Genomic DNA, 72,089 nt, shown 5'->3' with positions numbered 1-72,089 from the left:
ATTTTGCAAGTATCTTTGCTTGTGTATTTTTTACCATACTCTAGGTCACATGATGATTTATAAACTTTGATAACTCCTAATTTATATGTTTTATATATACTTCTGTGTTTTCTGGGGGGAAATGGAACTTAAATAGTCTCCGACCTCCACATCTTGATGCACGATTGTAATCTTTCTGTCTATCTATGTTGGGAAATTAGCACACTTATTGTTCTCTGAAACACTGTGCTGGAATTAAAGTGTAGTTTGCAGCACCACTTGCTGAACTAATTCATGGATGGTTGCTCAACACAGGATAGACAACTAGCGTCTGATATGCTCCCTCCATTTCAGAATACATTGCATATTGGTCTTCTGCTAAGTCAAATTTCTTAGCTTTAAACAAATTTATAAAAAATATGAACAGCTAAAATACCATATATATGGATAGTTATATGGTATATATAGACTACCATGAACACCATAGATATCCGACCTGAAAGAAATTAAAGTAGCAATAGAGAAGTGATTTGCATGTTTTTGCGTACAATAACTCATGATTCAAATTTATAATTGTACAACAACCATTATCGGTCGATCTTATTCTGGGTATAGTTTCTCAATTAACTGGTCACTTCCGTTAATCAAAGAGGACTTTAATCCGGTTTCAGTCTTTGTTTCATTTTTTATTCTTTTTTTTATGGTTTTTTTCTCCTTATATTTTTTTTCCAACCTCGACATCTAGATGCACACGATTATAATCTATCTGCATATCTATGTTGGGAAAATAGCGCACAAGTACACTTATGGTTCTCTGGAACACTGCTAGAATTAAAGTGTATTTTTCAGCACCACTTGTTGAACTAATTCATTGATCGTTGCTCAATACAGGATAGACAACTAACATCTGATTCAGAATACATTGTATATTAGTCTTGTGCTAAGTTGCCTTTTGTAAACTTCAACCAAATTTATAAAAATATGAACATCTGCAACATGACATACGGATAATTACATGCTATGTATATACTACCCACGAACACCATATACGTCATGACTTCAAAAAAGTAGCAATAGAGCAGTGTCTTGCAACTTTATGCGTACAATAACCCATGACTCAGATTAATAATTGTACAAACAACCATTATCTGGTTTCAGTGTTTGTTTCTTTTTATTCTTTTTCTTATGGTTTTATTTCACCTTATGTTTTTATTCTTCCCTTCCTTTAACTTCATTCCTTTTCTATGTCTTTTCCATTTCCCCTTTATCCTGTTTAGGTTGTTTTTTTTGGACAAATACAGGAACATACTTTTTCAATTACTATTTTCTAAAAAAAATCATGTGCATTTCTTTTAAATATGTGAACACTTTTTCTAATAACACAAACATTTTAAAACAATGCATGACCACATTTTTAATTCCATGTACAATTCTAAATACTATGAGAAGTTTTTTTAAAATAACCTGAATATTTATATAAAAGAATGTTAGTTTTTTTGCTAATTTGTCTTACTTTAAATTTTTCTGTTTTCACTTTTATGAATCTTTTTTCCTTTTAACTTAGCCTTTCTAATATAAAATTGATATAATAAAAGTTTATAAAAATTATGGATTATTTTAGAAATTACTTGGACATATTTTTAAAAGGCATTCATTTTTAAAATTTTGATACATACAATAAGAATGTATGATTGATTTTCAGTTATGAGAACGGTTTTAAATGTACGATCGGTTTTTAAATTACGTGAATATACTTAAATGCTTGAATACTTTTTAAAAGTACTACCTATGTACCAAAATACTTGTAGTTGGGGGAACTTGTACTACTTTTCCCCAAGTAAAAGTATTTCAGTACAGAGGGAGTACTTGACAATTTGAAAAATTATGAAAACCTTTGATTAACAACATAATCATTTTTAGAAACATCCTGAACACTTTTTATAAGTACATGCACATTCTTCATAAATAATATAATATTTTCTTTGATATGTGCAAATAGGTCGCAAAATTTTATTACTAGAGTAAAAAAAGGAACCAAAAGGAGAATAGGTAAACAAGAATTGCATTTTTATTGCTATCTGGACCCAGGCCATGTGAGGCATTGTGGGCTAGTGCTCCTTCTCATCCGGAGTGAGCGATTTATAGGGTCGCCCGCAAGACAGGATGAATCGGGCATTGAACACAGATATTCCATTCCATATGGGTAATAATATGATAATAAAGCTATTCATCACCCAAGGTGCAGAATAAGTTATTTTGCACCGGAGATATTCTTATGTCAATTCATTATAAATTACGTTTGTTATACAAATATTTACGAAAATATAGATTCACTACACAAAAATTGATGAAAGGAAATGAAGATATAAGTCACAAAACCGCAAAAAAAATCACACACACACACACACACACACACACACACACACACACACACACACACACACACACACACAAATACATATTTACGTATATATATGGTATGTTTTTACGTTTGAAATTTTACATCATGAAAAATAAGTTCTTTGACTGATATACATTTTCTTATGTTATGCTAACTTCCGATGTAAGACCTAATTTGTAGGACAAAAAATATATGGTGAAGCGCCGTAATAATAAGGGAGAAGAATACCTATTATTCACCCAGGGTGATATATATATATACTCCCTCTGTAAAGAAATATAAGAGCGTTTAGATCACTAAAATAGTGATATAAACACTCTTATATTTCTTTACGGAGGGAGTACCCCCCAAGTTCTAAAAATAATGAGGAGTTGTAGAGTAGGCTTTCTTTCTTTTTAAGTATAATATTGCATGATTCAGAACATTTATAGTACAACAACTATGATCACTACCTCTTATGATGGTTAAACTTCCATTATTACATTACATGGCTGTCTTTCCGCCTCCTCAAGAAAGTCTCCTTCCTCCTGCCGCCGGCACCGCCGGTGATTCTCCCCACCTCCGATGGCCTTTGGGCCGTGGAGGTGCGGAGGATCTCAACCGCTCACCGGCGGGAGGGACCCGTTCTCGTTTTTGTTAGGTTCAACGTCTTGGTTGGGGCTGTGTGGTGGTGGCGATGTCCCTCAGTAGGAATAATATCTCCCATGCCACTAGTAGAAAAAGGGTCAAACGTGAAGCACATTAGTGCCGGTTTGTATTTGAGCCGGCACAAATGTATACATTAGTGCCGGTTCCAACGGCTAGCCGGGCCGCTCTCATTAGTACCGGTTCGTGGCTAACCTTTAGCACCGGTTCGTGCCACGAACCGGTACTAATGAGAGTGGTGGTAGGATGTTGTCAGTCTGGGCCCCCTCCAGCACCTTTAGTACCGGTTCTTGGCACGAACCGGTACTAAAGGTCGTCCTACATAAACCCTTCGTCCACCCGAGCTCGCTCTGTTCTTCCCCTTTCCCCTCTCCTCTCTGTTCTTCCCCTCTTCCTCTCGAGCTCATCACACATTTTGCCCAAAATTTGTCAAGATTTGAAGGCCCCATCCATTCAAATGATCACAAAGGTTAGCAACTTTATCCTTTCATCTCTCATTGCTATATTAGCTCTTGCAATGCTTTATATAGTTATTAATTTGTGAGTTTAGTAATTTGGGAGGAAATATATATATGTGCTAGTATTTGATTTATATGCAATTTGAGGTTAAAATAACACTTAGTTTGCATATGTAGGTGTGGTTTACTTAGTGCCTTCTAAATCTCCGTCGTAACCACCGTCGATCGCCCGCACCGTCCCGTCGCCGGCACCACCTTGTGGTGAGCCTCTTGTTCATGAAATTTTATATAAAAAATTGATGTTTGTGTGATTTGGATATATAGTTACTCGTATAATAATTATCTTACCCGTACGTTGTTTGTTATACATAGTGCCATGGTTTTGATATCCGTCCCCGTCGGCCCTTGTCCTTGTTATGATTCGGATGTGGTATATTCTCTTTTAAAACTATTTGTTGCATTTCGTGTTTATGACAAATTATGCCCATCAAGTTGACATAGATATTTTTATCTAGGAGGTATGTGAGCCAGAAATTCCAACCGACCCTATTGTCGAGAGGTTAAATTTAGTTGAAAGAGAAAACGAGTACTTGAAAGAAAAATTGAAAAGAATTGAGGGGGAGAAGATGGAATTGGAGTTGCATGTTGCCGATGTCGTCGATGATCACAAGATCAAGAAGGAGAAAATGCGCTTGAAGATTAGAAAGATTAGAAAATATGCCATCGATAGTGAGGCTTGGTATCATTATGCTGTTGGATCAATTATTACCTTAGTTGCGATCTTGATCGCATTTGTTGTTGCATTTAAATGCTTTAGCTAGAGAGTTATTTGTTTGTTGCATTTAAGTGTTGTAAGAACTTTATGTATGAACTTGTATTAATTTGGTCTATTCGGTGTTGTGTAATGAAAATGAGCCGGCAATGTATGTACGATGACCGATGCTCTCCCCAGTTCGTTGAGGGCGTGCATACTTTTCTGCTTGCGGCTGAGGCAAACAAGCGGGCGGATGGTTTTATGCCTTGTCCATGTGCTGGCTGTAAGAATGGTCGCAATTACTCTATGTCAAGAATCATTCACGTCCACCTGTTTGAGTCCAGTTTCATGCCCCACTATAATGTTTGGACCAAGCACGGAGAAAGAGGGGTTATGATGGAAGACAATGAAGAAGAAGAGGACGACGACAGCTATCCTGGCCATGGGTTCCCTGAATACGATGATACAACAATGGGGGAAGAAGCTGAGCCGGTAATGCGGGAAGAAGCTGAGCCGGCAATGCGGGAAGAAGCTGAAGAAGAGGCATCAGATGAGCCCGTTGATGATCTAGGTCGGGCCATTGCCGATGCAAAGAGAAACTGCGCAAGTGATTTGGAGAAGAAGAAGTTGCAGCGCATGTTAGAGGATCACAAAAAATTGTTGTACCCGAATTGCGTAGGTGCCAAGAAAAAGCTGGGCACCACACTGGAATTGCTGCAATGGAAGGCAGAGAATGGTGTATCTGACAAGGGATTTGGAAAGTTGCTGGTAATGATAAAGGATATGCTTCCAAAGGACAACGAATTTCCCGAGAGTACGTACGAAGCAAACAAGGCTGTCTGCCCTCTAGGGTTAGAGGTGCAGAAGATACATGCATGCCCTAATGATTGCATCCTCTACCGCAGTGAGTACGAGGATTTGAACGCTTGCCCGGTATGTGGTGCATTGCGCTATAAGATCAGCCGCGATGAGCATGGTGATGTCGAGGGCGAGCGCCCCAGGAAGAAGATTCCTGCCAAGGTGATGTGGTATTCTCCTATAATACCACGGTTGAAACGTTTGTTCCAAAAAAAAGAGCATGCCAAGGCGATGCGATGGCACAGAGAAGAACGTAAGAAAGACGGAAAGTTGAGAGTACCCACTGACGGGTCGCAGTGGAGAAAAATCAAAAGAAAGTACGGGAAGGAGTTTGCAGATGACGCAAGGAGCGTATGGTTTGGTCTAAGCGCAGATAGCATTAATCCTTTTGGGGAGCAGAGCAGCAACCATAGCACCTGGCCTGTGACTCTATGTTTGTATAACCTTCCTCCTTGGTTGTGCATGAAGCGAAAGTTCATTATGATGCCAGTGCTCATCCAAGGCCCTAAACAACCCGGCAACGACATTGATGTGTATCTAAGGCCATTAGTCGAAGAACTCTTACAACTGTGGAATGGAACAGGTGTGCATGGGATGAGCACAAACAGGAAGAATTTGACCTAAAGGCATTGCTGTTCGTGACCATCAATGATTGGCCTGCTCTCAGTAACCTTTTAGGATAGAGAAACAAGGGATACCACGGATGCACGCACTGTTTGGATGATACCGACACTATATATTTGAATAGTTGTAAGAAGAATGTGTACCTGGGACATCGTCGATTTCTTCCGAGCAGGCATCCCGTAAGAAAGAAAGGCAAGCATTTCAAAGGTAAGGCGGATCACCGGACAAAGCCTCGCCACCGTACTGGTGCTGATGTACATGATATGGTCAAGGATTTGAAGGTGATATTTGGAAAGGGTCCTGGCGGACAATCTATTCCAAAGGACGCTGACGGACGCGCACCCATGTGGAAGAAGAAATCTATATTTTGGGACCTGGCATATTAGAAAGACCTAGAGGTCCGCTCCGCAATCGATGTGATGCACGTGATGAAGAATCTTTGCGTGACCCTGCTTGGCTTCTTGGGCGTGTATGGGAAGACAAAAGATACACCTGAGGCACGGGAGGACCAACAACCTATGCACGGAGAAGACGGCATACATCAGGGTCATGCAAGCTACGCTCTTACCAAAGAAGAGAAGGAAATCTTCTTTGAATGCCTGCTCAGTATTAAGGCACCGCCTGGCTTCTCGTCGAATATAAAGGGAATAATAAACATGGCAGAGAAAAAGTTCCAGAACCTAAAGTCTCATGACTGCCACGTGATTATGACGCAACTGCTTCCGGTTGCATTGAGGGGGCTTCTACCGGAAAACGTTCGATTAGCCATTGTGAAGCTATGTGCATTTCTTAATGCAATCTCTCAGAAGGTAATCGATCCAGAAATCATACCAAGGTTACAGAATGATTTGGTGCAATGTCTTGTCAGTTTCGAGTTGGTGTTCCCACCATCCTTCTTCAACATCATGACACACGTCCTAGTTCACCTGTGCCAAGAGATTAACGTTTTGGGTCCTGTATTTCTACACAATATGTTCCCCTTTGAGAGGTTCATGGGAGTCTTAAAGAAATATGTTCATAACCGTGCTAGGCCAGAAGGAAGCGTCTCCAAGGGCCATCAAAATGAGGAGGTCATTGAGTTTTGTATTGACTTTATTCCTGACCTTAAGCCGATTGGTGTTCCTGAATCGCGGCATAAGGGCAGACTGGATGGAAAAGGCACGCTAGGAGGGGAACAAATAATATGTATGGACGGACATTCTCTCACTGAAGCACACTACACAGTTCTACAGAATTCCGCCTTGGTGGCTCCGTATATGGATGAACACAAGAATTTGCTACGCTCCAAACACCCGGAGCGGTCTGATGACTGGATTACACGTGAACAAAGCAGGAGTTTCGCCTGCTGGTTGCAGACACGTACCATGCATGACACCTCTATTGAAGATGACATGTACTTGCTGTTCCAGTTACCATCTTCGAATATAATGACTTTCAAAGGGTACGAGATAAATGGTAATACATTTTACACGATCGCCCAAGATAAGAAGAGCACCAACCAAAACAGTGGTGTCCGCTTTGATGCAGAAACCAAGATGGGAAAGGAAACATATTATGGTTATATACAGGACATATGGGAACTTGACTATCGACGTGGTTTAAAGGTCCCTTTGTTTGGTGCAAATGGGTCAATATGACACGAGGCGGGGTAACGGAAGACCCGCAGTACGGAATGACAACAGTGGATCTCAACAATCTTGCGTATGCAGACGAACCATTCGTCCTAGCCAATGATGTGGCACAGGTTTTCTATGTGAAGGACATGTCTACCAAGCCAAGAAAAAGAAAAGATAAGGAAGCGAATGCATCGTACGATGAGCCAAAGCGGCACATAGTTCTTTCTGGGAAGAGAAACATCGTGGGAGTGGATGACAAGACAGACAAGTCAGAAGATTATGAAAAGTTTGATGAAATTGCTCCATTCACAGTGAATATTGACCCGAGCATCCCGTTAAATGATGAAGATTTTCCATGGTTACGGCGCAAAGGGACACACGCGAAGAAAAAGTTTCACACCCAAAGATCTGGGATGTGATCGGCTTCACTAGCTATCATCACTTTCTTCTGTGTTTCGCACCGAGAGGGGAATCTCTGTAATAGTTAGGGTAGTTATGTGTTTTGGCATTTGAAACGCGAAGAAATTTTATGTGCAAACAAATTCTTTCATGCCTTTACTGATTTTTAAAGTTAAGTTATTCACAAACTAGTGATTCACACTAATTTCAAATAATTCAAAATTTAAACTATTCAAATTTGAAAACTACGGGCACTAACAGAAAGTTTGTAATTTTTTGTACCTAAAACAAAAATGTTCACAAAGAAACTCTAAATACACAAAAAAAACAACACAAAAATAAATAAAGCAAAAAAATAATTAAAAAAGCCCTAACAGAAAGTTTGTAATTTTTTGTACCTAAAACAAAAATGTTCACAAAGAAACTCTAAATACACAAAAAAAACAACACAAAAATAAATAAAGCAAAAAATAAAATAAAAATAAGCCCGCCTACTAGGCCAGAGTGGCCTGCATACGACTAGAAACCCAACCTGTAGTTGGGCCAGGATGCAGGCCCGCAAAGGCCAAGTGGGCCCACAGGGCTGCAAAGAACACGTAGGCCCAGTAAGCCTGCTTTGGAGAGGAGCTCGAGAGAGTGACCGCACGGGGGTTTATAAACCAGTGCGGTCGCCCCTCGGCTAGCGAGGTGGGACTAAACTTGCCGCACCGCACCTGCGCCAGCGCACCCCCTTTAGTACCGGGTCGTGGCACAAACCGGTACTAAAGGGGGGGGCCTTTAGTAAAGGTTTGTGCCACCACCCGGTACTAAAGGGGGTCGCTTCCCGCCGCTTGGCCTGGCCAAAACAGGCCTTTAGTACCGGTTGGTGGCTCCAACCGGTACTAAAGGTGCCTTCTATATATACTACAGCTACGAAAATTTCAGTTTCCCTCTCTGTTCGTTCCTCTGTTTCCGTCTCCGTCGCCGCCGCCGCCGCCCTCGATCGTATCCGTCGCCGCTCGTCTCCGTCGCCGCCCCGGGCCCGTCCCCGTCGCGCCGTCCCCGTCCCCGTCGCGCCATCCTCGCCGTCGCCTCGCCGTCGCCTCGCCGTCGCCGTCACCGCCGCCTCGCCTCGCCGTCGCCGTCGCCCGCTGTGAGCCCTCCCCGAGCCCGTACACACACACACACACAAGCATGTTTAATTAATTTAGATAATTAGTCTTTAATTAGTTTAGATTATTTAGATTATTATTTTGTATGTTTAATTAGTTTAGATAATTAGTGTTTAATTAGTGCACACACACACGTATTTTGTATTTTTAATTAGTTTAGATTATTTAGATTATTATTTTTTCACTATTATATATGTATGAATGCATGTTAATTAGATGGATATAATTAGTGTTTAATCAGTTAGAAATTAGTGTTATATAGAAATGTTAGAAATTAGTGTTATATAGAAATGTTAGAAATGTTAGAAATTTTAGTGTTATTTAGATTATTTAGATTAGCATAATTAGTGTTATATAGAAATGTTAGAAATTTTAGTTATCAAAATCCAATCATTAAAAAATTGTTACTTTTTGCGGGCATATAGCTAGTATTTGTTATCGACGATGCCCGGCCCGCATCCTCGTCGTCGACCCGTCCGCGACGACGTCCAGCCGACCCATGTCCGGGACTGGGCTCCGTCGGGCGGCACTGGGAGGTGCTGCCTGGAGGGGCGCGCCGCTTGATGAGGAACCCGGCCCCGGGTCCCGTCGTCGACCCTGATCTCGTTTGGTGGCGTTCGCGTGGGCCAGTTTCGGTGCGGAGGGACCCGGCCCCGCCGGAGGTGGTACGTCGCCGTGTCAGGGAGGAGGACGAGCACGTCCATCGCTACATGGTTGCGTTAGAGGGCGGCAGGTTCTCCAATATCTGGCAGTATCTTCGGGGATCTCACTTCAGCTATGATCCTGTGAGGGTTCCTTCTCTTTGGGTGTCCACCGCCCGCGCCGCAGGAACCGCGAGTGTCCTAGATTCTTCTGTAGTATTCGATCTTTAATTAGCTAGCCAGTGATGTACTATTCAAAATTATATATTATTCGAGACGATGTATTCAAGATTATATCTATTATTCTAGACGAAGTATTCGAGATTATATCTATTATTCGAGACGATGTAATTTGAATACTAAATTGTTTTATATTTCTTTTGAATTAGTTAAATAAAAGCTATGGCAGACAATACCGACAGAGAGGGAGAACAGACCATGTTCGATATGATACGCGGGCCAAATGATGATCAGAATGAAGAAGATTATGACGGCTCCGAATTTCTAAACAACACTGGAGAGGGTGATATGATATTCGATCGCGACGACCGAATTGATGAAGTCATGAACTATGATTATGATGATGACGAAGAACATGTTGATCCTGAAACAAGAAAGACCGGCGAGGTATATATATTTATATAAGCAGGTATCTGGTGATCATCACATGTTTTAAATGACTTGAAGATATATTAACGAATCGATCTTTGTTCTTTCAGCCATCCGGATCGAGCAAATCTTCAGGCAAAAGGACGAAACGAGGCCCGAACAAAAAGTTGAAGGAGGGCGTAAAGTACACTATCGAGGCAGTCAGACCTAATGGCGAACCATTAGCGCCTAAGAAGATTGCGGACAAGTTCATTCGTCAGTGCGGAGTTCTTGTGAAGGACCAACTCCCGATCTCCCTTCAAGAATGGAGAGAGCCAGCAAAAGACAAAAGACAAAAAGGCAAAGAAGACGCTGCTCCACGTTCAGATGTTACTTTTGTCGACAAGAATCAAAAAGATCTGCTTTGGGATACTCTCATGGAACATTTCACCCTACCAGATCATTTCACAAAAGCAGATGTGCAGAAAGTCAAGGACGCTGCTTTTAGGAAGATGGCGGTTGCATTCAAGAACCACAAGAATCGTGAATGGGACAAGTACGTCAAGGGAGGAAGGAAGACTCCAGTATTCGAGGGAACACTAGAGAACCAACGTGCTCATTGGGACGATTTCGTGAAATTCAAGGATTCGGAATTAGCTAAGGAACGGTCGAGAATAAATAAGAAGAATGCCGAAAAAATGATAAGTTCCATAAGCTGGGGCCAGGTGGCTATGCGGTGGCAATGCCTAAGTGGGATAAGTCTGAGAAAGAGATGGAGGATGCAGGTGCCACTCCGGTTACTAAGAGATGGCCCCCCAGGGTCAGGACTTGGTTCTATGCACATGGGGGGGGAGTTGGACCCGAAGACAGGCAATGTTTCGACGAGGGCAAGTCTGAAGGGAGCCGACGATGTGATACTTGTTGCAATAGAAGAGGCACGATCGGGGGTGTTTCAGCCCAACAGAGAGAATGACGAGCTTACGCGTGCCCTGGGAAATCCTGAACACCCGGGAAGAACACGAGGCAAGGGCGCTATTCCGTGGTATGAGGGGTTCTCAGACTGGAACACCGACTACAGAACCCGTGCGAGAAAGAAGATTGCGGAGGAGAAGAAGAGGAAGATGGAGGAGGAGCAGAGGAAGCGGGACTATGAACGCCTTCAAGGCCTAGAAGCAAGTCAAGCGGAATTGGTAGTCAAACTCCAGCGGCAGCAGGAGCAGATCGACTCACTTACCCAGCAAAGGGGGTCTCAGTAGCTGCAGCAGCTAGCGAATGATCCAGCATTGGATAGCACCGCCCCATCCATGCCGAGAAGCAGCATGGGTTCCACCCCGGACGACGCAATGCTGGGTAGATACCCCGTGGATGACATCACGGAGGACACTAGCTGCGAGCTACACATCAAAATGAAGAACACATCCATGAAGGTGGCGGACGCCGTTGCTTTTACAAATCCCCCCGAGGCAACCTTCCATTGCAACCCGATTCCAGTGGGCTATGCTCGTGTCTTGGTTGATGAGGTGGTGGACCCATATTCGGAGCTAGAGCTTGACTATCCTGGAGGTGACGACGAGCGCTTTCTCGGAGACGCCAAACATCGTATCATCCTATGGAAAAAGGATTGCATCATCATTCGAATGCCACCGACACCGCGTCAGCCGACTCCTCGTCGAAGTCCGCCACCGAGTCAGCAGTCTCCCGCTCCTGCAAGTCCACCAAGTCTGGCAAAGTGTCAGGCCACTCCTCCTCCAAGTCCGGCAAAGTGTCAGGCCACTCCTCCTCCTCCAAGTCCGCCACAACGTCAGACATCCACTCCTCCTCCAAGTCCGGCACAACCTCAGGCCACTCCTCCTCCAAGTCCGGCACAGCTTCAGGCGGCCACTCCTCCTCGTCCAACTCAGCCCCGTCAGCCGTCTCCGCCGCCTCAGCAATCACAGAAGAGACACCCCGCAGCTATGGTGCGTAGCGGTACGAGTCGAGGTAGTACACGAAGTACAGGCGGAGGCAAGCGATATAAATATGGTCCAAGCCTCACGCCTCTTCCGCAGAGGGCTTATGACAGGTCCGAGGAGGAAATCGCAGCCATATCGAAGTCCGAGGTGGAAGCCCATTTTGCACCGAAACCGCCACCGCCGCCAAGGGAGAAAGTGCCTGAGGAAACGATTGACCACTTCATTCATATGGCTCAACCACCAGCTCCCAAGCCTGTTGACACAGACTATGAGCGCCACATCAGGAAGTTAAATCGAGCACGTCTACGTAAGGAGGCGAGCTCGGGATCGAGCAAACAAGAAGCAGCTGTCAAAAAATGCGGGAAAACCATTCCCCAGCTGGGAGAACAGGCGGCGCAATCGATCCCCTCGCTTGTTGTGCCAACAACACGTGACAGTACGCGCGCCCAATATTATTGTGGGCAAACAATTTACGTTCCTGAGGTGGGCAATGTGGTAATAACAGAGGAGCATATAATGCAGGCTGAAGTTCTCAAAATCACTGTTGGACAACTCCTCGAGATCGAGCCCATGCCTGTGCTTAGAGAGGATGAAATAAAACGGAAATATGTCCGGGGCCAACCTTTGGTCGAGCCAGACAAGGTCAAGAACCTCCCAACGAGAATGTATGAATTGCACGAATGGTACATGAACATTACCAAGATTTCCGATCGATTGTCCCTCATGGTGAATGTTAAAAAGGAGCATTACTACCATGAGAAAGCTGTGTCCGTTGAGTATTCTGAACTGTTTCAGTTATACAATCAAGACGCACTCGACAAATCTATCGTCAGTTGCTATTGTCTGTAATTAATTTCTTTCTGTAATTTAAGTCTCAAGCTAGCTGTAGTGATCCTTTTGATCAATCATTACATGTAATTATCCTCACTATATTCTTTTCTGTGGTATTATATGCAGGATGAAGATGTATGAAATGAGAAAAGGTGGACGCTGTGGCATTGGGTTCATTGACCCAAACACCGTTAATGAATACACATGGAAAATAGATGCACGTCATGCAAAGGCCGTAGATGACAGCATGCTAGAGTTCTTGAAGCGCCTCAAATACAATGAAGATATACTACTTCCTTACAACTTCCAGTGAGTCACACTGTCTTGTACGACAAATTCTCTGTTTTTGCCTACTAGCTAGCTACATGTTTTTGCTTACATATGCCCGCTTAATTAAGACATGCAAACGTGTATGCATGCAGATTTCACTGGGTCTTGTGTATCATTAAAGTTGACGCCGGAACAGTTAAAATACTGGACTCACTACTCAAAGAAAAAACTGACTATAACATCTTGTTTGGGATAGTCAACAGGTAATTTCAATCATTATTAACTATATATCTTGGCCTATTTAGTTCGTCATTTCATGATATGAACTATTTAATAACCTCTTTATTCATTTTCTTTGTTGGCGGGCAGGGCTTGGGCAAGGTTCATCAGCGTCATGGAAGGTGAATGAAAACAAAAGCTTCAATGGGGAAGACCCAAGGTAAGTAATTAAGTAGTACAAGCTAGCTAGCTAGCTGCCATCTCTTTAATTATCATGCTTGATTAATTATTATCTGATCAAATTCCATTCTCGTAAAGGCCCTGAAGCAGGCGCAGGGGACTGATCTATGTGCATTCTGCGTTTGCGAGAACATTCGCATGATGGCGTCCGAAAGGAGCAGATCTCAAAGACAGGAATGGGTACGTTTGTCAAAACACTATTCACAATTTTTACACCATTACCGATATCTAGTCACACAACTAATACACATGCATATTGATCTCCTTCTTAACAGTTCAGAGAGGTGCGTGCGAAGCTCCTAGAAACGGAGCGCGTAGAAGCACATCAAGAGGAAATAGCGGGATTTTTGCTCGACCAGGTCATAAATCCGAAGGGAGAATACTATTACCCGCTACCGCCCTCATGAAAACCACTTCCAATTGTCATCGTGCTCCGAAGGCACCAATTAGGCTAATGTCACTGGCTCCGAAGGCAACATGCATATGTAGGAGAAATTGTATATAGCTATACATGTGTGTATGTGTGAATTAATTAATATGATGGTTTGTGAGACATTGATGATATATATATATGCATGATTGGTTCTACTAGAAATTCTATATATATATATATATATATATATATATATATATATATATATATATATATATATATATATATATATATATATATATATATATATATATATATATAACTCCTCTTTTGTACTCCCGGGAGTATGTACTCCCACCTTATCTAGTAGCCTTATTCACTTAATTTTTCCTTAAGTAAAGCTTTATCCACTTGATACTAACCGAATACTGGATATGTATCCGCTAATGGCTGCACAGCCAACCGCGCGCTGCATGCATGCATAACAGAATTGACGGAGTGCACACTTGTTATTTTTTCTAATACGCAACCACCTGCATGTCAATTTACACATGCATAGTTCTAGGTCTCGTGCGTTATCTTTCACAGTATATAACATTTTTTTTCTCTATTTGATATTATGCTCTCATTCCCCATTATGGAAATTAAGTATATATTTTAATCTGCATAGTAGACTATACCTCTTACCTTTTTTTTAATCTTGGCAGTATATACTTCATGAGCCTAGTATTATGCCACTAGAAATGAGTATACTACTGTTTTGTAGGAGTTATACCACATTTTTAATGGATTATATACTACTTAATTCTGGAAGGAGAATATACTGGATCTTGTACTCCTAGGCACTCCATTGATTGTCCTCTGTACAGATGTGGACGTGGGTATGTACTGCCTTTTAAGAGGGGTATGTACTTTCTTTTTGAAGGAGCGTATACTTGCTTTTAAAGGGGGCATATGATCCTAGGTTAGAGTACATGTAAAATTGTTTTTGAAATTTGGATAATATTCCATTTGCAACCAAGGTCCTTAGTTCTCTCTTTTTTCTTTGCATGGTTTATACTGTTCTCTTTGGCCAGGCGACTATAACCTTGGCTGAATATATTATACTTGTTACAAAATTAAAAGGTGTATATACTACCTTTTCACATAAGATAGGAAGTATATACTGCAAAAAAAACAGAGTGTATATAGCAACGTTCAAGATTAGGATGTACTCCCTCTGTCTCAAAATGTAAGACGTTTTTTTGTCTAAATCTAGTGCAAAAAACGTCTTATATTTTGAGACGGAGGGAGTATATACTGATTTTTTAAATGACAATATACTTCATTACATGTAGTAGTATGTATACACTAGACAGATCCAAAGAATTATTAACTGCTCATGTTTTCACCTAAGAGTACATTGCCGCGGGCGGTCGCGCTAGATCGGAAGAGCAGCAAACTGACTCGCAGCAAGCGAGCTCATCTAGGGAACCCGGTGAATCAATGCTAAGTTGGACTAATAGAACTCTTTTGACCGCAGTTGTGGCGTGGATTCTTGTTGGTCATGCATGGTGCATCATTGACCATCAGCCCACCCTATGATAGCAAGCATGTCCATAACTGTAGTCTGTGGTTGGATCTACTCCATCTTCGAGTCATCTCACCATCCATGCGCCGTCTGCATCTCGTCTACATTTTTGAGCCATCGCCTACCGCCTGCCGAATGCATCAATCTCATGTCCCTGGTCGAGCAGCCCGGCTACCCAACTTCCGTACGAAAGATGTGAATAGAGCAGCCCGGTGCATCGATCTGTAACAAGCGAGAATAGCAAGAGTTGAATTGATGGGAAATAACATTGATGTCGTATAATTAGTGCTAGTGCAACAAAAGCGATCGGCAATTCCAAACCTGCAAGTGCATGCGTCCATGTCGACGGAAGCAGCGAGCCAGATGGATTCGTCGACACGCTGGACGCTGAAGACCTGCTGGGCAGAGACGGTGTGTCGTCTTCTTCCATGCCGATGCATGCAGCGTGGCTACCGGGAGAGACGCAAACGCCTCGGCGACGAAGCTACAAGAAATAGGTCGTTGGTGCCAGAAGAGACGCAGCCGCCATCGCAGCGAGGTATATGCGGGAACAATAGATCGATGTAGAGTAGTTTCAAGGGTGACGTTTGATATCCCTATAAAAAAGGATTCTGTTCCAACAAATTCAAGTAGCGTCTAGCCCGATAGGCAGAGGCGTACTACGTGGAGTACATACTCCCAGGTCGATCCACCTCAGGCGACCCACCGCGTAGTACGCCTCTGCCAAACGCACGAGACCTAGAACTATGCATGTGTAAATTGACATGCAGGTGGTTGCGTATTAGAAAAAATAACAAGTGTGCACTCCGTCAATTCTGTTATGCATGCATGCAGCGCGCGGTTGGCTGTGCAGCCATTAGCGGATACATATCCAGTATTCGGTTAGTATCAAGTGGATAAAGCTTTACTTAAGGAAAAATTAAGTGAATAAGGCTACTAGATAAGGTGGGAGTACATACTTCCGAGAGTACAAAAGAGGAGTCATATATATATATATATATATATATATATATATATATATATATATATATATATATATATATATATATATATATATATATATATATATATATATATATATATATATATGCGCATAACGTGTACAATGTGTAGTATCGTAAAATACCAGCAAACGAAAAAGAATTAAAATGAAAACACAAAATTAAATGAAAAAGAAATCATAAAACTAAAAACCCCCCAAACCTTATAGTACCGGCTGGTCTTACCAACCGGTACTAAAGGGCTCCAGGCCCCTGGAGCTGGCTCGTGTCACGTGGTTTCCCTTTAGCACCAGTTCATGCTGAACCGGTACTAAAGGGGGGGGGGGGGCCTTTAGTGACCACACATTAGTGCCGGTTATGGAACCGGCACTAAAGGGCCTTACGAACCGGTGCTATTGCCCGGTTCTGCACTAGTGTGTCCTATCCCTGTCCCAATGGTGCGAATAGGGTCGTCCGAGGTTGCTGCTCTAGTGCGTTGCTCCTTTGGGGCCTTAGCACGACGACTTCCCGACTGTCTACTACAACTAGGTTTTCCTCCGATGAAGGAGGGGCAATGACCGCGGCGCACTTTCGGCTCGCTGCAGTGCTTGTAGTTGTCGCTAGGTGGTTCATAGACCTGGTTGTAATTTTTATTACCTATTGTGTTCTCTGTACTGCCATGGTTGATGAATAGATTCGAAAAATGGAAATTTCGGTCGAAAAAAAAACTTTCTGGATTATCTGTTCACTTCTATTAATTGAAGGAGACTTTAATCCGGTTCTGGTGTTAGTTGCTTTTAGGTTCCTTTTGGCTGGTTTTGTTCCCTTATTTTGTTATTCCTATTTTGCTTTGTATTTGTTTTTTTATTATATCTTCCTTTTCTAAATTTTTTAATATAAAATATATTTTGAGAAATACCTGAACAGCTAACAATATGTGTGAACAATTTTTTAAATTCCGTAAAGAATTTGTAGAATCAAATCAAACCTTTTGAAATTTATTCACACATTTTTGTAGAATACACTAAGACTATACAATTACATGAACAATTTTTAAAAACTGCCTAATTTGTTTTAATGTGTTAAATTTTAGTTTCATGAACATTTTTAAAAATTACAAAACCCTTTTTGTAGTTATAGGAACATTATCTAAATATTGGAACACTCATTAGAAATACATGCACATATCTTAAAAATAAGTGCATATTTTAATATATATTTTTGCAAATAGTTTATAAAAGATATTACTACAATGAAAAAATAAAGAAAGGAGAAGAAGTAAACCAAAGAAGTGAAAAAGTATAATTGTAGTTTTTCTGCAACAAAAAAGAGTAGCAATAAAATGGAGTTTGACGTCTCTTTAGGGTAGAATAATGCGCAACTCTATTTGTTAATTGTACAATAACCATGATTTGTCGTTCTTATTTTGGACGACTGCCATTTTATTAACACATCAAAATGATTAAAAAATCATTTGGAATACATGTATGAAAGTGGCAAGAAACAAAACTTAAGCACTATTAATCATCTTGGAACTCTGCATTTCCCAGGCCTTGAGGCGCGACACCTTGACATCCACATCTCCATTGTTGAAGACGTAAAGATGAGCGTTTTGCCCTATGGCGATGGATGGGTACACCCTTGATATGATGCAGGTCCTGCCTCCAGCACCAAAGCTCTCAACGACTGAATGATCAATCTAACAACAGAACAGAAGCATTAGTGAGAAAACGAGCCGTAAACTTGTCGTAACTCGTAAAGAGTTTCATATTTGCAATATAAAATCTAGGCACATACCAAGCTTCTCAAAGAGATCTCGCCGGATGATGAAACATTGACGTTGACAAACCCGGCATAAGTTGGCTTGTCAAGATCACGACCGAGAGATGACCTGCAAGCAGACACAGAAGAAGGCAAAAAACAGATCAGTTGGGTAAGCTTGATAGATTCCCTCAATTCGATCTTCAAATGATAAAAGAGATGCATGTATATTTGTTCATGCTTACTTGGTAGGGTCAGTGCACATCAGGACCACTGGCTTGCCATGACCATCCCTGAAAATCCTGAAGAAAACCGCGGTCTTCTCCTCCAAGTTGGCAGATGCTAGCACCCACAAACCAAAGGGACCTACTCCGCCCTTCTTATCCGCACCCTTCATTCTACACAGCTTCTGAGCATCGTTCGAGAATGCATGATCGAACGGCTCGGCCCTTTCCAGGCTTGGTATCTCGAAACTCACCTCCACATCAGCCTGGTAAAGGAAAACATTTCATGCATAGGCATGAATTGATAAAGTTGAGCAAACCCATAGACTGGTGACTTAATTTGTCAGTTCATAGCTATAATTTTTTTAGTTCATTATAGTTATGAATATAAAAAAAACTTTATGTGAGTTGTAAACTTTGTGAGTTCATTGCTTTGTGAGCGAAATCATGTGGTTGTTTTATTTGTTTTGCTTTCTTCAGCAACAAAAACAAAAACTAATGTTAGTGGGAAGCTATATATATATCATGCCTTGTGGAGTACTAATTACCTGGTAAGTCTCCAGGCCTTTAACCTCAAAATGATTCCTAGGCTTCACGACCTTGTTTGTCACACCAACAGACTTACGCCTCAGCTGCTCGACCTCCTCAATGGGCCACTGCACGAGCTGCTTGCCACCGGGGTCAAGCCATATCTTCCTTGGGATTGCCTGCCACAAGCGCACCACAAGCAATTAATTCCCTCGGAGTATTGGTTTGTCAATCAAATCGCAGAAATTTCTACAGTAGATGTGATGATGCCATACATGAATGCCGGACCAACCCTTGGCGATGTCGTCTGGAATGGTGTCTGACTCATTGGCCCATCCTACAAGGACCCGTCTCTGCTTTGCGGGGTCGAAGAATGTCTTGGACGCATAGAATTTCCCATAGTCGTAGCGGAGGCGGTGGTAGTCACCATTTAGATCATCGGGCACATAACGCTCAGTCCTATTATTATAGGTTCCGATGGTGTAGTAGTCATACCGAGCCTTCTCGAGGCTACTCTTGAGCACATACTTGACTCTGCCACTATGCTCGGATGTGTCGAGACCTTTCTTCCCTTGCACGAGCACCGGAAAGAAGTCGAGGCACTCCCACATACCGTTGATTGCGGAGTGAAGTGGGTGCTTGGCTCGAACCCAATGCTTGAAGTCGGTGCTCCAATACACATATGCCTGACCCTGGGAGCCCTTCTCTCCACCTACGAGTATGCGCCATTGGCCATCTATGTGCCAAGCCGTGCTCGGGTCACGAAATTGTGTCACGTTCATGCCCGAATCTGGCACTATGATCGGATTGTAGTCTGGTTTGACCCACTCCCTAAGTAGTGGGTCCGACTTGTTCTTGGGGATGGCAACGTTCTGCACCTGGTAGGGAGTGTCTGCCCTGTTGATCCCTGTGTACACCAACACTGGTGTGCCATCAAGGAGGATTGTTGCGGAGCCGGACCAAACGCCATAGTGGTCAGATCGGATGCTTGGCTCGAGGGCTAAACCAAGAACATTCCAGTTGATGAGGTCGCGTGAAACCGAGTGAGCCCAAAGTGTATTCACCCAATCGGCACCTTTGGGGTTGTACTGGTAAAACAAGTGGTACCATCCCTTGTAGTATAGTGGCCCTGTTCCAAAATTATCAACATGTACGGATCAAAACAAAAATCAACGTGTAAGTTCAAGATGCCCAACATCTTTCATTGCTATTGCCAAGAAAATCTTTAAAAATCTACATATATTATATTTTCAGCATCATGGATCTAGGAATACAAGATCAAGGGCAGAGCTTACCTCCCCCGCGTCGCTCTCGCCTAGGGCGACTCGGGGGCGCCTCCCTAACCCTAGCGCGCCGCCGGCAAATCGCCCCCTAGCCCCGCGCCGCCGCCGGAGGAAGCCGCCGGGCGAAGCTCGTGCGGCTGACGGCGGCGGCGGGGTGACTCCTCGCGGCTCCCGTTGGGACTGGGGCGGCGGATCTCGGCGGGAACTGGCGGTGGCCCGGGCGTGCGCGACCCATCCGGCGGCGTGGTGGCGGGTCTCGGCGGGGGGTTGTAGGTGGTGGCGATCTGGCGCCTCCTCTGTTGGAGGGCCTTGGCTCCCCGGGGCGGCGGCCCCGGCCGATGGGCGCGGTGCAGCCGGCGGGCTGTGCCGGCGGGCTCTGGTGGGCAGCCTCCCACGGCCGCGCGGGCGGCGTGGGGGCTGCAGACGCTGGCGCAGTGGCGGCTCCTCGCAATCCGTCATGGCTCCATGTAGAAAATCTGCCCCTGCTTCGATCTGTCCCGATCCGTGCTGGCGCCGGTCCTTGGCGGCGGCTTTCGGCATCCCCTATGACCGGCCTGGCGGATCTGGCGTGCGGGTGAGGTTCCGGGGGAAACCCCTGGCTGGGGCGGCAGCCTCCCCAAAGTCGACGCCTTTGGCGCCGATCCCCTTCCTGAAGGCTTTGGGATGGATCCTCTCCCTTCCGCCTCCTCCTCGAGCTATGGCGAAAGCTTTTGTTCCCCTGGTCTGGGCGTCGACGGCACCCTGGTGTCGTGTTCCTTCTTGAAGACGGCGGTTGGGAACAGCTCTTGGTGGCGGGGCTGCTGGTGGCGTGGTGGCGGTGCGCTTCGGCCTTCTACTTGGTGCCGCGCCTTGCTTCGCGGGACCAGCGGACGGTTTCTTTGGTGGAGCAGTGCTTCATCCATACATTGATGGCGACGGATCTTGACGGCGTGGCGCAGTGCAGATTCGGAGTTCGATGTGGGAGGATGGACTCGCGCAGGAGGACGACGCTGTCTGGCGTCGTGGTGACGTCGATGGCAGAGAGATCTGGCATGGTAGATGCAACAGTACAGCTCTAAAGATGGACTCGTGGCAGGTGGCTGCGGCGGCCTCATACCCGGCAGGCGTCCTGGTTGAGAAGTGCGCCGGACTGGTAGGTGCCCCATACCAGGCAGGCGTCCTGGTTGGGACCTCAGGTCTTAGATGTTTAGGTTTGGCTGCGATGTCTGTTTGGTATTAGGCCCAGGCTATCAGCGCCCCTTCATCATTTGGATAGGTGTAGCGACGGTTGTTGCTTAGACGGTGGCTTTAGTCTTGCTGTTGTATTACTTTGTAAGGTCTTGTGAAAATAATTAATAAAGTGGCTGTATGCATCGCCCAGATGCAGAGGCCGGGGGTCATCCTCCTTTTCTAAAAAAAAAGGAATACAAGACAGCTATACAATTACAGTGAGTGGGAGAAGTCATACCATTTGGATCTGCCATCGATGAGTTTCCCCGGGACAGCAATCATAACCAGCCAAAATAATGAGATAAGGAAATTGTTAGAACAAAGCATCATGGAAGAATAAAACAAGCAAGAACAATTACTTAGTATATCAAGTACCAAAATAAAGACGAGCTATATGATTATCACACCAACACATTAACGTCTAGATACATCTGTATCTAAACAAATCTAGGACAAGCTTTTTGAGACGGAGCTAATATTTAGTTACAATGGCTACCCATTTCTGTAGATATACTTGTAGGATGCACCTACGATATATTCCCTTCGTCCGAAAATACGTACCGAAGAAATGAATAAAGTTTGATGTATTTAAAACTAAAATACGTCTAGATACATCAATTTTTTCGATAAGTATTTTCGGGCGGAGGAAGTACATGTACTATAACCATTCTTCAAAAAAATATCCCCTCTGTAAACTAATATAAAAGCGTTTAGATGACTAAAAATAGTGATCTAAATGCTCTAATATTAGTTTACGGTGGGAGTACGTACATAACTATAGCCAAACTTAAACATGCCGGAGAGCAATCAGATAAGTTCAGGGGCAGGAGATTACCGTTAATCCAGTTTTTGGGCGGCTGGAAGTGATACCCTGTCCTGAGCAAGGGGTTGGTCACGAAGCTAGGCACTGACGGCGAGGGCGCCACGGCCTCCATGCTGCCGTCGGCGAGCTGCAGAAGGAGCAGTAGCAACCATGGCCCGAGGACCCATAGCGGATTCCACATTGAGTGGCTGAAGCGAAATTTAACAATGCTTAGCTAGCCTCTAGTTCCCACGACCCAATGGCTCGTATGAACGTTGCTCCTACCAAGATGTCAATTTATAATGATCATGGCAAGGCTAGTAAGGACATCCTACCACACACAAATAAGGAAATTATGGCATTATTAGAATACCATGTATAGCTAGTTATTCGTATATATGAAAGGAAGAGAAGATATCCATGCTAATCAATGTCAGATTTATCCTCCAAAATAGACTTATGACAAATATCACAGTGGCCCCCACAAATGCGCTGCCTGGTTTATCTTTTTCACAACAAGCATTGTGGCCCTCGCAAACGGTAGCCTGGTACACTGGTTTATTTTCGTTCGGTTTTTTTCGTCTCATCTCAAACCATGCTCTTCTATTGAATTTTTCCCTCTCCCATTAAGAGACCGGACGTGATCCTATCTTTCCTAAAATCAGATACAATCTTATTAAATTGATTCGCTCTTTACGAGTCTCTCAAGGGAAGGAATCCGGACGCAATCCCCTCTTTCCAAAAATTGGGATGCAATCCGATTAGATTGATTGACTCTCCCTCGGTGGCATGCATGGATATATATTTTGAGTCATAAGATCCTAATCAACCAGCCATGAAATAATATCCCGAAATCATCTCCCATGCAGTGCAAAGAATTACCATCTCCCTCACATTCACATCCTAATGGGGGAGTTGGTAGCATGGTACATTGATTTATTTTTGTTCGGTTTTTTTCGTCTCACCTCACACCACCCTCTTCTATTGGATTTTTATCTATCCCATTAAAAACCGAACGCAATCCTCTTTTTCCGAAAACCAGATGTAATCTTATTAAATTGATTCGCTCTTTATGATTCTCTCGAGGGAAAGAATCTGGACGCAATCCCCTCTTTTCAAAAATCTCTACTCCTAATGGCGGAGTTGGTAGCCTGGTACACTGGTTTATTTTCGTTCGGTTTTTTTCATCTCATCTCACACCAGATTTTCTCTCTCCCATTAAGAGACCGGACGCGATCCTGTCTTTCCTAAAATTGGATATAATCTTATTAAATTGATTCGCTCTTTATAAGTATCTCAAGGGAAGGAATCCAGACGCAATCCCCTCTTTCCAAAAATTGGGATGCAATCCGATTAGATTGATTAACTCTCCCTCGGTGGCATGCATGGATATATATTTTTAGTCATAAGATCCTGATCAACCCGCCGTGAAATAATATCCCGAAATCATCTCCCTGCAGTGCAAGGAATTACCATCTCCCTCACATTCACATCCTAATGGGGGAGTTGGTAGCCTGGCACATTGATTTATTTTTGATTGGTTTTTTTCCTCTCACCTCCCACCACCCTCTTCTATTGGATCTTTATCTATCCCATTAAAAACCGGACGCAATCCTCTTTCTTCGAAAACCAGATGTAGTCTTATTAAATTGATTCGCTCTTTATGATTCTCTCGAGGGAAGGAATCTATACGCAATCCTCTCTTTCCAAAAATTGGGATGCAATCCGATTAGATTGATTGACTTCGCTCGGTGGCATGCATGGATATGGATTCTGAGTCATAAGATCCTGATCAACCAGCCATGAAATAATATCACGAAATCATCTCCCCGCAGTCAAGGACTTACCATCTCCCTCACGTTTACATCATCTCTTTCCAATCGTTGGGGATTGTACTAATTACACGCTATTTTCATTTCTGACCGCCGCAGACTCCCTAGAAAGTCACCGCCGTCCTTTACTCCTCTCCTCCACCACCCCCTCCTTCATCCCGAGAGCCGCCACCACCGGTCTTCTCTATGGCTTCGTCTCCCTTGCAGATCACTACCGCCATCCAAGATCGTCGTCCACCATCAAAGGTCACTACAAGAAATATGTCAACTTGTGACCATCAATATTGGTCACTGAATGGTCATTGTTTTTCATTTGCGACATTTCTGTGACCAAAAAGAGTTGGTCAAAAGTTGACCGTCTTTAATGAAACTTGACGACTTTTGCTGCGAAATGATCATAGAAGGCAACGAACAGAATAAAAGGTCGTTGGTTCAACGACCAATTGTTTTGGTCGCTGGTTGTTTGCCCAGACCACGTTGGAGCCAACGTGGCAAGCTGACATGGAAACATTGCGACCAAATGAAAAGGTCGTTGATTAGAATCATCCCGGTCCAATTAGACGCTTTACTTGGGCCAAGCCTGGTAATTCAGCCCATTTAATGTATTTTTTCCCTATTAATTTTGGTCAGCTACATGGGCCTAGCCTAACATTTCAGCTTTTTTATTTTTGGGCCGCGGCCTTTTGGCTCAAAAATTCTAGTTTTTTGTTTTTTACAATTAAATTTTCTCTTTTTTTTAAGATGGGTCCATTGGTCAGATGGGTCGCAATTATAAGTTCTGGTAAGTTGTCCCAGTTGCCAGGTTCTAGTAAGTGGGTCCCAATTGTCAAGGGCATATCCTTCAGATATCAATTTCATAGTAAATAAATAGCTAATATTTAAATTGGCAGAGACAGAAAACACACATAGTACTTCAAATAACAGCAGCCAGAATCAGTATGGAGTTGCTGCTCTATAAATAACACATAATACAATTGCAATCACACTTTTACAAGCTCTAAGTGTAATAACTAGATAATTTACAAGCTCTACAAGTGTCTTGAATCTTCTTCAACATGGAGCTCCTTCCATAGCGATCACAAACTGGGCACCAGCATCATCACATGAAGGTAGTTTTAGATCATAAAAACTAATGTTCCAAGCATGGTCTTAGCGCTCCATCAAAGAACCAACTAATTTGCTCTCAAGCATAAGGAACAAAGTTTAGATAAAACCAAACATGAACAAGCACTTATTATGCAGGACACATATGTACACATTTCAGGAAAAGCTCGAAAAGAGCAAGGTGTCAGAGCATGATGTTATCAGAAGCATGATTTACAAGTTTGTCTATGAGACATATGATAGTGCTTTTCATAGAAGACAGAATAAGTAAAACTATTCATGTTTGCCAACCCAGACTCTAAACTGGACTCTAACCAAGACCATCCAGAAGTGACCCGAAGAGCGGCCCAATATAGTGACTACTACAGTTCATATGTTGATAGTAAAACTGATGTGTAATCATATAGATAATAAAATACATGGCACAATATCAGTACATCTCCAAAAAGCCAATAAATCTCATAGTACCATAGGGACGTGCACCTGTAGTTATATCTGGCCATGGGCCGGGCCGGGCTGGGCTTGGGCCGGGCCTAAAAAAGCCCACTACAGAAAATTGAGGCCCAGGCCCTCCCAAGCCCTACCATCGGGCCTACTTTTCAAGCCCAAGCCCGGCCCATCTGGTAAAAAGCCCTCAAAAGCCTTAGGGCTTAGGGCCGTGGCCCGGGCCTCTTCCTTAAAATGCTAATATGCCAAGCCCAAGCCTGTCCAGGCCCTGCCGGTGGGCTCAAAACTAAGGCCCAAGCCCGGCCCACGAGCAAGCCCATCGGGCCTAGGCCCTGAATTTTAGGGCCGGGCCTGGGTGGGCCGACAGGGCCGGGCCTAAGATGGCCAGGACTACCTGTAGTATATCCTGCCATGCAGGTTCACATCAATAGCTCATAGGAAGGCTAGCAACATATTTGGGGATACTGATACATTACCGGAGACTCACAAATGCTGAATGGAAACACGTCGAGGAGAGACTGCAAAAAAGACTTAGTAGTTGGAAAGGTAAATTGTTGTCTCTGGGTGGAAGATTGGTCCTCATAAATCCAGTAGTAATATGGTACTATATATGATTTCCTTCTTCCAGTTGCCGAAAGGAGTTTTACATAGATTGGATTATTTCCGATCAAGATTCTTCTGGCAAGGAGACAGCGAGAGAAAGAAATATTGACTGGCCAAATGGAGTGTGGTTTGCCGTCCCAAAGACCAAAGCGGGTTGGGTATTCATGACCTTGAGGTTAAGAATAGGGCCCTCCTCGGCAAATGGTTGTTTAAATTTCTGACGAAAGAAGGTGTATGGCAAACCCTTCTAAGGAGGAAATATGTGGGCTCCAAGGCGGTATCCCAAGTATATTGGAAGCCTGGGGATTCCCACTTTTGGGCGGGTCTAATGGCTACGAAGAAATATTTCTTCTACTATGGATCCTTCTCGATTAAGGACGACTCGGAAATTAGATTCTGGGAGGACAGGTGGCTAGGAAATGCCACACTCCGGGAACAATATCTGGCTCTATACACCATTGTGCGCCACAAGGGTGATATTATCGCCACGGTAATGGAATCATTTCCGCCAAATGTGACGTTCAAAAGAGATTTAATTGGACCCAGAATCCAATCGTGGAACATCCTGCTCCAGCAGTTGTCCACGGTGCACCTGTCACATGCGTCTGATGTTTTTCGATGGAACCTTCATGGGAATGGAAATTTCTCAGTGGATTCTATGTATAGAGTCTTAATCCACTCTGATGTGCCAGTTGATAATAATAAGAAGATCTGGAAGATGAAGATACCTCTTAAGAATAAAATATTTGCATGGTATCTTCGTCGCAGAGTCATTCTTACTAAAGATAACCTTATTAATAGGAATTGACATGGAAGTCCGCAATGTGTCTTTTGTCACCATGATGAGACAATAAAACATTTATTCTTCCAATGCAAATTGGCTCGTTCTATATGGTTAGTCATCCAAATAGCTACTGGCTTGTATCCTCCATGTAGTGTTGCTAATGTATTTGGCAACTGGTTACATGGGATTGATCACGGGTTTATAACTTTCTCAGGGTGGGAGCGCTTGTCGTTATTTGGTCACTTTGGCTATGTAGAAATGATAAGGTTTTTAGCGATAAAAGTACTTCTCTGATGCAGATTATCTACAGATGTTCTGGGACTCTTCATTTATGGTCCTATCTATAATGCGTGGAGAATCGAGACTTGTTTACGAAGGTGTGTACACGATTGGAGGCTACGGCGAGGGATACTTCTACCCAACATGGGTGGCAGCATGATCTTAGGATTGGCCCCCCTCCGCTTTAGGCGTTATATGGAATCTTCATGTTTTTGTATTTCGCCATTTTATTTTTCATTTGTGTGAGAAGACCTTATTTGGTTGTGTGCATCTTAGTAATGCAGAGGCTGGGTGTAATGCTTAAATCTTTTAAGTAATAAAGCGCCTCTTTTCGAAAAAGCAAGGCTAGCAGCAGTTCAACAACACTAATACCACCTCGAGGATCATCAATTTGAAAATAATGAGCACCAAAGAAAAGGGCAACTGATACCTCTTAAAACATTTTTTCAAAAATCAGTTCACCCTCTTCACCGCTCCAGATATCTTCCTTGTGCATTGCTCAGGAAATTATCAATTCTGGTATAGCACACAAGAAAATATCAGTGTAGAAAAGTGGCATAGAAACTACCAAAAAATTCTCATGCTTATAGTTATTCCTAGAAACTATTTTGGTGCTTGTTACTCAACTATTTTGGTCACCAAGGAAGTGATCAAACTCACTCATATAGATTCTTAGTCAAAGTAAAACCAAAAAATTAACGCATATAAACTGAATCAAAGCATGGTGCTGATTCATATGTATGTACAAAATATGCAAGTGACATCAAGTTGGTTTCAGTCATCGAAGTTAAAACAAGAGGACACACACAAACTGAACCAAGGATGGTGCTGATTCATGTGTATGTTCCATCCAGTTGGTTTCAGTCAAAGCCAAACAAAAAAATTGAGACATACTCCCTCCATTTGGAATTACTCGTCGAAGAAATGAATGTATCTAGATGTATTTTAGTTGTAGATACATCCGTTTTGTGACAAGTAATTCCGAACGGAGGGAGTACAAACTGAAGCAAAGTGTTGTGCTGATCCATATGTATGTATGTATGTATGTATGTATGTATGTATGTATGTATGTATGTATGTATGTATGTATGTATGTACATGAGATGCAAGTGCCACCAAGATAGTTTCAGTCAAAGTTAGAACAAACTGACACAAGCAAATCTGAACCAAACATAGTGCCTATTCATGTCGACGTACAGGAGATGCAAGTACCATCAGATTTTGGGGTAGAGGGAGGGAAGAGGGGGGAGCTCACTGCGTCCACGTTGCAAGTGCCGCGTCAAGGAGGAGGCAAATCCACGCGTGTGAGGACGAGCTGTACATCGATGAGGTTGCAGGCCAGAAATTCAGGGGTGTACCTAGTGCAAGAAGGCATCGATCAGATTCTGAAGGTAATAATAATTAGCATGCACTTATCACTTGTTGGAGTTGGTTCTCTTCAATTAATAAATTCTTGGAGTAGAACAAGACATGTTCATTCATGGTACAGTCAAACAAAACTAATCTTTGCTGTAGGGCTACACACGGTACAGTCAAGCAGCTAATTTATTCAACATGACAACATATTCCCCAATTGTAAAAAGACATGGAAATTATGCACTTGGATCATACCAGTCAAACTGGAATAAAGAACACACCATCCTGAACTACATAGCTAAACAATTGTGCATCAGTTGTTTCAAACTGAAAAAATGAGGCGGTTCTACCAAACAACAAACACCTTATGACTCTCACCGAGGAGCAAATGAGGCAAGAAGAACAAAACAAACACTCGGCAAAATAACGAGAGCTTGGATCTTCCAGAAGACGGGGATAGGCGGCGAGACAAGGCTAAACAGAGACATGCACATGTTCGTTCTAATTCAAGGGAAACAATGGCAGGCCAGCAAGAAAGTTTAGTCAAGGCACTAATGCAGCAAGATGTTGTTACAGCCTGATGCTCTAAAACTATGGAGAGACATGAGATTCAGTATGTACATGTCGCCGATAGAGCCACCACTAAGGAGGGTCTCATCTGGGCTAGATGATCTGATGGCCGAGCCCCCCCCCCCTCTCCCTATCTGCCCAGGCAGGAGAAATGGATCCCATCTCATGTGTCCCATGGCCGATCCCCTTGATTCTCTACTAAATCTCCCCTACATCCCGTGGCCTGTGCATCGAAGATCTCGAAGGGGAGGATTGGATAAGAGGAGAAGGGAGGAAGGGCTACTTGGCTGCACGTCACCGGCTGGTCTTGCCTTGCCGTCGGGGGAGTGAGGTAGTCGAGCACCAGTGGTGGGAGTGGGCTGATGCGTGCCGTCATGGGCGAAGCCGGAGCCACGTCGGTCGAGACCCTAGTGACCAGAGACAGTCGCGGATGGTGCTAGAGGGCGCACACGCCGGATCTCATCGGATAGGAAGGGGAGCGGAGCGAGGGGATCCCTGTGGTGTGCTTGGCACAGTCCATTCCCGCCAGAGGTCCTCGGGATCGGGCTCCATTGGTGCATCGGCCAGGAGATGGGGACGAGGGGGGAGGGGATCGATGGGAGGAGGGGAGGATGATCTCACGCGCGCCGCCACCGCCATCGAGGCCGTTCACCTCAGCCGCAAGCCCGAGTAGGAGATCACCAGCGATGAGGTCCACACCACCACCGAAACCCTAGAGGGAGGAGCATGCGGGCGACCACAGGAGGGGTAAAGCAAATCGACACGATGGAGAAGAAAGAGCGCGGTGAGAGGAAGCGGTGGGTAGGATGGGTGCCGTCAGAGGACGTGGAATCAGAAGGGCTCGGGCGCCACTTGAGGTTGTGGTGGCGAGGAGTGGTGTGCGGGGGGAGAGGGACAAACGAACGAGAGAGGAGCTCGTGGTGGGTGGGTGTGAGTGGGTGGGATGACAGGACGAGGGGTGAGAGGGTGAGGGGATGTGGGCCGTTGGATCTGTGAGTATCCGACGGTCTTAATCCATGATCCGCATGAGATGTTTTTGGACCAATCAGAACACAGTACCCCTTTGATGACGTTATGACCATTCAAGTTGGTTGTGATCGATTAAAAATAAGATGTTAAATCATGTCGGCTATTTTATGGTCTAGGAAATTAATAAAACAAAATAGGTCACCAAGTCTGACCTACTTTTCAATAAAAATAACAAACTGTGAATAAAATGAATAACTTAAAAAAGTGTTCTCAAAAATGAGTTTTTTACAAGAGAATCATTTTTTGAGTGTCTAAAATGAGTTTTTTGTGAAGGACCTAACAAATAATTGTTGCAAAATTGGACCAAATCAATTTTCTAAAATACTAGACCATATTTAATGTACAATTGACAAAATGGTTGGGTGTCAAAAGTGTTTGATCCACCTCTCGTGAAAAAGACAAATTTCCGCTGATTCAGTAAGAAACGGGTCAAATTTGAACTATACCTAGGAAATTAATAAAACAAAATAGGTCACCAAGTCTGACCTACTTTTCAATAAAAATAACAAACTGTGAATAAAATGAATAACTTAAAAAAGTGTTCTCAAAAATGATTTTTTTACAAGAGAATCATTTTTTGACTGTCTAAAATGAGTTTTTTGTGAAGGACCTAACAAATAATTGTTGCAAAATTGGACCAAATCAATTTTCTAAAATACTAGACCATATTTAATGTACAATTGACAAAATGGTTGGGTGTCAAAAGTGTTTGATCCACCTCTCGTGAAAAAGACAAATTCCCGCTGATTCAGTAAGAAACGGGTCAAATTTGAACTATACCTAGGAAATTAATAAAACAAAATAGGTCACCAAGTCTGACCTACTTTTCAATAAAAATAACAAACTGTGAATAAAATGAATAACTTAAAAAAGTGTTCTCAAAAATGAGTTTTTTACAAGAGAATCATTTTTTGAGTGTCTAAAATGAGTTTTTTGTGAAGGACCTAACAAATAATTGTTGCAAAATTGGACCAAATCAATTTTCTAAAATACTAGACCATATTTAATGTACAATTGACAAAATGGTTGGGTGTCAAATGTGTTTGATCCACCTCTCGTGAAAAAGACAAATTTCCGCTGATTCAGTAAGAAACGGGTCAAATTTGAACTATACCTGCCTCATAGTTTTCTCTTTATTTTTTCCAAAAATTATTTCTAGGTAAATAAATACCTATTTTATCATAGATACTCCAAAAGTTTTGCAAGATTCAACCCCTAGCTATGAACAGTCATGCTCGCTGTTTTGACCGCATTTTGAAATGAGCATAAAAATTCAAAAAAAATAAAAAATGTAAAACTTCGCATTGTGTCATTGTATGTGACCTAATTACCAGGAAAAATAACAAACTTGTAATACAGGAATTAGTTTAAAAAAGTGTTCTTAAAAATGAGCTATCATGTGTGAAGATGCATGGCTTTCAAGTCAAATGATCAATCTTATAGCCACAATCATGGCATAGTCTATTCAAATGATCTCATAATGTGCAAAATGATGCATCTTGGAAAGGCAAACAATGTAGCCTAAGGAATTTTTCATTTTCTCTGGACGAACAATTCATTTTCCATTTTTCGAGTGCCCAAAATGAGTTTTTTTAAGGACCTACCATATATTTATTGCAAAACTGGACTAAACTATTTTTCTAAAATATTAGGCCATATTTAATTTACAGTTGATCAAATGGTTGGGTGTTAAAAGTTTGATCCACCTCTCGTGAAAACACAAATTTCCGCCAATTTAGTAGGAAGCGGGTCAAATTTGAATTGCGGGTGCCTCATAGTTTACTCTTTATTTTTTCCAAAAATCATTTCTAGGTGTAAATATATGTATTTAATCAGATAAACATCAAAAAAATTTCAAGATTCAACCATTAGCTAGGAACGGTCATGCCCGCCGTTTTGACCGCATTTTGAAATGGGCATGAAAAATTCAAAAAAATTAAAAAAATTAGAAAACCTTCGCATTGTGTCATTATATGTGACCAAGTTACTCGAGAAATAATAAACTTGTAATACAACAATTATTTTTTAAAAGTGTTCTCAGAAATGAGTTATCATGTGTGAGGATTAATGGCTTTCAAGCCAAATGATTAATTGTATGGCCACATTCATGGCATAGTTTGTTCAAATGATCTCATATTGTGCACAAGGGTGCATCTTGAAATGACAAACGATGTTTCCTAAGGAAGTTTTCATTTTCTTTGGACGAAAAATTCATTTTCCATTTTTCGAGTGCCCAAAATGAGTTTTTTTATGAATGACCTACCATATATTTGTTGCGAAATTGGACAAAATCAATTTTCTAAAATACTAGTCCATATTTAATGCACAATTGACCAAATGGTTGGGTGTCAAAAGCTATGATCCATCTCTCTTGAAAAAGACAAATTTCCATCGATTCAGTAGGAAATGGGTCAAATTTGAACTGCGTGCCTCATAGTTTGCTCTTTATTTTTTACAAAAATCATTTCAGGTACAAAAGTATCTATTTTATCAAACAAACACCAAATTTTTTCCAAGATACAACCATTAGCTAGGAACGGTCATGCCCGTCATTTTGACTGCATTTTGAAATGGGCATGAAAAAATAAAAAAATGGAAAACCTTTACATTGTGTCATTTTATGTAACCAGGTTATTAGAAAAAATAATAAACTTGTAATACATCAATTCTTTTAAAAAAGTGTTCTCAGAAATGAGCTATCATGTGTAAAGATTCATGGATTTCAAGCCAAATGATCAATCTTATGGCCACATTCATGCAATAGTTTGTTCAAATTATCTCATCTTGTGCACAAGCGTGCATCTTGGAATGGCAAACAATGTTGCCTAAGGAAGTTTTCATTTTCTTTGGACGAGAAATTGATTTCCATTTTTCGAGTGCCCAAAATGTGTTTTTTTGTGAAGGACCTACCATATATTTGTTGACAAATTGGACCAAGTAATTTTTCTAAAATATTAGGCCATATTTAATATACAATTGACAAAATGGTTGGGTGTCAAAATCTTTGATCCATCTCTCATGAAAAACACAAATTTCTGTTGATTCAATTGTAAGCGGGTAAAATTTGAACTGCAGCTGCCTTATAGTTTGCTCTTCATTTAAAAAAATCATTTATAGGTACATAAATACCTATTTAATCAGAGATACATGGTATAGTGGCGATACTTCAAGGTTTGGACGGTGGCCGAGGGCCCCAACTCCAAAGCGCGTAAACTGGCATGCCCGCCGCAGGGTCACCGCGTGATCGTGGCGTTGCCACGCATTCTGGGCGGCCTAGGCATGTCAGGTGGGTTGAGCACTCCCTCCGTAGGTGTTAGGAAGAAGAAGAATCTCACAAGGAGACTGAACTAAGCTCAAACATGAATTAGAGGCCAAGTATTTGATTAGTGGTGGGGAAATGCACATGGCCAATGGACCTGAGTTTTGGCCAATGATGATCATATACTAAGGAGACTGTCTTGGATAATTTGCAGCTGAAATTGAGGAGCCTAGGTGGCACTTGCTTTGCAAAGTACCACACTGGACACAAATATGAATGTTGAAGCTGGGCTCAAATGAATGAGTGAATTGAGCTGAAATTTGGTGTAGGGTGATAATTTGGTCATATAAAGGCACTGTAAAATTTTCATACCATTTGGATAAATAAAAATGGTACTTCCGTCACAGTGCTCTCCATTGAACAGAAAATTGGGAAAAATATTGAGGGAAATTGGCTAAATTGAATGAGCTAAAATTTGGTGGAGGGAGGTTCTATGGGCAAGGCCATGTCCTGGTAAAAGAAGCAAGGCACTGTAAAATTATAAGTTGAAGCAAAAGAAGCAGAAGTCAGTCTTAATTACGAAAAAAGACTTGTACTTGTGACTTACTGTATCCACTTCGAAGGTCTCATCCAGCATGATGCTGAAGCGAGTACCACCAACTAGGTGAGGCCTGTCGTATAGGCCGCGCTTGTCTTTGCAGTATTTGCACATAACAAATTCCCTTTCGTCGTCAGACATTTCATATGTTCATAGTTGAAACACTGAAAATTGATCGAAAACAACTACCAGGAAACTCAACACACATATCACTATTACTCAATATATATGGTGGACACTCTCCCTCACCGAAAGACACACAAGGAGGCAAAACAGACCTAAAGTCAACCCGTTCCATATATCGAGCAATGACATAGAAAACATTCCCTATGTTTTGCTGAAATATCATTGAATTCTCGTTCTAGCAAATCACAAGCACTCGATATGTCCTACATTGTAGCACAAGTTGTGCTAAAATTCATGAAAATATTTGGCATGACCTTTTCTAAACACATGACATATCGAGCGCCTGAAATTTGCCGGAACGGAAACGAATCAATATTCCGGCAAAACATAGGCCACTCGGAGGTACATTGCAAACAAGAACACCAAGACACCCTCTATATTCATAATGCATCATCATCGACATCAATGACATGGCGACTAGCACTAGCGTTTTCATCATCGACATTTACAACACATTATCATCTATATCAACAACATGGGGATTTGGCTATTCTCACCTAGAGGTCTTCAGGGGTCGGCGATGGGGATGACTGCAGGGATGAGGCATGGGCAAATACTTGATTTCTGCATAAACAAAATATATTCTATCAACATGTATCTGAGTAGTATTAATAAATAACATGATATTTGTTCATGTTATTAGTGAATAAAAATATATTCTGTTGTTCTAGCTGATAATCTTGTTGGCGGCTATCAAGTGCATATGCACCTATGCTTTAAGTTGATGTGGTGTTCCTATAAGATGTTGTTGAGAGCATGGAAACTGAAATTGACCAAAGTGATTTAATTTGATGTGGTGTCACCAAACACAAGTTGTTATGTAAACTTATAAACCATCATAGTTGACCAAAGTGATTTCATAAATATGTGTACTTCTACAAAATTGGGGAGGAACAATATTTAAACTTTCAACCATCAATTTTCCAGTCTTTAATCACTTATGTCCTCAAGCATTTTGTTTTCTTCAATTACAAAATTTAATAAAATACGGCTATGTGGGAGGAGCAGGAGGAAGGAGGGAGGAGGAGTGACGGGCAGAGGAGGAGGGAGGAGTGGCGACTGGAGGTGGTACGAGGAAGGAGGGAGGAGGGTCGGTAGATGGAGGAGGGAGATGAAGGGAGGAGGAGTGGCGGCTGGAGGTGGTAGGAGGGAGGAGGGAGAAGGAGGGAGGAGGGAGAAGGAGGAAGAAGGAGGGAGGAGGGGCAGCGGATGGAGGAGGGAGAAGGAGGGAGGAGGGAGGAGGAGGATAGGGAGGCTTACCGGCAGCGGCAATGCGGCGACGATGGAGGCGGCAATGGGCGATGGTGGTTCGTGAGAGAGAGTGGGGGAGGAAGAGTGAGGGACAGGGAGAGCGATGGACGAGGATAAGGCCTAACAGTAGTGCGTGTATGGAAAACGCGCTACTCCTATAGTAGGCTCCTCAGACAGGCGATACTGCTAAGTGGGGCCTACCCGGTGGACAAGCTAAAATTTAGCAGTAGTGCCGCACCAAAGAAATGCGCTACTACTAGCTCCTTAATAGTAGAGCGGTTAGCGGAAAGGCGCTACTACTATACCTAGCCTGTGGGCAACGGTGTGACAATTATAGTAATAGCACGTTCTATGCTGGATGCGCTACTACTAAGTTGGTAGCAGTAGCGCCCTTGCTGGACAGGCGCTACTGCTAATTAGCAGTAGCGCGCCCTTTTCATACGCGCTACTGATAAGCTTTTGTGTATGAGGTTTTCCCTAGTAGTGTTGCCAGGTCTGTCATCAACGCCACCACGACGCCAGATAGGGCAATCCTCCTCCACGAGTCCGTCTACACACAACGAATGTCGAGACTCCACTGCGTCATGCTGCCAAGATCCACAGTCGTTGATGCATAAGATGAAACACCACTCCACCAAAGATGTTGTCCGCTGGTCCCTCGAGCTCGTGCATACCTCCAAGGCTGACGCCCCCAAGGGGGAAATGATGCAAGAGCGTCGCCGTCATCCGATCTACCAATCTAGTGTTTTCCCCGGAGGTAATAGATAAAGGTCTAGAACTTCTCCATGGTGATGTCTTCAAGAAGAGAACGACACGGAAGAGCTCCGCCATCGCCGGCCTTGGCATCTGGCTGAGCGCAAGGTTTTCACCCAGATCTGTACGAAGAACCTCCATCAAGTCTTGTGTACCGATCACCGCCATCTCTACTAGGGACTGGAAGTAGGATCCAGGACACCGCCGCCTAACCAGCCAGCAGCCGCACCGCACGAGCAACAGGGCCGCCCGAGACAAGCCCCAGATGTGGCACCAGAGAGCCCTACACCAGATCCTACCGCCGACCGAGGACTGGATGACGCCATGTATGCTCAGCAGCCACCGCCGCCAGCCTATGTCGTCACGCCGCTGCGCCCCACGCTCGCGTCGTGCTGCCACTAGAAGAAATCGTCCCGCGTCACCATCCTCGGGCAGGAGGAGAAGAAGGCCCAGCCGCCGCCCAGGCCGAGCGGGCTTTGCCCGGCGACCTGCGCCAGCGGCGGTGAGGAGGGGCGGAGGGGCGTGGGGCGGCAGATGTGGGCTACCCCGGGCCGCCCGCGGGGACGTCACGAGGAGTTGGGCCAAAAGTGAGAAGAGAGTTAATACGCCCGAGTACGTATGGACCCAGAATTCTGTGCGTTCGTCGCGGTTTTTGGATACACGAAATTCACGTTTATTGGTTGGGTGTGGACCATGGGCGTAAGAGCATCTACACCCACATATGGAAAATCCGGCCCCTCAAACGTCCCCGGACGAGCATCCGCGAGTAGTGATCGGACGCACCTCAAATTTCATTTGTTGCATCCGGACATCTCATACTCGATTTATATATCCATACAAAGACATGCAAAAGGAAATAGAACCTACATACTACGTTGATCATAGCTACTCCTTGTCGGAGATCACCACGATCTCCGTGTCTGGCTCCGACAGCATGGGCGGCAGCTGCAGCTCCGAATCCTCTGGCTGCTTCGCTCCGGCCTCCTCCGCCTCTATCTCCATGTCGAGCTCGGCGAAGAGCGCGTCGGTCTCCGCCTGCTCCCACCGGAGGAACGCCTGGTTGGCCTCCATATAGGCCTCATCCTGGATGGAGTCCAACATGGCCTGCTGCTCGGCCATCTCATCGGACTGGGTGACGGCGAACTCCACCTCCGCCTACTTCATGTTGAAGGCCGGCACCTACTAATCCGGCTCCTTCGCCTCCTCCATCTTCATCAGAGCCATCTCCTCCTCCTCTTCCCCTGGCTGCTCCTCCTCCTCCTCCGACTCCCGCGAGTCTTGAGGCAGCCTGGCAGCGATACGGGCGGCGCATGCGGCTTCCCTCGCCCAGATCTGCTATTGGATCGCGTAGCGGCGCTCCGGTGTCAGCATGGCATAGCAGGTGATCTTGCTCCAGACCATGGTGGAGTGCCGGAGCGTGGACTGGGCGCCGGAGCGGGAGAGGGGGGAGGTGGATGGGCTCGGACAGGCGGCGCAAAGAGGGGGTTGGGTTAGGGTTACGGGACGCCGGCCGGCTTAAATAGCCGGATTTCGTCTTGGGCGGCGAGCTGGAGTGGCGTCACGCTGCGTTCACACCGTGGGTAATGGATGCGGTGTCCGTCGGACCGCCGGATTTCCGGGCGTTTTCGGCTGAGACCCCTTCGTCAGTCTGACATGGCGGGTGTTCCCTGACACCCCCTGCGCCATATTTGGACTGAATATGAGGGGTGCCGGTCAGCCTAGACGTTTGAGGGCCGTTTAAAAGGCCCATCTGGATCAAGAAATCGTGACCGATCGGCTCGCTCGGGCGTACGAGGCGGGTTTTAGGGGTCCGGTGGTAGTAGATGCTCTAATGCAGCTATATACATACGGTACGGGGCAGTGCGATACGGCGGGGACTGGTAAGCGAGCGCCTACTTGAATTCAAAATCTCCCGACGTCTCCGTGTGGTGGACATTCTGGACCGTGGCGCGGGAAATGAAGTTTGGTAAGTAGGCCTGATATTCTCTGTCTGACCCGGGCACTCCTCCGTTCCCCTGGAAAGAAAAAACCAGCTAAAACTGTGTCGTCCCGGCCAACCTGATGCGCGCACGTCGCTAGCTGCCACGCCAGCACGTTCTTCTGGCCACCTGCTGTTCATGATCTTCTTCCTAGCTTGGACTAGCTTCTAGCTACGCTATTGCTGTTGCCCTCAGCCGTCATCTAAAGATTTCAATATGAACTACATACAGATGTATACAGACGTAATTTAGAATGTAGATTCACCCATTTTGCTCCGTATGTAATTCATACTAAAATCTCTAAACAGACTTATATTTTGGAACGGAGGGAGTACAAACAATGTTTGTACCTGAATACTGGTTGGGTACATCCAGTTCTCAAACTGGTCTGTGTTATTTTGGGGATCTTGCATGATCCTTGGTGATGATGGGCTGGGATTCATCGCAATCCACATTCATGCATGTAAGATAGCTAGTGGCGAATAGCATCGTCAGAGGATATGTGGAGGTGTGGCTCCGTCAGATCTTGCGGGATTCGGTCGGTGCTTATCTTCGATGGATCTATTTGGATCCAGTTTTTGTTCGTCTTCGTTCATTTGGTTACAGGTTTGATCTTTCCGATCTACAATTCTCTTCATCGATGATGGTTGCTGCTCTGGTGTGCTGTTTCATTGGGGCCTTAACACGACGACTTCCCTACTATTTACTATAACAAGGTTTGTCCGACTCTGATGAGGGAGGGGCGATGACGGCGGCGCGCCTTCGGCTCGCTTCAGTGATTGTAGTCGTCGCTAGGTGGTCCATGAACTTGGTTGTAATTTTTATCACCTAGCTCAAGTGTTCTCAGTACTGCCATGATTGATAAATAGATTGAAAATTTCTCTCGCAATAAAAAAAGAAGATGGCTAGTGGCAATGCTAGACGCCAAACCCCTTTTTCAAAAAGAAAAGACCAGTTATTTAGTTCTGGAATCAAGTGGCGGAATTCAGTCAATCACAACATGTAAATGCATCTCACAGATATAGGAAAACAAATACAGAAATAAATATGTTTAGCAAAAGCTATCCTCCAAAACCTTAGTGAACTCCATCAGATCTATCCTCCAGTCATTGTTCATGTCATATCTAGCAATCATCTGCTCAGACTCATTGACCCCTACCTGGTCACCTAATCCCAAGTTGTCGAGGATTCGTCGCAGATCCGATGCATCGATGTACCCATCATTGTTCTCATCAAAAACCAAGAAGGCCATCTTCACTTCCTGGAAGCTTGGTTCGTCGTCGTTGAACAACGTAGAAATATATTCACAGCTTTTCTCTTGATCAAAATCCAATCCCATCTTTCTCATGGCTACCTCCGCATCTGATTGCGTCGCATTCATCTCATCGTATTCACTCTTTTTTGGCGCCTTCGATGTCTTCGTCTCGGCGAGGACCGGTGTCGAGGTTGTCGTGGAGACAGTACAAGTGCAGGATTGGCAACAAGAAGTGGGAAGGAGACTTTGAAGCTTTGAGATGCACCAGGTGAGGATGAAAAGGATGAGAATACCAAGCGGGTCTTGGAAAAGTGGTGCATGATGGCATCCTGCTGTGGCTGGGGACTTCTCCATTGTCTGAGCTATGAGCCTGAGATCTGGTTGTTTTGGTGTGGGAAAGATCATGTATCAATGAAGGTTTATATAGGAAGGGAAGTTGTTGTTTCTTGTTTGTTTTTCTAGGCTTGTAGCTTCAACAGAATCAATATGAAAGATCTAGGCAGATGAGAGGATGTTTCCACTTTGAAAAAACTTATGGGAGAATAGTAGACAAGACAGCAAGATGATGACGTGTTGTCTAAGATTCAAAGTGTGCATGCATGATCGTGGTCTTTGTTGCTTCTTTCAATCTTCTTTTACTCCACTGGATGTTTCCTGGAAAAGTCTCTCCCCTCCCACACGCAAAATTCGGTGCCACCATGATGTGGTACTAGTTAGTTTAGTTCACAAACTGTGGTTGGCAATTTCGTTGTGTCTATGTTGGGAAACATACAGGACATGATGTCTAAATAAATGTTCATATCAGGTTAGAACCGAATGTGCAGTTTTTGACTCCTTTTTCCCAAGTTGAATATGCTATATGCATGGTGCTTACACTGAAATTTCCGGGAAAGCAACAAGCCGGTATTTCCTTGGAAAAAGAACAAGACTTGATCTAGACCTGAGGGACATCTTCTGAAGAAGATTCGAGACTTGAGTAGAAGTATTCTTCTGTAACTTAGTATATCAGAGTTAATTCGTTGCCTTGTGCAAATCTTGCTTGTCAAGATGATTCCGATTTCTTGTCCGCGGTGAAGGTCTAGACTTGTTCATCGCTGAGTTATCGGTGTTCATCGTCCAAGAAATTGAGGGAAAGTAGTGGCTGCACCCATCTTCAGTGCACACACGGTCCACCCACGCAAGAAAATATAGCAAAACAATTCAAAAAATTCTGAATTTTGTGAGAATGTTTACCAATAAATGTTATGGGCGCTTGAAAGTTTGATGGTCAAATAACATTCGAGGAGCTCAATACAAAAAAGACAAAATCACTGAAAATTAGTCAAAATGTGAGTGCACTGTTTGAGCAGATTTTATAATTTTGTCTTTTTGTATAGAGCTCCTTGAATGTTATTTGACCACCAAACTTTGCAAGCGCTCGTAACATTTGTTGATTAACATTCCCACAAAGTTTCATAATTTTTTGAAGTGTTATGCTATGTTTTCTTGTGTGGGTGCACCGTGGGTGCACCGAGCTGGGGTGTAGAAAAACCACACTCAAAAATTAATTATTAGTCCCTCCATTCCCTTATACAAGGCCACTTCATATTCTTATGTCTAAATTTGACCAGTAATTTTACCAACAAAAAGCGAGTTATATGCCACAAAAGTTATTTTATTGAACGCATATTTCAAAGAACTTTCCAATAATATATTTTTTATGACATATAATCCATATTTTGTTGACCAAAATTATAAGTTAAAGTTTGACACGAAAAATGAAGTGACCTTGTATAAGGGAATGAAGGGAGTACTTGAACAAACTGTCTTTTGGGAGATTAGTAGGTTACCATACCAGTCCTTGATATGACTGAAGAAGCAAAGTATTTTCAGTGCCTTACGGTCACTTTCCTTCATATCTTTTCAATATCGGCCGTGCATATCAATTTCACAAGCCACACCGTGTTCATATGTCTCTATCTGTCAGATAAGCGCGTACGTCTTGCCTTTCTCTACCAGCTTATCGCTTTCAGAGTACGTGGTAATGACAGGTTCATTTCATGGAAACTGCCCGAACTCTTAATAATGGAGAAAAGAGCTCATTGGTGCTTTTGGACGCCTCACCAACAATAAGGTACTAGTATATGCTAGTGCCAGGCCCGTCGAGGGGGCTGTGCGAGGTGTGCGATCGCACAGGGCCCCCAAAATCGGAGGAAAAAATCACGAAGCATTCTGTTTAGAGTAAAATGCATCGAAAGTCACTGTTTTTGCTCCATCTACTCACTTCAGTCACCGTACTTAGGGATACATGCAATACGGTCACTATATACGACAAGACGTGATTATACGGTCACTGTAGCACGTATTGAGCTCGTACACCGCCCCTTTTGACCAATGGACCGTGCCAGGTGGCAGGGAGCGGCCGTCCGCGCGACCATTTTGCACAAAACCCCCCGTGTCATTGGAAATGGATCAAATCCCCTTGCCTGTTCGTCTTCGTTACCACCGAAGCAGAGGAAGCGGCGCAGAAGAGAGGGAGGCGATCATCGCAGCGCACCGGCTCATCAGCGTCGGACGCGCCGGCGAGGGTGGAGACGCGCGGTTCGTCAACCCCTGTTCGTCGGGGGTGTGCATAGGCGTGGCGGCGATGGCACCAGTTCGTCGCCCTGACGGCGCGCCGCCCCGAAGTACAGTAAGTCCCAAAATTTCCCCTTTCTTTTTGGATTTTTGGGTTGTTAATCTCCAATATCTCGTCTGGGCATAAGAAATCTTCAGTTGGTTCTAGGGTTCCTCGCATTGGAGTCCATATTTTCGTAGGCTAGGGTTTTGCGCGGGATTTGGGGGTTCAGAGTAGGGTTTTATGTTTGTTCTTGATTGTGACGAATTTGTACCTATTTGGATCAGAGTAGGGCTTGGACATCATCAATTTTGGGTTAGTTGCATAGGACCGGCCGCACTGGACTTCTGATTCCGCTAGGGTTTAGTGCTCTGATTTGGGGGTTTAAGGGTGTAAAGGTGGTGCCTTGTCGATGTTTCTGATCCTTGTGTAAATGTTTTATTTTTACAAGGCACACGGAGCAAAAAAAAATTCAGTTCAGATCAACCATGGAGGATATTTCCTTGGCCGTGGTAGCAACCGTTCTTATGTGAATGCTCATGTTGTCTGGTATGATGAACTTGATGAAGTGACATGGTCTCTACTTGTGGTTGAGAACATAGTGGAAGAGATTGGGTGGGAAATGGCAGGCAGATTGAAAGTGTACTACCTGATTCCTATACTGTCAATCACGCAAAATAGATTGAGAGAGATCAAAGGAGATGCAGACATTGATCAAATGCTGACATTTTTGTCTCTTGGTCATAACTCTTTCAGTCTATATTTGGACCATGACAACAGCTTGGATTCCAACCGTACTGAGGATGATGTGGTGAATTTCCCAATAACTCACCTGCCTCCAGTATTCAGTCCTAGAAGAGCATGTAACAATGAGCCAGATAGATCAGAAGGAGCACAACCTATTCCTATACAGGTGGTCTACCCAGACAGTTCAGCAGATGATGCTAGCAACTATGTGTTTGCAAAGAGGAACTGCTCTGTTGTCAATGATGAAGATGCAAATATGGAAGATGCAGAGACTGTTGTCATTCAAGAAGAGGCAGGAGAAGCAAAACCTGAGATGGAACAACCACAACATGAGGCAGAACAACCACAACATGAGGCAGAACAACCACAACAGCAGGCAGAAGAGAAAGAGGAGGAAGTTGTGACCAGGAGAACAAGAAGGCGGTGCAATTCTTATGCAATGGCAGAAGAAGAAGAAGATACAGATGATGACAATGATTCAGATGATTCAGATTTTGATCCTGGTGCCATAGTAGATAGTGATTATGACATGAATGATGGTGATGATGATCTATATGCAGACAATGTAGACATGGATGAACCTGAAGACAAACAAGTGAGAGGGAAACAGTCAGTTAAAGATAGTGCAAAAGAAAAGGATTCAGATAAAGGAAAAGATAAAGTTGGAGACAAAGGCAAAGAGAAGCAAGAGGATGAACTATATGAGTCTGAAGGTGATGATCTATGGCCACCAGATGAAGATGATGAAGAGTTGTACATGAAGTTCAAGTCATTTAGGGAAGAGGACCTACACTGTCCTAAATTTCATGTTGGCCAAGTTTTCCAAACAGTTGAGCTACTGAGGACAGCCATAAAAGACTATTGCTGCAAGAATAGAGTGGATGTTAGTTGCCTGTGAATGATAGAAAAAGATTGAAGGCCAAATGTGATGATGACTGTACTTGGTATATGTGGGCCTCTTATGATAGTAGAACCATGTGCTTTATGGTCAAGAAGTATGTCAGTGAACACACCTGCACAAAGAAGTGGAAGATCAAGGCTTTCACTGCTCCATTCATTGCCCAAAAGTATTTGGAGAGCTTCAGAGCTGACCAGGATATGAACATGAGAAACTTCTCCAGGGTTGTGCAGAAGGAGTGGCACATGACCCCAACAAGGACCAAATTGCAGAGGGCTAGGAGGCTGGCTATGAAGATCATACATGGTGATGAGAAAGGGCAATACAAATTGTTGTGGAACTATGGCAATGAGATCAGAAGGAGTAACCCAGGCAGCTCTTTCTTTGTGGCACTTGATGAACAAGCAAGGTTCAATAAGGCGTATATGTGTCTGGATGCTTGCAAGAGAGGGTTCCTTCAGGGGTGTAGGCCTATCATATTTCTAGATGGATGCCACATTAAGACAAGGTATAGAGGGCAGTTGCTATGTGCTGTAGGAATAGATCCAAACAATTGTATTTTTCCAATTGCAATAGCTATTGTTGAAGTGGAGGACAAACCCAACTGGTGTTGGTTCTTGGAGAGATTGAAATATGATCTGGCAATCATCAACATTGCCCCATGGTCAATTATGAGTGACAAACAGAAGGGACTAATCAATGCTGTGGATGAGGTGTTTCCAGAATCAGAACATAGATTCTGTGCGAGGCACATGTGGCAGAACTTTCAGCAGCTACACAAAGGTGATGCACTAAAGAATCAGTTGTGGAAGATTGCTAGAAGCGCCACATCAACTAAATATGAGCAATATATTAATGAGATGAAGGAGTTGAGTATGGATGCATACACTTGGTTGCATGAACTGGAGCCACAAACATGGGTCAGAGCTTTTCAAAGTGATTTACCAAAGTGTGATATCCTATTTAATAACATTTGTGAGGTCTTCAACAAGTATGAGAACTTCTTACTCATGTTCTTACTCATGTTCTTAGATATATACTAGAGGCAAGGGAGCTTCCTGTGTTATCCATGTTAGAAAGGATCAAAGGTCAATTGATGACAAGGCACTATACCAAACTGCAAGAGGCTGAGAAGATGACAGGAAACATCTGCCCCAAGATCAAGAAACAAGTGGAGAAACTGATAGAGTGGGCAAGTACATGCTATGTGCATGGGGCAGGAGATGGAGTGTTTCAGGTTGGAGACAGAGGAACAGACTACATTGTGGACTGGCATAATAGTGAATGCAGCTGCAAGAGATGGGAGAAAAGTGGGGTCCCCTGTGTACATGCCATAGCTTGTGCAAGACATGAAAGAGTTGATCCTTTACAACTAGTGAATGGATGCTACTCAGTTGAGATGTTCAAGAAAGCCTACATAAACATCATATACCCTTGCAAAGACAGGACAGAGTGGGAGAAGATGAATGGCCCTCCACTTGAGCCCCCACTTTATGAAAAACAAGTAGGCAGACCTAGCACAAGCAGAAGGAAAGCCCCAGGAGAGGTGGTTTGCAGCAGTGGTGGAAAGAAATTGTCTAGGCATGGTGTGATCATCCATTGCAGTTACTGTGGTGAGGCAGATCATAACAAGAAAGGTTTCCCACACTTCAAGGCAGGGCTGCCTCCTCCACACATGCAAGCAAATCATGGGGAGCAAGCAAATCCAAATCAACAAGCAAATCCAACTCAAGAAGCCAATCCAAGCCAAGAAGCCAATCCAAATGAAGAAGCCAATCCAACTCAAGAAGCCAATCCTAGTCAACAAGCAAATGCCCAGGTCTTAATTTTATTTCCTGGTTACTCTTATGGGTTAACAGCAAGTGCATGCAGTCAAAAGTAGCTAACTTGGATAACTTACTGTTGTATTAACAGGAGGAGAACTCCACAGAAAACAATGTAGTTATTGAAGATCTTATGGTGGATCTCTTGATGCAGCAGGTAAGGCTCACTAGTGTCCAGTGGCATTCATTGATATTGTTTGTTTTAACAGGAGGAGAACTCCACAGAAAACAATGTAGTTATTCACAATGTTGTTTGTTTTAACTTCATGCAGAGGCCAGTTCAAAGAGTGGCGGAGGCAAGGCCTGTTCCAGAGTCCACATTCATCTCAGCTGTACAAGTTTTGATGAACCAATCACAGCCAAGCTCTAGCATAAACACCATTCAGCAAGGAGAGTTAGCTAAGAAGTTGCTAGCATTGAAGAGGCAGAGGGACAAGGAAGTGGAGGACAAAAAACAAGCTCTGCTTGCAGCAAGGAGAGAAGAACAGCAGAAGAAAGCAGAAGATATTGCAAGGAAAAGGCATGAGCAAGCTAAGAAGAAGGCATTAGTTGCAGCAAGGAAGAGGCAGGCAGCAGCTCAAGAAAGGGAGAAGAGGAGAGAAGAAGCTGAACTAAATAAGAAGGCAGCACAAGAGACAAAGAAGATAATTGCAGAGACAATGAAGGCCATTTCAGCTGAGAACAAAGCAAAACAGGAAGCTCAAAAGAAGGCTGAGAAGGAAGCAGTAGCTGCAAAGAAACTTGCAGAGAGGCAGGCTGCTGCTGCACAGAGAGAGGCTGATAGATAAGCTGCTGCTGCACAAAGAGAGGCTGGTAGACAAGCTGCTGCTGCAGAGAGAGAAGCAGAAAGACTAGCTGCTGCTGCAGAAAGAGAAGCTGCAAAGAAGGAGGAGATGAGAAGAAAAGATGTTGCTGCTGGTAAGAGAAAGGTTCAGGAAGACCAAGTGCTGCCTAACAAAGCCAAGAGAACATCTATGTTTGATGTTTTCAGGTGATCATACCAATGCTGGGCTTTTGTGACACTCAGGATGTACTCTTCTATCTTTATGTCAAACTTGCAATGTTGTCTTTTGGTCACTCAGGATGTAACATTTGATCCATACTGATGTCAGTTTGTGAGTTTGGAACAAATGTTGATCATGAATTACACTTTCTTGGTCATCATTGTGCAATGAGCTTCTTTGAACAACACTAGTTTTAGCAACTTAATATTTGCTGATGAGTACACTTTCTTGGTCATGTCATCATCAAGCACAACAACCACACTCTACCCAGCAATATTGAATGTTAACTCACAGCCATCATTTAACTTTCAAATGAACAGCAATCAGTTAAGACAAAAGTTAACACAAGTCACAAATCATTACCAGTTTCCTTTCAAAGCCACTACATCATCCCCAAAAAGAGGTTTGACCAAACCATTACATACTGACGAAAAGAGTTTTGCAACCTACATAACAACTACATTACATCCTGACCAAGCCTGAGTCACATTATTTCTTCAGAAGGGAGATACCAAACATGACACACAGCAATAAGAATGATCCCATCATTGCCTTCAAAACCAGAAGCATCTCTCTACCTAAACATAAAAGAGCATCTGCCTGCTGCTTGGTCATGGGACTGCCTGAAGGCCTCCTGTCATATATCCCAGCTGCAATACCTGCAAGCCTAGCCCTTTCTTCCCTTTCTCGAAGGAGATGTTCCCTCCTATCCTCTGCAGCGCCAATTGCATCCACTGCTTCATTCCCATTGAGGAAACGATGCTCAACAAGATACACAATATACTCCAACTCCCAGTGCCAGAAACCACAAGGACCCTAGGTACACCACGAAAAAGAAAAACTTAAGCACACCAACAGATCCAACAAAAACACAACATGAGGATGAAGATCTTACATTGATGCACTTGTAGAACACCCAACCCTCATGCTTGTCTGTGTTCGACAGGTAGAACTTCACCCGCGTGCGGCAATGAGGGCATCGGATGAGAGGGACCTCCACAGCCCGGCCGCCGAGAGATGACATCGCCGAGCTCACGGACATGGCGGCCGCGGCGGCGGCGGTGGGCAACTAACGTGGCGGCGGCGGCGGCTGGAGACGGGGAGGGCGAAAGAGAGCAGGGGAGCTAGGGATTTGGAGAAGGGGAGGGGAACAGAGAGCGGGTGGAGAAGGGGAGGGGATAAAAGGGGCGGTGTACGAGCCATATGACGTTTTTGCACAATCCCCCCGCATGCAAGTGGGCCATATGACGTGGAGTGTGCGGACTGGTCAAAAGGGGCGGTGTACGAGCTCAATACGTGCTACAGTAACCGTATAATCACGTCTTGTCGTATATAGTGACCGTATTGCATGTATCCTTAAGTACAGTGGCCGAAATGAGCAGATGGAGCAAAAACAGTGACTTCCGATGCATTTTACTCTTCTGTTTAATACGTTCGTTGGCTGGCTTTTCGGCTGGCTCGCTCGATCCTACAGCAGGATGCGCGTGATGGTCAAAGCCAACAGGCCCATAGTTGTCGTATTTCTCATTCGGCCATATTTGTAGATAGAAGGTCCAAATAGAAAATCAAGGCAGACTAGTTACGTTAATGGGCCTAATCTCTACAGCCGAGCGTCTGCGTCCATGACATCACGAGGCGCCGCCTACCTGCTTCGACGAGGGGACGAGCCGCCGATAGATTGCGGTCGCTCACCGCGAGTCTGCTGTGTCCGGCCGTCGCCGCTTGTTTCGCTACCGCAGCAGCCTCATCTCGCCATCCCTCAATATTTTCCAAGGTAAGCCGTTACCATATGGCCGGAATCAAAATTGATGAACGGAAAACTAATTAGGGTTTGTTCGGTCACAAGGGGGATTGGGGAGTATTGAGATGGATTTTGACTTGTAGGAGCTTTAATCCCTCTCAATCCCCTTCAAATCTCAAGGAACCGAACAATGCCTTAAAGGTTATTTCTTTCTTGTAACATCGTTGATTCTTTTGATGTTATCCTAGCGCTGTATCGAATGCAATCTCTACTAGTACAGCAATGCTACTCGAGTAGGCTTTATTTTAATCAAAACTAATAGGATTAACGAAACTGCTCCATGCACGATCCTTGTGCCCAACGTATGCACGATAGAAAATCCAGCGGCCGGTGCTCTTTCCATCAGACGCATGTCCGGCCAGATTTCATTCATCGTGCGTCAATCGTCTGTTTATGTCGTGTGTATAGCATGACTCTAGGATTAACACAGTACCTGTCTAATTTCTTATTCTAGTACTGATCCTTCTTTGTGTACTCTCCTGCTGCACTACTAGCATACTTCATTCCAAGAATGACTCAATGTATTTTTCTTGTGTGAGTAGATTTAGTTGATTTAAAAATTTTGTTTTAAGAAATACTAGACGGATGACGCAAATTTTTGGGCCCCATTTTATATTTCACACCGGGGTCCCGAATTCCTGGAGACGGCCCTGGCTAGTGCCTGTCTTTAGTAAGGATCACTTGCATGTGAACAAACCACATAAAAAATTTTAATTCGTAAGAAAATCTTGATCTTCCAAATATGAGTCGATCTTGGGATTGAGCCAGAGTTGATTAGATCCATGTATAAAGATTTGACCGTAAACACCCCATTTGCAGTTAACTTCCACTGGAAAGAGTTAATTTGCTTAGGCGAAGATGCGTAGGAAGTGCATGTTGTTGTTTTTGTGATCGAGATGAAACGATACAACACCTTTTCATTGAGTGCCCTCTCGCGAAGTTGCTTAGCCACGTTATTTGGGACGTGGTTAACTGGAGTAGACTCAGCTATTGCGGCACGGATTCGGATAGGAATATGTGCTTTATTGTGGGCTATATTGAACTGCAGGAATGATATAATCTTTAACAAACAAAATATTTTAAATTCTTGCAGATCATCTTTAGAGCTACGACATGGATCCGTACGTGGTCGTTACTCACTCCTACGGACTCCAGAGAGCCTTTGGTTATTGGGTGCAACCGTTGGAAGATGGTAGCGCGGGGTATCTTCAACCGGTTTGGATGGTGTCCTATTAATAGGATAGGTGTCTAGTCATCGTATCTTGTTGTTATGCCAGTTGTGGCTTTTTGATTTCAGACTTTTTTTTTATTTTGCTCCGTTTGCGAGCTGAACTATTTTCAGACTTTGTATTTTGTTGGCACTTTTTAATAATATAGCCGTATGCATCTGTCGGATGCAGAGGCCGGGGTTGATCCTCCTTCTTAAAAAAATAAAAGAATGCTAGTGCCTGTGACTCACGAACGCCGTGATAATTGATACAGGTGATAACCTGTATCTTACACCTTAACTTTAAGATTCACGTAAACATTTAAAAGGGAGTGTACTGAAGCAAATTTTTTGCTGTAATTTTACTAAAGACAAACTTTGACATTAGGATGTCTTCTGCTAGGTGTCAAGATTCAACTGGGTAAAACCAACTTGGTGAGCCTTTCAGTGTAGTTTTACTCCATCAGATAAGTTAATTTTCAGCTTAGTGGGGGCTCAGAAACTATCTACCTAAGTGCTGAACGCACTACGCGCTCAAAGTAAAAGGGGCCAACTTTAGTTTACCTGAAGTCTGCAGGCCACACTGGCTGCATCGATCAGGATAAGAAAATCCTGTACCGGATTGGCAAGAAAATCCGGAGAATCATCTGCACCATGTCACCATCCTATATGCAAGAAATTGCATGGTACACTTTTGATCCCTAACTTCCTGCTTTACTTATACCCCTTGCGACCTATTCCTGACCATAATCATTCCTTTGATGCCTCCTCTTTTGCTCAGCCCTTTTCGCGTGCGTGCCTCGCAATTCGCCGAGCTTTCAAGAAATAGCACGCGTGCCTACGAAATGCTCGCCACTTTTGAGTCATAATAAAAAAGCTCATCAAGTGAGGTAATGAAGCACTTGGAAAAGGTGCTTAACCACTTATATAGCAACTAACTAAGGTTGTGGAGGATGCTTCAGAAGCCTCAGTCTGTGGTTCCTTGCTCCATGACTCTGAACTGTGCTATAAAATACAGTAACATGCAATTCATGCCCTCTACATGAGTGAGCCCTCGTAGGTGCAGAAGAAGAGTAGGAACACTTGGAGAAATGCTTCAGAGGAGACGAATGGAGAGATTGCCTGCACTGCACCTGGCAGTGGTGTCTCTGCTAGGCTTCTTCTGCCTCATCCATGCTTCAAGGGCTGCGACTTCATTCCCACCTGGTAATCGTCTCATGCTATCTAGTTATAGTGTTCTGAGCTCTGACAATTTCTTCTCATATATATGCATCAGCGGCCCCGAGGGTGCCCCTGCAGAAGACCGACGCAGTCCTAGCTTCCAGTGGAGATAGCCAGGTGATAATAGTATGTTAGCTATATGTGTTCATGCAAGTACTCCCTCCGTCCGGGAATACTTGTCGAAGGAATAGATGTATCTAGACATATCTTAGTTTTAGATACATCCATTTTTATTCATTTCTCCGACAAGTATTTTGGGACGGAGGGAGTAGCTAGTAGCAGTTTCAGACCATACTATATGTTAGGTGCAAACTCTAATTGGCCTGAATTTTTGGCATGATCACCCCAGGCCGCCGTCGTAGTGGCAGAGCCCGACCGCGGCGGTGTCAGCAGAAGGATAGAGAGGGAGATGGAGCTGGAGGACTACCCGGGGTCCGGGGCCAACGACCGCCACTCGCCGTGGTGGCGGCAAGAGAGGAGGAACTGAGAACATGGAGCAAAGCTGCATGTGTGTTCCTAGTGTTGCACGGTTGTGTTTGTATGTTTCTCAAACTGTAATATCTCTACTCCTGGTGTAACATACTCCCTTCATTCCATAATGTAGTGCCTAATTTTTTTTTTAAAGTCAAACCTTACAAACTTTGACCAAGTTTATTGAGAAAAACATTCACATTTTAAATGACAAACATATATTGTTAGATTCATCGTAAGATATATTTTCATATTTTATATATTTGACATTGTATATATAGTTTTCTCTATAAACTTGGTCAAAGTTTGTAAAGTTTGACTTTATAAAAAATCTATAGGCACTACATTATGGAGCGGAGGGAGTACAATAACGAAGCTTGTTACTTGCAAAACTGTGTTAATTATTATGTCATTTTGGTTGAAAAAGAAGAGGATATGGTCACATCTAAAACTGATGAACATATACAATGTCAAATATATAAAATATGAAAATATATCTTACGATGAATCTAACAATATATGTGTATTGTCATTTAAAATGTGAATGTTTTTCTCAATAAACTTGGTCAAAGTTTGTAAAGTTTGACTTTATAAAAAATCTATAGGCACTACATTATGGAGCGGAGGGAGTACAATAACGAAGCTTGTTACTTGCAAAACTGTGTTAATTATTATGTCATTTTGGTTGAAAAAGAAGAGGATATGGTCACATCTAAAACTGATGAACATATACAATGTCAAATATATAAAATATGAAAATATATCTTACGATGAATCTAACAATATATGTGTATTGTCATTTAAAATGTGAATGTTTTTCTCAATAAACTTGGTCAAAGTTTGTAAAGTTTGACTTTATAAAAAATCTATAGGCACTACATTATGGAGCGGAGGGAGTACAATAACGAAGCTTGTTACTTGCAAAACTGTGTTAATTATTATGTCATTTTGGTTGAAAAAGAAGAGGATATGGTCACATCTAAAACTGATGAACATATACAATGTCAAATATATAAAATATGAAAATATATCTTACGATGAATCTAACAATATATGTGTATTGTCATTTAAAATGTGAATGCTTTTCTCAATAAACTTGGTCAAAGTTTGTAAAGTTTGACTTTATAAAAAATCTATAGGCACTACATTATGGAGCGGAGGGAGTACAATAACGAAGCTTGTTACTTGCAAAACTGTGTTAATTATTATGTCATTTTGGTTGAAAAAGAAGAGGATATGGTCACATCTAAAACTGATGAACATATACAATGTCAAATATATAAAATATGAAAATATATCTTACGATGAATCTAACAATATATGTGTATTGTCATTTAAAATGTGAATGTTTTTCTCAATAAACTTGGTCAAAGTTTGTAAAGTTTGACTTTATAAAAAATCTATAGGCACTACATTATGGAGCGGAGGGAGTACAATAACGAAGCTTGTTACTTGCAAAACTGTGTTAATTATTATGTCATTTTGGTTGAAAAAGAAGAGGATATGGTCACATCTAAAACTGATGAACATATACAATGTCAAATATATAAAATATGAAAATATATCTTACGATGAATCTAACAATATATGTGTATTGTCATTTAAAATGTGAATGTTTTTCTCAATAAACTTGGTCAAAGTTTGTAAAGTTTGACTTTATAAAAAATCTATAGGCACTACATTATGGAGCGGAGGGAGTACAATAACGAAGCTTGTTACTTGCAAAACTGTGTTAATTATTATGTCATTTTGGTTGAAAAAGAAGAGGATATGGTCACATCTAAAACTGATGAACATATACAATGTCAAATATATAAAATATGAAAATATATCTTACGATGAATCTAACAATATATGTGTATTGTCATTTAAAATGTGAATGCTTTTCTCAATAAACTTGGTCAAAGTTTGTAAAGTTTGACTTTATAAAAAATCTATAGGCACTACATTATGGAGCGGAGGGAGTACAATAACGAAGCTTGTTACTTGCAAAACTGTGTTAATTATTATGTCATTTTGGTTGAAAAAGAAGAGGATATGGTCACATCTAAAACTGATGAACATATACAATGTCAAATATATAAAATATGAAAATATATCTTACGATGAATCTAACAATATATGTGTATTGTCATTTAAAATGTGAATGTTTTTCTCAATAAACTTGGTCAAAGTTTGTAAAGTTTGACTTTATAAAAAATCTATAGGCACTACATTATGGAGCGGAGGGAGTACAATAACGAAGCTTGTTACTTGCAAAACTGTGTTAATTATTATGTCATTTTGGTTGAAAAAGAAGAGGATATGGTCACATCTAAAACTGATGAACATATACAATGTCAAATATATAAAATATGAAAATATATCTTACAATGAATCTAACAATATATGTGTATTGTCATTTAAAATGTGAATGTTTTTCTCAATAAACTTGGTCAAAGTTTGTAAAGTTTGACTTTATAAAAAATCTATAGGCACTACATTATGGAGCGGAGGGAGTACAATAACGAAGCTTGTTACTTGCAAAACTGTGTTAATTATTATGTCATTTTGGTTGAAAAAGAAGAGGATATGGTCACATCTAAAACTGATGAACATATACAATGTCAAATATATAAAATATGAAAATATATCTTACGATGAATCTAACAATATATGTGTATTGTCATTTAAAATGTGAATGCTTTTCTCAATAAACTTGGTCAAAGTTTGTAAAGTTTGACTTTATAAAAAATCTATAGGCACTACATTATGGAGCGGAGGGAGTACAATAACGAAGCTTGTTACTTGCAAAACTGTGTTAATTATTATGTCATTTTGGTTGAAAAAGAAGAGGATATGGTCACATCTAAAACTGATGAACATATACAATGTCAAATATATAAAATATGAAAATATATCTTACGATGAATCTAACAATATATGTGTATTGTCATTTAAAATGTGAATGTTTTTCTCAATAAACTTGGTCAAAGTTTGTAAAGTTTGACTTTATAAAAAATCTATAGGCACTACATTATGGAGCGGAGGGAGTACAATAACGAAGCTTGTTACTTGCAAAACTGTGTTAATTATTATGTCATTTTGGTTGAAAAAGAAGAGGATATGGTCACATCTAAAACTGATGAACATATACAATGTCAAATATATAAAATATGAAAATATATCTTACGATGAATCTAACAATATATGTGTATTGTCATTTAAAATGTGAATGTTTTTCTCAATAAACTTGGTCAAAGTTTGTAAAGTTTGACTTTATAAAAAATCTATAGGCACTACATTATGGAGCGGAGGGAGTACAATAACGAAGCTTGTTACTTGCAAAACTGTGTTAATTATTATGTCATTTTGGTTGAAAAAGAAGAGGATATGGTCACATCTAAAACTGATGAACATATACAATGTCAAATATATAAAATATGAAAATATATCTTACGATGAATCTAACAATATATGTGTATTGTCATTTAAAATGTGAATGTTTTTCTCAATAAACTTGGTCAAAGTTTGTAAAGTTTGACTTTATAAAAAATCTATAGGCACTACATTATGGAGCGGAGGGAGTACAATAACGAAGCTTGTTACTTGCAAAACTGTGTTAATTATTATGTCATTTTGGTTGAAAAAGAAGAGGATATGGTCACATCTAAAACTGATGAACATATACAATGTCAAATATATAAAATATGAAAATATATCTTACGATGAATCTAACAATATATGTGTATTGTCATTTAAAATGTGAATGTTTTTCTCAATAAACTTGGTCAAAGTTTGTAAAGTTTGACTTTATAAAAAATCTATAGGCACTACATTATGGAGCGGAGGGAGTACAATAACGAAGCTTGTTACTTGCAAAACTGTGTTAATTATTATGTCATTTTGGTTGAAAAAGAAGAGGATATGGTCACATCTAAAACTGATGAACATATACAATGTCAAATATATAAAATATGAAAATATATCTTACGATGAATCTAACAATATATGTGTATTGTCATTTAAAATGTGAATGTTTTTCTCAATAAACTTGGTCAAAGTTTGTAAAGTTTGACTTTATAAAAAATCTATAGGCACTACATTATGGAGCGGAGGGAGTACAATAACGAAGCTTGTTACTTGCAAAACTGTGTTAATTATTATGTCATTTTGGTTGAAAAAGAAGAGGATATGGTCACATCTAAAACTGATGAACATATACAATGTCAAATATATAAAATATGAAAATATATCTTACGATGAATCTAACAATATATGTGTATTGTCATTTAAAATGTGAATGTTTTTCTCAATAAACTTGGTCAAAGTTTGTAAAGTTTGACTTTATAAAAAATCTATAGGCACTACATTATGGAGCGGAGGGAGTACAATAACGAAGCTTGTTACTTGCAAAACTGTGTTAATTATTATGTCATTTTGGTTGAAAAAGAAGAGGATATGGTCACATCTAAAACTGATGAACAGAGAGGAACCACCAGGGTTGGGGCAAAAACGAAGGAAGAAGAAAACAGATGCGACTCCGCTGGGGATGGAACCCAGAATCTCTGGTTTCGTAGACCAGCGCCTTATCCATTGGGCCACGGAGTCTTGCGTGCTGATTTAAATCTATTGTTTATGCAGAACAGTAATAAGACAAGAGTGCACAACACTACATTACATGTCTAAGTGTGACACGTGTTCAAGGCTTTACTTGGTTTCATTTACATCGAACTTGATGCCCAAGATGGAGCTGCGAGGAGAAGTTGGAGCTGAGGTTACATGGCTGCGACACTTGCTTACCACGGCCGACCGATGTAGTAGGAATTCGGTGGGTATCTTTGTAAAAAGCCAATTACCATATGACCTTGTTTGTAACGAGCTCTTATGCTTGATTCATTTCAGGTGGGTAATATGCTGCTGATGCTTGACACGTCTACACCAGGTTACCACCTATCGCCCGTCTAATTCCCCCAACTATTCTCAACTACTCCCTCCGTTCCTAAATATAAGGCCTCCTTTGGTTTGGAGGAATTTCATGGGAATTCTAGAAGATAGGATTCTTATAGGATTTTTTTCTTTAGAGCCCTTTGGTTCATAGGAATGGATTCCTATTCCTATATAGGATTGGTTCCTATCCTCCACATTTCATAGGAAAATAAAAATGAGCCTAGACTCAATGGAAAAATTCCTTTGGTGTCAACCAAATGACATCTTGTTTCCTATTCCTACTCATAGGATTTGAGATACATGTCATCTCATTTCCTACAAGATTCCTATTCCTACGATAATCCTATCCTATGAACCAAAAGAGGCCTAAGTCTTTGTAGAGATTCCACTATGAACCACATACGGATATATATAGATGCATTTTAAGTGTAGATTCATTTATTTTGCTTCATATGTAGTCCGCCTAGTAGAATCCCTACAAAGACTTATATTTAGGAACGGAGGGAGTATTTCAATGAAGCTGGGCGGTTAGTTGAACCCAGTGGTAATATTATCTCTCCTCGAACATTATTTTATCCTGCATGATTGCAAATGGATTGGTTTTTGCGTGCCTAAAATATGTCACATTTTCTTCTGGTATATGCATGTTATCATTCTCATGGTTTTGGTGAATGGCAGTGAAGACATTAGCGCTCGATTGATCAGCTATGTCCCAAGCTATGATCGGAGAGACATTATTGCTAATATGAAAAAAACTGCTAAATCGCGAGAATGGCGCACCGATGAAAACCTTGGTACAAGGTGTGTAAGGTCCATGAGATGATTTTACTAGCATATTTTTTCGTGAATACGCAAAGCTTGCGTATCATTTTATTGATAGAAAGAGTAGAATGAGTACAGAGTGATACAACACATGACACGAACGCTGGCAGGCATGAACATGGTGCCTCAGGCCGAACAGAAGATACAACACAGCTAAACCTACCACACCTGAGGCAAGAGCGGTGATGCCAAACCAACGAGAATCCCATGGGACCCTGCGAGCTAAAAACCAATGAGAATCACACGAGCCAAAACCCGGGGACACTGCGAGCGATCAAGATAGTGCCTTCAAGAAGGAAGACGATGCCAAGATGCCGTCACTATCTGGTCCGGGGGACCCGGACCTAGGGTTTCCCCTGAAATCTAAGAGGGACGTAGCTGAAGGCCTTTGCAACACCTCCAAGAAGGAAACAACACCCGTGAGTGCCATCGCTGCCAGCACCTGCAAAAACCGAGCAAGGATCTCTCGCTGGCCTGAAGCTGCACGATTCCATAGCCGCCGAATCTGGAATCATGGATGGGAAGGCCAACACTGATTGGAACCACCATCAGGAGGGGGTTGGCGGGGCTGCACCTGTCGTCGGAAGGTGGCACTGCCTCCAAACCCATGAGCATTGGATCCAGCAAAAGGAGGAGGCTTTAAGGCGTACAGGGTAGGGCGGGCAATGGGGCGAATCATGTGGGGGTCCTGGGGCGACGGCGTCTAGCAACGCTGGCAAGCCAGGACTGAAGGGACGCAGATCTGGGCTACCGTGGCTTAAGCCATCGGGACGTCGGCGAGCCAGGTGAACTGGAAGTGACGCAGATACCCGGGCGCCTATGCTGGAGCTGCCCGATAGAAAACACCGGCAACGAAGGACACCGGAGAGACATGGGTCAAGGCCGCCAGGGCCGGAACAATGCCAGCTTGGACCCACCATGAGAATCCCCGTGACAAGCACAACCACATAAGCATCGCCGCCTCTTTGCGAGAGCGTCACCATGGCTCAGGAGGAGGGAGGGCCTCCGGAGACGAGGGGGGTTGCCTACACGGGAGGCATGCCGCGAACGCCCCCGCAACCGGCTGCAGGCCCCATGCCCTAGGCTCCAAGCCGTGATTTTACTAGCATAGATGTGTCATACTGACGGTTTGGTTCCTTAATTCAATAATTGCTTTTTCGAAGGCAAATTTTCTATTCATAACCTGACAGGGCTCTTCGAACGAGACAAGTTCAAATGCAGATGGTGCCACATATATGATTAGTGGTGTCATAGAGGAGGTTAGTGACACGAAGCTTAAGATTAGAGTTGTTTTATGGTACCCTCAAATGAATATAAGCCCTCCATCTGCTCTGATCTGATGGATATGGTTGTTTGGCAGTCCAGCATAGATGCCTTGGAGTACTACCATTAAAAACTGGGGAGTACCACCACTTCGAGGGTAATTTGATAATCTAGGATTAGGTCGTTAATTCTCCACTAATTCATACCCTCACTTCGGCATTTCGCAAGATCGTTAATGAGGGATTAGATCATAAGCCTGCGACCCAGGCCAACAAGAGACGATCAAGCTGGCCCAGGGGGCAGTAAGGAAAGCAGCAGGGGAAGAAAAAAGACCTGAAGCCATCCACGATTGACACAAATTCAGAAGCTTTTGCTAGGGTTTGAGTGTCTGGGATGCAGTCATTCTATAACCTTTATGATGTATGTAATGGATTGTGCGGTCGTTCTAGACCTGGGTTGTGTATGCTCAGACCTTGAGTTTAATATTCATTCTGTGGTTGGTCTCTGGATTTATGGCTGTTGCAAGGGCATTGGCTGACTAGCATGGTGTCAGACTGTCAGTTAGTACAATGTCACATGTTAACCTGACTGTTATTATGGGAACAGACAATGGACCATCTTAAATTGGTTAGGTGTTTGGACTCGAGAAATGAACAACTTTTTCCGTCCTCTGCCTGGAGGAAACTAAAAGAGAGACCTTTGACATGAACAATTTCTGGAAATTCTGTCCCAGAAGGTTCAGTAAGTCTCGAGTATTTGCCATCAGTAGGGGCTTCAGGCTTCAGGTGGCATCGTCATTCATTGGAATGCAAGCAGGCCTAGTTCTCCAGAATGAGTATTCCCTTTCAGTTCAGTACAGTAGCAACTTTTTGTCTTATGACACTTCGGTTTTGGCAGAATGTATATGCATCTTGTCCACAGTTACTTCCCCCACAGCAGTTTTTTGCTTAAGCCACAGCCAAACCACTGTAAATTTCTCACAGCAAGTACGAACAATTACTGCCAACGGACGGTAAACACAAACCCGGCAATACGCCGACTGCTACGAGCAGGTGAACAGATGAGCACACACTGAACAAGAAGGTGAGAACCAACAAATTTCTCATATTTTCATATCGACCGCAAACATGCAAATGCAAGTCCACAACAGGTTACAAGCAAGCATACGCGTCCATTAAAAATGGGACAAATGCCGACAATCATCATCACTCAGACTAACCTAGCATTCTTATTTCATCACGATCATCATCCAGCTGAAAAAAGTAGGCTGGAGGATACGTACCAATCTGCCGGCTAATAAAAGATGCCAGAGCAAATACCGCAGGGAAGCTCAAAAGCGAGCTTCCCATGACAACAAGATCGCCACACCGTATGTCACACGGAAAAGTCGCAGGAGCAGATAGAGTGCATCACATGCGGCTTCTCCACCGTCGACTAGCCAGACCACGCCGCATTGCCAACAGAGCTCAGCCCGTCATGGAAGGCGTTGTACTCTACGGGCTGGCCTGCAGCCACCATTCGGCGCGGCATGTTCTCGGCATGATCGTTCAAGTAACCCATTCGAGCAGCCTTGTCAGCCATGTCTGCCGGGTGATTCTGCACTGGCTGGGGTCCTAGATGATGGAGCATCATCGGAGCACTGGCCTGCTGTGCTTGCTGAGGAAGGACAGCAACAAAAGTGGCAGCACTGTTGGGAGGGCTCCCATATACAGTGTTGTAGGCCTGGGCACCACCCTGGACAGAATAGGGGCCAACCTTGCATTGCTGAGGTGCAAATGAGCCATTGCCGGGCGATTGGAACTGCTGGGTCTGCTGGTGCTGGATGTGATGCTCTGCCATAGGAACAGCAATGGCGCTGCTTTGCACGTAAACTGGAGCAGCTTCATGGTGCTTTCGCTGGGAAGAAGAGATTGTAGAATAGGCAGGCTGCACAACCATGCCTCTAGAAAGTGCCTCGGTGTTACCACATGCGGGCTGTTGGGATCCGTAAGGAGGATAGAACAGGGCGACATGAGGGGCACTTTGGGCCTGCGGGGAAGATGTTTGCAGTTGAACTACCTGAGCAGGAACTTGCTGCATGTTGTGGTACTGCTGCTGTTGTGCCACCTGTGGTTGTGGTTGTGGTTGTTGTTGTGGTTGCCTTGCCTGCGAGTGAACATCCTGGACAGTTTGATGTTGCCAATGGTGCTGAGCTTGGAGGTAGAACTCTGGTGCCTCAACTACAGTCTGTGGCTGAGGGTTCTGGGCCTGCGGCTGCATAGAATGAGGTGCAGGTTGAAATGTTTGGGCCTGCCTGCGCTCAGGCTGGCCTTGATTTTGCATACAGTAAACAGTAGGTTGGTTCGAACGTGGCTGGTCTTGTTGGTTGCTAAAAGACACAGGCACAAGCTGCTGTAGAATAAGCCCATTGCAGCTTTGGAATTGCATAGCAGGAGACTGCGCAGCATTTACTTGGTGCAGCGGGACAAGGGCAAGCTCGTGTTTTGCACCTGGGAAGCTGCCATCATTTTCCTTGGCCATAAAAACTGATGGGGCAGTACCTTCACTCTTTTGTGCAGCATCTTCGTATACAATCTGAAGTTTAGCTAGCTCGTTCTGAGTTTCAGCAATCTCTTGCTTATCCTGCAGAACTTGTACACATTTCTGAACCTGCACCAAAGTAGGTTCTGTCATGAGTTATGCACTGAAGAACATTATTACAAGAGCTAACGGATTACAGTTACTGGAAGGAAAACTGGGTGTAAGGTAAGCTATTTAGCTTGATTGACTAGCACTACTAAAATATTTACATCATCAAGCTTTGCTTAAAATTTCCTCTGGTGCCTAACATGACCATAAAAAGAGGCAATTAGCAATAACTAACAGCCCTAAAACATGGATTAAGCAATCACATCAAGCCAGTTAAATAGCTGTTGCCTGTTGTGAACCTTATCACAACTTAACTTCTTGCAGTACTATCAGATATAACAGTACGTAGATTAACTACTGGCCAATCATGCTAAGAGAACCAAAAACACTATATAAGTGTGATATCTCAAGAGTAACTAATCAGTGTGTGATTAAGTAGATGATGTGCTACTCGCAGTTATAACTAGAGGGAATACCTATGTTCACTTTTATATGGACAAACTGTTGCCCAAGCGTTAGTCCAGCTCTATTAAATGCAGATGCAGGAAACAAAACCTAACCAGATGAAACTCAAAACTTAACCATGAAACTTTCACAGCTCAAGGCAAACATAATCCAGTGTTTAATGCATTTACTAGATGAGACCAGAAATTTACATACTACTCCAAGAAAGCGACATATTATAATTTGGCATTCAGAGTCCAATAATTGTGTGTCCCTGTGTCGGTGTAGAGCAAGACATACCTCTTTGACGTTCTTGTCAAGGCCACGGAAGTTAAGATTTGCTTCGCTGTGGTAATCCATTACATCGCTTCGCAGTTCTCCGATGGACCTTTCAAGCTTGTAGCAGTATAACTCCAACTGCGACAGCCTTCCACTGATGACATCCAGTGAATTCACCAGATTTTCTGCTTGTTTGTTCATGCAGCTCTCGATGGCTTCCGTTATAATTTCTTTGGAATGGTTTTCCTGGTCGCGCATGCTAACCAATGACCTCAGCAGCCTGTTGTCCTGAAAATCCTGCTTTGTTGAAGAACAGAAAAACAATTAGCAAGTAGTACGGGAATTTTATTTTAGCATAATAAAAGGGATAGGTAGGGTGAAAACAGAGGTTGTTGATGAAACTACAGCTAGTGTAAGAATCACTGGAGCTACTCTCATAGTTGCAGAGCAGACAAATAAGTCAATCTTGAGCTACTATTCCACTATCACAGAAATATTCATAATAAGGTAACCATGTGTGACAAGAAATTTTCCCATTAACAGGGATCAGAAGCAGCTTATCCCAGCGATGTGCATTGGATCTAGACAGCGAGGCAAGTGTATCAACAGTAATAAGGCCACAAACATAGTATTACAGTAATTGTACACAATCGGTTGACTAGAGAAGCGGAAGCAAGCAGCACCTAGAATGAATGAATGGTACAGTAAGTGTCACGACTTTTTTTCTTCAATTCAAACAGTTAGTTGGCAACAGGAACCATGGCACCCTAGCGAATGGTGCAGAAACAGCCGTATGTCGCACTGGGCTCGGGGAATAGACCAGAGAATCTCCGCGTCAAGCTATTTCGTTCGCCCAGATGGGTCGACAGGGTGGTGCAATTTAGAGTAGCATATTTGAAACTCCTAGAGGTAGAAATGGCAAGTGAGGTCCCAAATCCAGCACAAGGCGCGGAAGGCGTGCACCTGTCCGCCGTCGCCGCGGCGAACCGCGCCCCGGCGGGCGGCGGCCAGAGTAAACGGCCACCGGTCGTATCAGCCCGCCGCGCGCGCGCACACAGTACGCGGCGATATCCCGGGAACAACTAGGCGAAAGCAACAACGAGAAGCATGAACAAGGCACGGATCTGGCGCAGATGGATCGAGGGAGAAGGAGCTGACCTCTCGGCGGAGCGTGTGGTCGAAGGAGCAGCGGGCGAGGTCGGGGGCGAGGCCGAAGGGGCCGGAGACGGAGGCTGGCCGCGCCGGGGACGCCATCAGACGCGATCCGCTTCTCCGCGTATCTCCGGCTGAACTCCGAACGGAAGCGGCGGAGGCGAGGAGGATTTGGGAGGAGGCGTGGGCGGGGAGAGGAGAAGGAGTAAATAAAAGCTAAAGAAAAAAGGGAGAAAGGAGGAGGAGTAAAGCTAGGTCGGCGACTTGGTTGGCTCGCTCGCTCGTGGCCGGTGCCGGTGCGTGCCCCCTCCCCCCGCGGGTAGATATAGGCGGCGCGGTCAGCCCACCGCTTGGTTCTGGGGTGGTTCGGTTCGGTTCGGTACGGGGGGCGGCCGCGTGATGGATGGGCCGGCCGTCTCCGGTCAAAATCAGACGCCGACCTAGGAGCATCCACGATTGCTAGGACATTGCCATGCATTGCTACGGGCAGAAGCCCAAGCTGAATGCCCGTGCGTTGCCACAGAATAATAAAAATATAGACACATTGATTAAATTATTCTTTTAATAGAAAAATGCGTGTCAAGCATGGTGGCATCTGATTTTCATCATACAACGACAAATATAAACTCTTTTCCACTTCTTTCCTTCTTGACACTCTTCGTGTTATCTTAACCAGCAAAATCGCTCGCCGTCAAATAACTTATCACTGGATATATACCGCTCATGATTAAATAGTACTCGTATCACTCAACTTCATGCATCCATGCATGTCCCTGTTAGTACTAGGTACACAAAGCTTGACAGTTTTTTAGACTTTTAAAATGCCTCTTAATTTCAGCATAATAACGCAAGAAGACAGATCCAATTTGTGAGATTGTTCTTTATCAACAGCATGGCCGTTCCATTCTCCATAGCAACAACCAGCCTGAAAAAAACACTATAAATTGTTTATGTTCATCTCAAATATTAGGCCCAAGCTGTTAACTGCAACCATTTTTCAACCGACGACACATCTCCCTTGGTAAGTATATAGGGCACCAGGGCTTGTAATGCTCCCGACATCAGCTTGTACTTACAAACATTTCAAACAAATATGATAAAAAGTCTGCGGATAGGCACGACATTAACCAATAATGTCACAAAAATCAAGTACCTTTTGAAATCCAACTCAAAAAATAAAAATAGTATCGATAGTGGTAGTGGGCCAAATTTAAAGCCCAACTAATATTGTGAAATATCGGAGTCGAATTCATCTTTTTTTTCTCGATTTATCAATATGTTATCAATTTGACTTCAAATTTGTGTCACGAGTGATCCGTCTTGCGAAATATGGCCTATCTCATCTATGTCGTATATTTCTCAATATTTTTTAAGAATGCCAACCATATTTACCATATGTTTTTTCAAACATTTAAGGATGCCAACAAAAGGATTGTGTGCACCATATATTCTCCCTTTGGCCGGTCTCTCTCTCTAACAATTTTTCCTTGTTGGATTGCGCACTATTTGGATATTGTCAGTCACCCACGCTTCATCTCTCTTCTAAACAATGAAGCTACAACTTTGGCTAAGTACTCGCTGGCTCCTGCGAGTACCATCTAATTTGAAAAGCTCTTCCTCCCTAAATATTAATAAGGTTAGTCAGAAACAAGGAAGAACCAACAAACCATCGGTGCCACCTTCAATAATAAGCTGATTGTATATAGGAAAGGATCCATTTATATTGATTCAAGAGGGTTTTTTTACGATGCCATGAACCTGGTGCTAGTCGAAAACTCTAAAACTCGGGATACCCAATGCAACAAAAAATTGAATATATCCCCTTTTTTAGAGTGGAAGGTCAAGTATGCAACTCTCTTCGGTTCATATGTGTTTGTTACAATATGTGGTTCCTCAGAAGATCTCTCAATGTGCTTCTCAAACCTTGGTAAGTGCACTTGTAATAGCACTATGTACATGGCTGCATACAAAGTATGACTCTGGTTCACAATTTTTGTAGATATAAGAAAACCATGTGATATGTTATTTCAACAGATTGAGTAAATATTCTTTGGCAGCTACGTCCGATTGTAATAACAGAAGATACATCATGAAATAGGTAATTTATTATACCTTATTCTTGATGAACAGGAGTTATCCCGGAATAGTAGGAGAAACACAAGGACTATGTATTCTGTCAAGCCTCAGTTTAGGTATTTGTCAAAAGGATTTCACAAATTAAGAAACATGGCAATCATGTTTACCATTCACCTTATTTGCACATGTTAATACATTAAAATATATATTTGAGTTCAGTAAAGGGTAAAGGAAATGTCATACCCAAACAAAAGAATCATGCATGAATCGAATCCCAGCTGAATTCATGAGCACTAGTTGTAACCATTTCAAGATAATCATGTGGTCTTATTCCGGTTTAAAAAAATCAAGAACATTGCATACAATTGTCAAACATTTGGACCAGTTCCATACTTCCACTCAGGCCTTTGGCTTGTGTTTTGCATGAAATAGCTAGTACCCAATTTCCATGAATCAATCGTCAAGCAGAAGCAAACTTTACCAAGTATCTTCCTAAAAGGTGATAATCCATAGAAAAGTCGCCATCAATAAATAAAATAATAACAACATCTTCCAAAAAAATACAGTACTAACCTGACAACATAGTTAGTATACCAATCTATAGCAAGGAGGTGGACTGAAGGACCTCATCCATAATTATTTGTCCACTTTTAGGACCATCCAAGTGCTCCAACACCCACTGTACCTACTGAAAATAATAAAGTTGGTGAAACTGCGGAATAACATTAGTATATAACAATATACCATAACGTATCTGCATCACCCGACATATATATGGATGATTCGATAGCACCACAACTTGGACATTGAAGATTGAAAGAATTGTCTGGGTGGCGTTCTGTGGGATGCACTAAAAGCATTCCTGTAATACACATTGGATTAGACTAACTACTACTAGTTAAACAAAGTCTGTGTTATTTTCGGGGTGCCATGGCACCTATGGCACCCCCACTAGATCCACCTATGTAAACAGTGGGAATCCAATCTTTTGAGTGAGTCAACCTGAGATGTGCAAGTCACTTTTACTTTTTGGCGTTCAATTGTGCATTCTCTTAAGTTTGTATGGCCAAACTCTTTCGAAATTGGCTTTATTTTAACCTTTAAGGTTCAATATCAACGATATACCAATAAATTTATCTTAATTTATTAGTTTTCACTAACCCTAGATTCTTTCCCTTCATAAATTTTGTTACGTCTCTCGAGATGCAAATATATACCAAACCAAGAAAAATATGATGCACAAATTTCTCTGCATATCTATTGCAAGTGTTACTATTTTACCAGGTACAATGTGCGGACTGTGAATGAAACCCAAACACTAGACGAATTTGTTGTGAGTGTAGCTAAATGATGTATTTACATGACCAACTACAAAGTATGCAAGTGATGTCATCTACCTGTTGAACCGGGAAACATAAAAGACCTATTTTACAATAAAGAACCAATAAATGAACAACTTAACAATCTGAGGACAAATGCCTCATCCTTCTAGAATTGTGTGGTTACAATATTGTTAGCTATCCTCTATATTTACTTACACCTAAAAGAGACAAACATGCATTTTGCAAGTACACACAAAATGTATATACATTTCCAATTCATCAAAGTGGCACAATTTGTGGAGACTTTTGGTTTTGTTCCTTTTTTTCTTCTCTGGGATAGAACAATTCCATTTAACAAAAGATTTTTTAAGAGGATTGACTCCCAAATAAAATATTAATGCATAAGGTAAGAACTACCTCCGTCCTTGCTGGTTCGTCTCGTTTGTGCCAAATTTTGACCATAGATTTAACTAATAAAATATTAACGCATGTCACCAAAAATTATATCGTTGATTTCATATTTGAACATAGTTTCCAGTGATATATTTTTTTGAGACATGCATTAATATATTGTTAGTTAAATCTATAGTAAAATTTTGGCACAAAACACGAAGGGGACAATAAATCGGGACGGAGGTAGTAACTAACAGTGATACATATAATTGACGCCAAATTTGAGTAAGGGATCACACATGCATTTTATCGACTGGAATGAGAATACAATACAGTAAGAATTAAGTTCACGATGACGCGATGCAGTGGTGGTTACAGGAGGAAAGAAGAAAGTTGTATTCATCAACGAGCTCCTCCTCGGCTCAGTGCCTCAGGCCACCGACCCCCCGCTAACGAGCAGCGGCTTTTGTGGCGAGATCAATGTGCTTCTCAACAAAGACATTCAAGGCTTCCAGACAGTCGAAAAAGCCCAACGTCGTAACGTCCTCTCTAGCCATGCTTGTATACGTGAATGTGTAGGCCGATGGAATTTTGCTAGAAGAGACGTTGCACGGCGAGCGCGACCTCGAGGTGGACATTCTTCGTCGCGTCGGTGAGCAGTCGCAAAGCTACCAATGTGTAAAAAAAAGGTTGTCGCCATGAAGGCCGATGAGGATGGCAGGCAACGAGAAGCCAGTGTGCGGGTCGGAGGAGTACGGCGATGTTGTCAGTGAGTCTCTTGAGGACGGTCAACCTGTCGATGATGCCGACGATCATATTGCACAACATAGAGGCGAAGCTGGCGTCGGGTTCGCCGTCGTTTTTCCCGTGGCGGTGGACGGCACGACCTCCAGCGCCGCGCGCGGTCACCGGTGACAGGTTGCCGCGGGACGGCTACGGCTACGGATGGTGTGTGTGGTGCGAAGACTTTGACGTGGGGAAGGGACGGACGAATGCTGGCGGTGTCCGGCGAGGTAGCGTGCGTGCATTGCTTGTTTCTCATCGGGCAGGTCCACGGCGCATTGTCTCGGTCAAGTTTTGCCTTTTTAGGTGAACGAAAGTTTGGCCGTTTGACCGATCAAATTGATGATATCTGGGTCCGGTGTATTTTTTTTGAACATCAGTACAGACACAAGCATTCATATACATGCGCATACACTCACCCATATGAACGCACACACGCACACCCTACCCCTATGAGCACCTCCGAAAGACTGAGCCGGCATATCATCTTGAAATTTACGAAGTCGCCGTAGGCACCTCGTCGTCGACGGGAACGTCTCCTCCCACAGAATGCGCATCGCCGGAAATCCTGAAATAAATCCAGGAATAATGCGAGCACCAGGATTTGAACCCTGGTGGGTTGGGGATACCACTGTCCACCTAACCATCTCAACCACAGGTTGGTTCGCAGTCCGGTGTACTGTTATTATTATCAATTTTGCTAAGTCTCAGTAGACTAAGAAATCGATACTATTTTCCTTTGATTTTGTATGGAGATTCGTATAAAACAATTGTTTTTAATTGTTTTTTCTAATATATACTATATCACTTGATTGAGACTTGGTTAAGTCTCGACTGAGACATAGCCATACACTATTATTATTTGTACTCCAATATAGAGCAGACGTAGTGGTCGTGAGATATGTCGATATATGTTAGGACATCTTCAATGGTGACCCGTAAATTTCCTTCAGTTTCCATCCGTAAAAAGGAAGTACCAGTCAGCGGACACAGATACGGGAGTCACCATTCATTCGTAACCGCATACATTTCAAACACTTTTTTAGCAAACCGGATGAAATTCATACAAATATGGCCAAATTGCATATAAACATGACAGATTTCATATAAACCGGACGAAAACATTTATATTTTGGCCATATTTTAACTAGAAGGTAAAACTATGTGCACGTACGGTCGCATAGAGCTCCACCCCCACGACACGGATACACTACACTAGTCTACTGCTGGGCGCAACGGATCCTTTTGTCTTCCCCATGTCCAGCAGCCCACTCACCGGACTACCGGGACCTCCGAAGTAATACGCTTTTGTGCAAAGGGTGGCTTGCTTCCCCACTCGTCATCGCAGTGGAACCGCCGGCTGATGCTTCAACCAAAGGGTAGGGGTTGGGGCGCCTCCGCTTCCGTGGAGACTAAGTGGGGGTTGATGATGGTCTGCGTTGAAGAACTAGGAAAGTCACTGGATGTGCAAGCCGGCGACGCACCGGCGGTGGTGGCCTTCATGGGACCCAAACGGCGACGGCCTCCCATTTTCTACTTTCCCTTGGTATTGGTGGCGGATGCGCATGCCACCGACTCATTGATCTTAGTGCAGTCGGCTTCTTTCTCTACCGGCAGGGCACGGTTACGCGCATGTTGACGCGGTTGACGCGGTATGATGCGGAGTCGTCCATGACAGCGATGTTGCCCGTGCCGCCGTGCTCCTGGAGTAACTCGCCACTCCTCCGCGAGCTGGCTTAAAGCGGTGAGTTGCTGAACTACGCGTCAGCTTGGGACGGCAACTTGCTCCATCGTGCTAGGCGATGGAGGCGAAGGAGCGATATGATCGCTCGTATCCGGCGGGCTCGGCGGGCCACCCATCCAGCTTTTATGCCGGAGAACTGCTCTCCCTGCTCGTTGGATGCCATTGAAAGGGTGGAGAAAATTGTGGAAGGAGAGGTGTGGCGGGACTGGAGCGATTCTTGTTTGGCGTCTGGGCTCGTTTAAATGGAGGGCAGATGGGAGGAGTTTGCCCGATGTTGTGTTTAATGCCAGCCCGCTCATGAATGAACATGTGGCCGGAGTAGGTTTCTCGACTTCCACGCAGGTTTAATGGAGGCGTTTAAATGCGGCGAGGAGATTTGTTCAGCCGGGCATACAGCGGGCGGCGCCCACGGCCAGCATGCCGATTCAATGGCAGAGGCAGTGAGAGGTCGCGTCCGCTCTAAGCCGTCTTCAATGTGAAGCAGCGCGCTCTACAACGGCATGAATGCAGGTAGCTAGCGCTGGGCATGAAACGCGCACGGGAGGAAAGAGGGGTTCCTGGTGGGCCAAGACAGTCAGAGACGGGCATGGGAGTGATCCGGACTCCCGCAAAGCCCCTACGTTTGTCTCTGATTTGTAGGAGAAAGTACCTCCGGACTACGTCGCGGACCGGTATGGGACCGTGTTGGTAGTTTCTGCGGTTTGGATAGCGTGATCCGAACGAAACGGATGCGAAAAGTTCGAGGGTCAGCGTTGGAGATGCCCTTGCAGATTGAGTCCACTTATTTTATTTCTTAGGGCATGTACAATGGTTGATAAAATAGTCTTATGTTAAGTATGTATGTAATTTAGAGATGACAAAGAGAAACATGTCTAAAATGGGTCATCTCTTAGTCTTATCTTCAATAACTAGCTATTTCTAAAAACGTGTTGAGACATATTATACTAAGAGATCATCTCTTATCTTTTCTTAAATCTTTTTTTTTATGATTACTCTCTTCTTCACCTTATCATTTATCTCCCGTGGTATTTATAAGATAGAACCATTGTACGTACCTTTACTGGCTATCAGAGCCCGAAAAATCCATCCCAGTTGGCAAGTCAGAGCCGCCTTACCTGCCGCTACCACGGTGACGCCTGCCCGCCGCTCCGGCGAGCCGGGTGAGTGACACGACGGTGCAGCAAGACTTCCGACACACGGAGGCGTTCATTTTTACTCGTACGCTGTACTCAACAGTCCAACGTACGCTGTTAATTAATTCAGCCGCGTGGGCATTGTTGTTTTCTTCTGATAGAAAATCGCAGCGGTTTTACACGTGAACCATGCATGACTTCCTTCCTTGGCTACCCAACACACGCCGGGTTCGCGTGGACAAGACGGCCGTGCGAGTGCAAACCACCTTTAATGCTGGCATGGGCATGGTCATTGTGTCTTGCGTCCCACTCGTGTTACACAACGAGCGGTTCGTTACGCCAACAACACGCCCGGAAAAGTTGGATCGCAGGAGGCGATCAAGGAGGCGACTAGGGGTTTCTTGTGCGCCGCCGGTGACGCCGCCGGTTCCCTCTCTCTCCGTCGGCCGCTTCGGCGGCGGGAGGGAGGGGGAACCTCAGGTCTGTTCACTAGGTGGGCGTGTGGTAGGGTTAGGGTTGAGGGAGACGCTGCCGAGGCCGTTGCGGTGGTGTCGCGTCGGAATAAGGTTCTCCGGGCTCCGTTTGCGGTCAGACGAGGCTTTTGCCTTCGTCTAGGAGCCAGCGGTGTTGGGGATCCCCGGATCTCGTCGAGGTCGTGGGCTATGGTGGTTGGAGGTTCATCGGCACTGGCCGTTTGGATCCTCGGATGGACGATGAAGGCAGGGAGACGAAGACATTTCTTCTTCCTTGTTGGTATGATTTGCTGCTGCTGTTCTTCTCCTTCCTCTGCGCTGATGCTGGTGGGAGTTCCTGCTTTGTCCGGGCGGATGGCCCGGCCGCGGTGCTGGACTGGTCGGATGACTCGAGTTCTCTTCCTTCCGGAAGGGACACTTTTCGCGGTACTCAAAGCCGAAGATGGCGACGGCTGTTGCAGGTGTGTCGGATTGATGTCCATGCCCTCTCAGCGCTGGTGTCAAGAAAGGAGGAAGCAGCGTGACGGCAATTGTACCATGGTCGAAGATGATGATCTGTTTGCGACTGGTTGCAGATCCTTCTGCTGCAGGGGTCTTCTCTCACGATTCAGGGATGGTGACACAGGGCTCCGGAGATCTTCTTGTGTTATGGTCGTCTTAGGGTACTCTAGGTGCTCATGGTTCTTTGTGTTTGCGTTTCAGCGTGCTTGTAAGAGTCACCTACTTTGTACCGATTCGTGATTTGAATGGAGATTTTTCTAAAAAAAAAAAAGTCCCACTCGTGTTACACTAGCAGACTAGCTCATGGACGACGCGTACCTGCCCAATCGTGCAGCGGGTCAACTCCGTGTGCCAAGTGTTATTAATACGAACCAACCCATGATTTCCACGAAGAATCAAGGGTGGCTTGGCTTCGCTGGCAAGACTTCTTTTAACCATTGACATGGCTTCTTTTCTTCTTCTTTTGTGTGGAGAGACATGACATGGCTTCTTTGACGCTGTCGTAGACCGAGCAAGCTGCACCGACGACGAGGACGACTCTCATATGCATTCCCCTAGGCTGTTAGTGCATATGCAATGTTCAGCGTGATATTCTTGATTTGCTTTACGTATTTTCCTATTACTTAAACATCACGCATCTCTATTACAAAACAAGAAAATACATGCACCTCCTTCGATGACATGGCGCAAGACTAAGCTTCTCGTATTGCACTGCTCTACATTGTTTCCATGGACAAT

At 43.4% G+C, this 72,089-nt stretch overlaps 4 protein-coding genes and 1 non-coding gene across 6 annotated transcripts; 1 reads left to right on the top strand and 4 right to left on the bottom strand.

Annotated features, from left to right (window-relative positions):
• Nucleotides 1–18,059: 18,059 nt before the first annotated feature.
• LOC123098738 (beta-fructofuranosidase, insoluble isoenzyme 1-like) lies at nt 18,060–29,419 on the bottom strand. 2 transcript variants are annotated; one of them, XM_044520806.1, is made up of 8 exons: nt 29,381–29,419; nt 22,390–22,522; nt 21,793–21,801; nt 19,338–20,191; nt 19,083–19,241; nt 18,556–18,800; nt 18,347–18,440; nt 18,060–18,248 (listed from the first exon to the last, which is right to left on the bottom strand). In XM_044520806.1, the coding sequence occupies exons 1-8, from the start codon at nt 29,417–29,419 to the stop codon at nt 18,060–18,062; spliced, it is 1,722 nt and encodes a 573-aa protein (XP_044376741.1). The 2 variants fall into 2 exon arrangements, with proteins under 2 accessions (XP_044376741.1, XP_044376749.1); XM_044520814.1 differs by lacking the exon at nt 29,381–29,419 and having other exon boundaries at nt 22,390–22,558.
• Nucleotides 29,420–39,350: 9,931 nt separating this feature from the next.
• On the bottom strand, nt 39,351–40,046 carry LOC123081660 (probable calcium-binding protein CML46). The gene has a single exon (XM_044504213.1). The coding sequence runs from the start codon at nt 40,044–40,046 to the stop codon at nt 39,438–39,440; it is 609 nt and encodes a 202-aa protein (XP_044360148.1). The 3' UTR covers nt 39,351–39,437.
• Nucleotides 40,047–50,636: 10,590 nt separating this feature from the next.
• Nucleotides 50,637–51,498, top strand: LOC123098726 (uncharacterized). The gene is made up of 3 exons (XM_044520795.1): nt 50,637–50,923; nt 50,994–51,055; nt 51,288–51,498. The coding sequence occupies exons 1-3, from the start codon at nt 50,809–50,811 to the stop codon at nt 51,423–51,425; spliced, it is 315 nt and encodes a 104-aa protein (XP_044376730.1). The 5' UTR covers nt 50,637–50,808; the 3' UTR covers nt 51,426–51,498.
• A 4,428-nt stretch (nt 51,499–55,926) lies between these two features.
• TRNAR-ACG (transfer RNA arginine (anticodon ACG)) lies at nt 55,927–55,999 on the bottom strand. The gene has a single exon. It is a non-coding gene; the product is annotated as a tRNA-Arg (tRNA).
• Nucleotides 56,000–59,507: 3,508 nt separating this feature from the next.
• On the bottom strand, nt 59,508–63,217 carry LOC123145609 (RNA polymerase II degradation factor 1). Its single transcript, XM_044565076.1, has 3 exons — nt 62,933–63,217; nt 61,796–62,071; nt 59,508–61,072 (listed from the first exon to the last, which is right to left on the bottom strand). Exons 1-3 carry the CDS (start codon nt 63,026–63,028, stop codon nt 59,858–59,860), a joined length of 1,587 nt encoding a protein of 528 aa, XP_044421011.1. The 5' UTR covers nt 63,029–63,217; the 3' UTR covers nt 59,508–59,857.
• Nucleotides 63,218–72,089: the final 8,872 nt, after the last annotated feature.

This window comes from Triticum aestivum, chromosome 1B (genome assembly GCF_018294505.1).
Source record: "Triticum aestivum cultivar Chinese Spring chromosome 1B, IWGSC CS RefSeq v2.1, whole genome shotgun sequence".
NCBI lineage: Eukaryota > Viridiplantae > Streptophyta > Magnoliopsida > Poales > Poaceae > Triticum > Triticum aestivum.
This window is presented reverse-complemented; position numbering and strand designations above follow the sequence as displayed.

Bases quoted from the DNA above. Each gene is read 5' to 3' on its own strand.
- LOC123098738 (XM_044520806.1), bottom strand. From the start codon at position 29,419: ATGAGACCCTCCTTAGTGGTGGCTCTATCGGCGACATGT. The intron at 18,441-18,555 runs GTAAGCATGAAC...GTCTGCTTGCAG, and splicing joins ATGTGCACTGACCCTACCAA to GTCATCTCTCGGTCGTGATC. The intron at 18,249-18,346 runs GTATGTGCCTAG...TTCTGTTGTTAG, and splicing joins AGATCTCTTTGAGAAGCTTG to ATTGATCATTCAGTCGTTGA.
- LOC123081660 (XM_044504213.1), bottom strand. From the start codon at position 40,046: ATGATCTTTCCCACACCAAAACAACCAGATCTCAGGCTCATAGCTCAG.
- LOC123098726 (XM_044520795.1), top strand. From the start codon at position 50,809: ATGCTTCAGAGGAGACGAATGGAGAGATTGCCTGCACTGCACCTGGCA. The intron at 50,924-50,993 runs GTAATCGTCTCA...TATATGCATCAG, and splicing joins TGCGACTTCATTCCCACCTG to CGGCCCCGAGGGTGCCCCTG. The intron at 51,056-51,287 runs GTGATAATAGTA...TGATCACCCCAG, and splicing joins CTTCCAGTGGAGATAGCCAG to GCCGCCGTCGTAGTGGCAGA.
- LOC123145609 (XM_044565076.1), bottom strand. From the start codon at position 63,028: ATGGCGTCCCCGGCGCGGCCAGCCTCCGTCTCCGGCCCCTTCGGCCTC. The intron at 62,072-62,932 runs GTCAGCTCCTTC...TCAACAAAGCAG, and splicing joins ACCACACGCTCCGCCGAGAG to GATTTTCAGGACAACAGGCT. The intron at 61,073-61,795 runs GTATGTCTTGCT...ACTTTGGTGCAG, and splicing joins TTGACAAGAACGTCAAAGAG to GTTCAGAAATGTGTACAAGT.